Source organism: Cibotium barometz, chromosome 19, assembly GCF_041138505.1.
Source record: "Cibotium barometz isolate CiBa-2024 chromosome 19, ASM4113850v1, whole genome shotgun sequence".
Classification (NCBI taxonomy): Eukaryota; Viridiplantae; Streptophyta; class Polypodiopsida; order Cyatheales; family Cibotiaceae; genus Cibotium; species Cibotium barometz.
In genome coordinates, this window is record NC_141064.1 from 25,367,534 (window position 1) to 25,439,622 (window position 72,089).

The following is a 72,089-nucleotide window of genomic DNA, read 5'->3' on the forward strand; positions in this document are numbered from 1 at the left end:
CCATATCCATTCATATCCATTCACATCGTCCTACATCCATTCACATCATTCCATATCTAATCACATCCATTCACATCGTCCTACATCCATTCACCTCATTCCATATCCATTCACATCATATCACATCCATTTACATCATATCGCATCCATTCACATTATATCGCATCCATTTACATCATTCCATTCACATCATATCGCATCCATTCACATTATATCGCATCCATTTACATCCATTCACATCATTCCATTCACATCATATCGCATCCATTCACATTATATCACATCCATTTACATCCATTCACATCATTTACATCCATTCACATCATTCCATATCCAATCACATCCATTCACATCATCCCATATCCATTCACATCCATGTTTTCTCGATGTATTCATATGAATATTTTCACATTCTTTCTCAAATTTCTCAAGATAAAATATGCTCAATATTCTTCTTTTTTGAATAAAAGGTTCATGGGATTTACAAAATCAATTATACCCATATTTCCTCTTTTATTATAAACACTAATCCATTTATCTAAATGAATCATTTTCATAATTTTCATAAATTGAATGATTCTAGAAAATTTGTGCATAACCTTCTTTATTTTTTTGATAATTGAATAATGCTAAAAACTTTACTTTTAGCATAAAATTTATTATGCATAAATTCATTCTCTAATGATATAAATTTTTCCATAGCTTCCCCATATTTTCTAAGAAATGATAATACTCAAAATTTCACTTTTAAATAAATAAAAATACCCATATTTTGAAAGCATGCTAGTAACTTCCCAGATGAAAGAGGAGGTTCTAAAACCTATTTTCCATCGCTGTCTCAAGAAGAAAAAATTTTATGAAAAATTTTCTCTGTTTTGCGCATGTTTTTGATGGTGTTCCAAAAGGAATTTTAAAAAACTCTGTATGAGAGATTTGTAGTATTTTTGGAGCACTACAACTTTATTTCCCTGAGTTATTCGTGATTTTGTCATTTAGACCATTAAAAAGTAGCCCAAATATGGTTCGATGTCGTTTTCACGCAGTTTTTTTTACGATTTTTTGTAATTTTGGGCTATTTTTTGTCTCGATTTTCGGGTTGAATTTTGAGGCTGCTAGTCAGAGGCCAAAACGATCGATTTTGACTTTGGATGGCTAAGACCAAAGTTGAAGAGCTTGATTGTCAAATTTATGATGAGCCCTAGAGCACCTTCATCGGATTCACGCTTTAGAAGATGTAAGCCTCCAAACAGGTTTTTTTTTTTGGCCGACGGACACCCTTTTGTATCGTGAACTAACAGGGGGCAGTTCACAGCGTGAAGTGGATTTCACAAATTTTATCAATTTTGATTGATTTGTTTTTGGGCGTGAACGAAGTGTTTCACGCCGTGAAGCGAACTTCGCGGGGGAAAATTAAATTTGATTTTTTTTTTTGCGTGAATGAAGTGTTTCACGCCATGAAGCAGACTTCATGGAAAAATTAAATTTGATTTTTTGTTTGGCATGAACGAAGTGTTTCATGCCGTGAAACCTTAGCGTTTCACGCCGTGAACTGGTCTTCAGAGAAAAATTAAATTTGATTTTTTTTGGTGTGAATGAAGTGTTTCATGCCGTGAAACCTTAGCGTTTCATGCCGTGAACCAGACTTCAAGGAAAAATTAAATTTGATTTTTTTTTGGGCGCATGAATGAAGTCTTTCACGCCGTGGAACCGGACTTCACGGAAAAATTAAATTTAATTTTTTTGGGCGTGAACTCTGAGGACATGAAACCTTAGGCCGTGAAAGTGTAGAAATGATTCACAACGTGAACCATTTTTTTAATTTTGTTTTTGGGCATGAAACCTTAGGCCGTGAAAGTGCTGAAATGGCATTTTTTGATTTTTTTAAATGAGTAGTGAGAAATACAAATTTCCTTTTTTGGGGAAATATTTTTTTGAATTTAAAATTAAGGAGATATGGGCATTTTTTGAAAAGGTAAGTGGGAATCAAAAAAGTCAACCTTTTTATGACACCCCTTACACCCTTCATAAATGACCCCCAAAATGGACAATTTGACAACTCATGAGAATCTACTCATTGAAGGCTCATTAGCCTTAATGAGTTATTTAAGGAAGTGATTAAAAATTAATCACAGATTAATCCTTAGTTAGTGTAGGCCTATACTTGATTAGGTTAGTGTATATTAGGGTAAATCTCATCGAATCTCCATCTCTCTTTCTTCCATGAGTAATTAAGATAGAGTGTCACGTCTTGGAGTCTCATTAGGGGCAGATCACACGGCCAAATGGTGTGAGAAATGGCCCATTTCTGCTTGACATCAGTGCCCGTGAGTGGTGTGAGAAAAAATCAACACGGAATCATCAAAAGTAGTGATTTTGTTTTTGAAAAATGGAAAAACTACTTGAATCTTACAAACCCACCCTCCAAAACCACGAAAAGCTGGCAAAACCACTTAGTATTTTTACAAAACGGCCCTACAAAACTACCATATCCTGGAGTCAATGGAACGTGCACCTACTTTTCTTGGAACTACGATTTGTGCATGGCCTGGAGCCATGGTCACCAGAGGTCAGAAATGTGCACATTTTGGCCTCTGTGTGATCTGCCTCTTAGAGAAATGGAGTGGTGAAGAAGAAAAGAAACTACAAAGATTAGTATATCTACCAAACGATAGTGGCAGTTATTTCGCACAAAGCTTGCACATCGCAGTTAGTAGCTTTTAAAGGATTATAGTTCCTTAGCTTGTTAATGCATCTACAATAGTACATGGGTTTATACCTCTATCAAATCCACATAGCCACGTATCAAAAGGAACTAGCTTAACTAAAGCCATTGTTCCTCTAACATATGAACAAGACAAAAAAATAGAACCTTCTCACATCCCTAAAGAATATAAACCATACTTCAATCCTCCAACAAGCCTCCTTGGAGATTTAACCATTAGTTCTCTCTAGTGTAAAATCTCTTTTTATATTCAAGAGTTTGCATGGCCCCATCATGGACACTAACCAATGTGGGCATGCCAAAACCATTCTCATTCTGATTGGCATCAGCTCTACGAAATACTTTGTTTTATTTGAGAACTCATCATCTACGAATACTTCATTTTATTTAATGTGAGAACAAGTATCATCTACTTGGGCATTTCTATTTGGGCGTTATGCAACATTCTTATATGTATCACTTTTACTTGGACTGCATTGGCTTTTGCAAAAGGACTCCATTGGCCTTCAAATTCATGTCTTTATGGGAAATAATGTTTCCACATGGATCCTCATCAAACAATGCTTTATTGACATGGTTTTGACCTCTTTAATGACAAAGCTTCTTATTGACTTCACCTAACAAAGAGAAAGGCTTTCAAAATTCAAATCCCTTGTATTTTAAGGGATTTATTTCCCATTTGCAATATAGTCAAGCTTGTACGCCAAGGCTGCTATGTAAGACTACCATTCCTTCTTTAGTGTAGCTAAGTTGTAGGGTCTATGAAAAGTTAGGATTATCTTTCATCAATTATAGTAAGGTGGGAGATTGGGTCCAAGATTATACACTACAAACACAATGAAGATTATAAATCTCCTCAAGGAAGACAACAACAATCAAGGGAAATAAGAGACTACTTTTAAGCCCAATGGCTATTTACAAGGTCCTCCTAAAAGTGTTGGGGTAATTTACAAGGAAAGTTTTTTTTAAAATTACCCGACATTGTTAGTTTTTAAGTGGGGTTTGAAAAATGTTTGCCAAAATGCACTACATATTAGCACATCAGATAAAAATTTTAAAAGATTTACATGAGGTTTGTATACTTTCATATACCTAGAAAACATATTTTATCTCTCGCTAATCTATATTCACACCATGATAATTGGTTCTTATTTTCTTTAACCTTGGTAACAATTACTTTGAGCTCTTATCTAGGATTACTAGATCAAGGGGAGATGTTGAGATTTTGATATGATCCTTTCATGACTGGAGAGGGAGCATGTTTTCTTTTTATTTGTGTGTGTTTAATTACAAGTCACAAAAGGTTATTTGTCACATTGGTGACAAATCTAGAAAATGATTAAAAAGTTTTAAATGAGTTGTATGGTTAGTGATACATTTATGAAGGTGAAGGAGGTAGAGGTTACTATAAAATAATGTATTTCTTTAGGTAGTTTGAGCTTGATCAATTCAATTATTTTATTTAGAGGCTCCTTATTATATTTAAGCCTTCTTTTTAGTGTAATTATGTGTTCGTCACCTTTATTAATCAATCATGTGTTTAATCATCATATTTTAATCTCCTTAGATCCAAGTCTTAATTATGTGTTCATCACCTTTATTAATCAATCATGTGTTTAATCATCATATTTAAATCTCCTTAGATCCAAGTTTTAACTTTGGAAATATTTGGGAAGCCAATATTACATTAAGCTTAAGCATGTTAGCACCAATCCTTGTCATATGGCACATTGGTTTCCTTACCATGCTATGTCACCCACGTATCTCAAGGCACATCAATGTAGGTTCCTAATTAGGTTCTCTTGCCAATACTTATTGCATTGCTAAACCCATGCCATGAGGCTTCTCAATCTCTATTTTCTCTTTGAATTTATGTCCTTTTTGTGGATATATTCAACCCAACATAGTTTTTCCTCATGTGGGATTATTTCATCCAAAGCAGATTTGCAAGTAATAATATGCAAGACTTTGACTTCTACACACAAGCAACTAGTTAGAGCAAAAACTTAGCTCAACATTGGAGCAATTTGTAAACAAATGGAGGGAGAAGTAAGCACTAAATTTGTTACAAGAGCATCTCAGTTGTTCCATTCCCCAAAGGAGGGGTTTTATAAAAAGATTATTCTTATCATTTTCTACAAGAGTGTCTCGATAGTTCCATCCCCCAAAGGAGGGGTTTTATGAAAAGATTATTCTTATAATTTAAATTGGTCAAGGCATGTGATTTTAAGGGTCTAAAACTACACATGCTTTTAAAGTGTTGGAGTATCAACCTTTCTTTCCTCATCACATAGCTCATAATTTAGTGAATTCTTGTTACACTACTTAAGACTTAATGATCATTTCAAATGGGTGATAATGAAGTTAAAATCTATGGGGTAGTGTGCCATCCTTGATGCTTGTGGGTTATCTTGTTGTGTGTCCTTCCTTCTTGTTTCCTTATGGAACATTGAGGATTTTTTAATAGGTTGTACATGTACACTCTCTCTAAGGCACTTTATGGAATGCTCATATTATGTCCCATGCTTGGACATAAAATGGATAGTATTAGAGGTCGGAGGTCGACTGTACATGGTTCTTACTGGAGAACCGGTTCATAGGGCTATATATTTGGGTTTGTAGCTCATTTGTGGAGAGTTCTCATGTGGACTCTCATTGTGGAGAGTTCTTATGTGGACTTTGCCTTGGGGGTGCGGCCTCCCAACAAGGAACCCATCAGCTTGTGATGCCCACTAGCTAGCCACACTAGTGTAAGGTTCCTCCCTCTAGCTTTTGAGATGTAAAGGTGTAAAAAACCTCCCCTTCAATTTTTGTAATCATCCCCTATTTTAGAATGCAAGAAAATATTATTTTCCCTTGTTTTTGACCTAGAGAGAGAAAATATTCTAGAGAGAGGTAATATAAAATTGAGATATTTTTGAATACAAAGTTTCTCCTTATATTTAAGATGAATTTCCTTGAAACAGAAGTTCAAAAAGAATTTTTCAATGTGCATTAGAAATTAATTGAATATGTGTATAAGAGACCTTAGCCTAAGGGTTAACATTTTCAGAAATTTTTTATTAAGGTCCAAATAAGGTTCTAAAGGGCCAATAGGATTAATACAAGTGTTGAGATGAAAAAAATACAAAGAATAAAAGAAAATCCCCCAAAAATGAGTAAATGTTCACATAAGATCAAGAGTTGACTAAGTACTGGGTTTATTAGTTAAAAATTGAGGTTTATTAGTAAAAAAATCAATTTTTGACACCTCAGGAGTGGGGAAGGGGGCTCATGAAGGAGGCACCTTTTTCTCATCATTGCCTTGCATTTTTAATTCCAAAAATGAGATATTTTTATCTCTCCTCTCTCCTCCTACAAACTGGATAAAAAAGTGAGCCAAACTGGTCCAAATCTTGTTCAAAAAATGAGATATTTTTATCTCTCCTCCTACAAACTGGATAAAAAAGTGAGCCAAACTGGTCCAAATCTTGTTCAAACTGAAGTTGGAAACCTCTAGAACCCAATTGAACTTGGTTAGTGACCTCCCTCACCTATAAAGAGACCCTCATTCCTTTGTACTTTCATCTTTTTGTATTTACATGCCAGTATTATCTTCATTTTAGTGTAATTTTATTATCCCTCTATTTTGCCTCTACTTTGGGAAGCTTTGGAGCTTCACAAATCTCCATCCTCTCTTGGAGATTACCCTCCCCATCTTGGTGGCCAAGTTTGCCTTGTGGGATTTACTTCTTTTTAAAAGAATCAAGCCAAAAATCAAGGGTAAGCCTTAATCCATGGTGTTTTTCTATCTTTCTCAATGATAATCTTCTTCCCAACCCCTCTAATGCTTGGAAAGCTTTAAAATCAATGGTTTTTTCTTAAAATCAAAGGCTTGATAAGCTAGAGAAGAAGATTAAATATTTTTATGATTTTAATCTAGTTAAAAATGATGATTAATTCTTTTGAGCTTGTTTATGATTAAGAAAAACCATATTAATTCATTTTAAGACTGAAAGAGAGTTATGCTAATATTTTTGTAAGTATTTTCATATAATAATGATGAATGGATATTTTAAGAATAATCAAAAGGTTTAAATATAATTATGTTTATAATTATGCTATATATGCATAAAATTTTAGTTTAAAAGAGGAGTTCCTATCACATTTCAATTATGAGTATTTATTTAAGATTAGAAAATTAAACATTCTCTGAAATTGCAGCGAAGCTATGGCAAATTTTTTCAGAAAAAAGATGAATCTTATTTTTATGCATAAATTTAATAATATAAAAAGAGGAATACCCATCATATTCTAGGCATAACCATTTTTATGCTAAAAGAATGATTTTTGTTATATTTATGAAAAATACGTTTATAGTATTTATGCAAATATTGTTTAATTAGAGAAAAGAGAAATTTTTGTTATACTTATTTTTACATGCATAAAAATTTAGATGCAAAAAGGGAAATTTCCACGATGTTCTAGGTACAAACATTTTGAATATTAAAAGAGAAATTTTTGGCACTTTTCCAAAAAATTATCTCAGATGTTCACGTGCATCTAGCGCCTACGCTAGGGCAAACAGACACTCGTTTGACCCAATGAAGAGAACGCCAGGCCTCTTAAGGTTGTAATGGACTAAAAAGCAAAAAAAAAACCACATGTGTGCTTGCTCATTAATGAGCAATTAGGCAATCAGACATGGCAACGATAGAGAGATTGTCAGGAATCACACAAGGATTGGACCCAATGGCTGACATCTTGGAGCCATTGAGATCTATACCCCAAATTCACCTCCCAATACCATTGGCCATGCCTATAACAAGTGTGTCATTGAGGATTATACCCCCTGTCACTTCAATCCCACCGGGCTTTGGTCCTTTACCTAACATCTCCACAAATCTTATAGGTACCAACTCTTTTCAACCCCTGGATGCCCACACCTTAGATATACCGACTAGTTTAGGAAGGGGGGTAACCCAAGGACTCTGTGAGTCTCTCCCAAACAAGAGCACTCACATACAGCCTTAGTGACTCATACAGAAATATGGCCATATAAATTTCCAAAATCATGGGCAAATACGATGGAGCAACAAATCCTGTTCAATTCATACAAATGTTTGAATAGAGATGTCAAGCCTTTGGAAATCCCAACTATCCCACCAAGGTACATGTGTTGAACCTATGCTTAGAGGGAAAGGCTACTCGATGGTTCATCACATTGATGTCGGCAATCAAGACCAACTTCACAACCTTGAAAACAGCCTTTTCCATGGCTTTTCCAGACAAGGTGATCGGTGGAGTGCAGCAAAAGAACTCTATTCAATTGAGCGTAAACCAAATGAATCCATTAGAGACTTTATCCTTTGGATTAAACTCTTAGACTCACAATGTGAGTCATGGGAAAAATTAAACGATTTTCAATTGAAGAGATGTCTCATGATGGGCTTAGAGAAAAAGAGCTTACACAACTTGATCATTGTCTCCAACCCGGAAACATTTAATCAATGTTGTAAAGAAGCAGTACGTTTAGATGACAACATGCTAGAAGATGATTATGCTACGAGTTGTTCCTCATCTAAACCAAGTGAAGCAATGGCAAAAGAAAGATTGAACTCGGAATTGTCATTCCTTGAATTCTATGTAGCCTTGCTTAAAAGCTTTCAATCGACATCTCTAAGAGAAGATGAGCTCCTTCAAAATCAAACATCCTTAATGCCTCTACAAGTGAGGAACGAAATGCCTTGTGTTAAGTGCAATCACTATGACCATCCTAATCCCCATTGTGCATACAAGGCTCTTGTTTTTCTATACTGTATATATTGTAAATCCCTCGATCATGATACTACAAAGTGTCCCAATTCATCAACAATTGAATCAAAACCTCCATCTCCCGTGAACCAAACAGAAACAGTCCAAAGGGTAGAAACTGCTCAGGAAGCAGTTAATCAAACACTTCAACGTTTCTATTGTCGTGGACCTCACAAAATGACAGACTGCACAGTTTGGAATACTTCCATGCCCATAGTCACTAAAATTTTGCACCCCATGTGTGAACGATGTAGCATTGATCACATGTTCCAAGATTTCCCAAGACGGGTTGCAACAATGCAACTTGTCTCACAAAATGCAACTCTTAACATCTTAGTTTGGAATACTTCCATGCCCATAGTCACTGACACCTTGCAACCAATGTGTGAACGATGTGGCATTGATCACATGTGCCAAGATTGCCCAAGACGAGTTGCTTCAATGCACCTTGTCTCACAAAATATAACTCTTAATATCTTAAGTGTACAAAATGGGCAATTGTCCACGGTACCCTTGAATGTGCTTACACATTTACAAGCCAGGGCACGACAAATAGTAAAAAAGAATGTAAAGACAACACCTCAACATGGGTAGAAGAACATGCTTTAAAACAGAACCCAAAAGAGAAAACAAAACCTTTTAAAACCAAGAAAAACAAGGGACAACAAACTATCGAAACCAAGGTCGAATTAAAAGACAAGGAAAAGGAGTCTATACATGACATAAACCCAAAAAGAGATATAAACATAAAAGAGCCAAAAGCTATACATGATGCAGAAGCATCCATATCAAAAGACACAACACAAACCACAACACCCATATGTGCAACACACGGAATACAAAAACTCAAAAGAGAATTCAATCTCATTACATGGGCAAACATAATGAAAAACTAACAAACCAAAGGAAGTTAGAGAATGAAACAAGTTCTAGTACATCACTAAGTGAGGTGAGACAAGTTCTTACTCTTTGTTCAGTGCACCACATAGACCAATCAAGAAACTAGAACCCACCCAACCACCCATAATAATCACATGACATATATGGAACGCAAAAAGCAAGCTTAGGAGAGCATGCTTAGCTTGGTTGAATGTCTTACAGGGTCACCGGTTGTGACTGAGCCTCACAATGCCAATCCTAAAAGAGCAACCAAAATATAAAGCCTAGATGAGTACCGCTTTCCCTTTCAAGAGGAAGACATACTCTCTACACAGAAGAGTCAATTGAAACAGACTATACGAACTATAGGCTTGAGAAAGCACGTGAGGAATTCGATACTTCCCTTACAAGATTAAAACAATCTCTCAAAACCTCATTCGAAGGAATGCTCTTCTCTCATAATAAAGCCAACATCACATCAACACTTGCACCTTTAATGGCTCAACCTGAGTTATACAAGGACATAACGAACTCCATAAAACAATACTGTGAGGATTCGCAAGTTTCCAAAACAGCCCTCATTAATTCTCAGAGGGCCAAGTGTGCCAGTATACACATTGGGTACTCTTGAAAAAGCTAAGACCCAAATAGAGGGTGAAAGTGAATAGGAATATGAAACAGACACAGGATCTAAAGCTGAAACAATAACCGAAACACCCATGGTTCCTTTGGAAGATTCTATCATGGTATGGTTGGATTTCCCTACAGGCAATGATGTTCAGCGCGCAAACGCACATTGATTAGTCCTCAAGCTAGTCATAACATTGTACAATAGACACTTGGGTGTCATTGGGACAACCTAAACTCATCCCTACAAGCAATAGTCTTGCAAGAGGAGCCAATGGACAAAACATTGAAGTTCCATGTTCCTTTAGATACACTACTCAAACAATCGATGGCGATATGGAATTTACATTCCATGTTACCTTGAATCCCTTGAGTATGATGTCGTCTTTGGTGGACCTTGGATAAGTGAATCATTGTATTTACTAGATGAATCCATGTAAACAGTCACCTTGAACACTCTTTGCAGGCAATGTACAATTGCTATTACGGGAGGAAGAAACCTTGTAGGAGCTGGGGCTTCCAACATATCTTACTGAAAAGATCCCTAGGATTTTCATTGGATTGGAAATTGCAAATAAGATCACCACAGCTTAAGCATTGCTTTATCAACACGAGAACACAATCTCATGACCCTCGATCTATGGGATTTGTTAGGTCAACCAACACTCATGGCACATCCTGAAAGGATTACCTTTACACAAGACTTGAACATGCCATGTCTGGGGTACTTTGAACATACAATGTATATTGAAACTAACCCCCTCACTTGCAAGTTTTTTGTGGTTGAGTATGTGTTCGAAGCAGATTTAATCTTGGGACATAAATGGATTGTTGCTACCCAAGCACCACTGTGCTTTGCTAACAATAGAGTCATCATGATGGTCAACGACAAAAAGTTGGCAATACCATATTGCCACGAAGAGGATCTAACTTTAATGGATTTCTATGATGCGGAACGTAAAAGGATACAAGCCTCTTCCACAAAAGCTCCTCTACATAATGACCTACCATTTGCGTCAACAACCAACTCCGATAAAGCCTCTACTCCCTCAACCCCATCCTCACCTACAAAGTTCAATGCCAAAACCTCGTAAATCAGCTTCGTGAAGAAGTTCCCAGAGCCCAACCATCTATCTCTAACAGGGAACTCAAAGGAAAGACCCCGGAGCCTATGCATTTTCATCGACAAACCTCAACAAAGGAGACAACCACATGCTCAAAGGCCTCGTCATCCGACGGCCACTCCACAAGAGACTCTAACCTTATCATCATCAACAATGCCCATGATTCTCAAACCCACAACCAACACCAGCCAAAGTCAAGGCCCCAAACCTTCCACATCAACCCTAAAGAAAACTCCACCAAGACTCCCACAATCACGATATCTTAATAGTATCAAAATGTGGGTGGAGAAGCAGCTACTTGCAGCTCAAGGTTACTATGAAGGTGCCAATCAAATTTGGGTGCCTCAATAGTCAAAACCTCTTCCTCAATGAAGAACTCGAAAGCCAAGGAAGAAGAAGAGTACTCTACAACACCGTCCACAAAAGCCTATGCGAGCTCCTCAAAGAGCTCTACCAATGCAACAAGTGTGGGTAGCAAAAACACTGCTGCTGCAAGCACAAGGATACTACCAAAGAAATACCAAAGCTTGGGTCCCCAAGTACATCACAAAGTCCCCTAAGCTTACACAAAGAAGAAAGCATCAACACCAAGCACATCGGCAACCAAATTACAGTGTTCGTCAAAGATGGGTACCTGTGTATGTACTTCAACAACAAGGATACTATGATGGTAATTCCATCATATGGTTGCCAAAATCGAACAATGTGAAGAAAACCTCACCACCGACTTCAACCCCAACAACTTCACCTATAGTTCGACAAGAATGGAGGCCCAAGTAATAGCAAGCAAATCCCTCAACCACTCTCGTGCATTCAGACCAACATAAGAGCTTGTCTGTTCAAGCAAACAATCAGCAGTTTTTCCTATTGCCTCGACATCATTTCAGCATCAAATTCAAGAAGTAATACTTAGGAGCGCATCAATAATAGAATAACAATGCTCTTGTCACCCCTCTGGAAGTAAGAAATGAGCGCATAAGAAGCTGTTGCTTGCAAATCGTGACATAGATGACCCATAAAATAAAAATAAAAAGAGTCAAAATCTACAAATTCATAGAATTCCATATCACGGCTTAAGAACTTGCACTTTCACGAGTTAAGCCTCATCACGGATTAAGCCATATCACACAAACTAGAAGATGGTACTTGAAAGAGAAGCATATGAAATACACTGTTGTGGCTTTTATAGAAAACCCAATAGGGACTAGACCCACTATAAAGATTTGGTCAGGCAAAGGAGATGTGTTGGAAAAGCAGACTCCAAGAGGATGCACCACAGAGGCTTTAATGGAGGTTTGTGTTTTGCTGGCTTATAAAATATCTTGGGATTTTGTAAATGAAGATGAGAGATGGAATTTGCTATGCAGGTTGCTAAACAATGAAGAATAGAGATGTGGGCACTAGGAATAAATACGTGGCATCAGGGATTTATTTTGATGTAATGATCTTGTGATATATATATATATATATATATATATATATATATATATATATATATATATATATATATATATTTGGTCCCAAAAAAAAAGAGAAAAGCTATGGGTGAATGCATGCAAATATAAAGAATATTGAGGGTCATCATTTCATTGCCTTAAATAGAGTGGATATGGAAGGTCATCATTTCATTGACTTTTTCAAGCATTAATCATTATATACTAAAATGAAACCTTAGAAAAACTCTCTTATTCTTGAAAATGTCACGACTATATTTAATGAAAATGCAAAAAAAAACATTTTGGTGCCAAATTTTGGCTAGGCGGGGTAAGGGTTTTATCACACAAGGTGTGAATTATTGCAACCACTTCCGGATCGTGTGGCAAGGCCAAATCAGTGTGAAGCCAGCCAAAGTATATAAGACCGACAAGAAACAAACACGCAGATTTCCTATTTGCTATAAGAAGCCTCCTCCGTTGTTGTTGTCGTCGTCTCCTCCTCCTCCTCCTCCTCCTCCCTCGCAGCAGACAGAAATAAGTACAGCGCCGATTAGAGGATCTCGAACTTATCGAAGTATGTCGACGGGCTACACACACCTGGGGACCGAGAGTGTGTCCGGATCTGTGCCGGTGGGCTCCCTCTCTCTCTCTCTCCATGAATCCCTAATAAGCTAACAAATATCTTCGTAGATAAGCTGTTAACCTGCATTCCATATTTAACACTGTTTGCCGTGAAATTCTTGTCATCCTGGCGGACAAGCGGTTTATGTTTCTGCAGATCAGATAGATCTATGCATTTGTTGCCCTCAACATGGTAGTAAGAAAACATAAAAGTTGATAAGGTTCTTCAGATGAAAAACCTTTTCATAAAAAAGGAAGCTCCTTGGAGCATTTAATGTGTTTTTGTTTTCAGCACGGGTACTTTTCACTATAGTGGTGAGTTTCGTTGAATCTCAGGGTAGGTTCAGACGTGGAACCTATCCAGGCTCGTTAGATGAATCACACGGTTTTCAGAGGGCACTGCACCCTGATATACTTGCTTCCGTCAGAATTATGATCTTTTTGGCAGTTGAGGGAGGAGTCTGAACACTAATTCTATGCTCCTTTAGTCTTGGAAGGACCCTGGCAAGTCGGAATACATGTGTAGAAGCCCTTAGCCTCATCATCATACATGACATTTTTCTAATGGGCAGCCTACGTTGGTTTTAATGCAGTCATACTCTTTGATGGATGGCCAATCATTATGATGAATTAAGAAGAAAACATCAAGCTGCACTGGAGGGCATGGCAGGGCCACGAGGCAGGCTTCTGTCTCGTGCCCTGCCACCCTCCCCAAAAGTGGGGCCCTGGGAGATTAGAGAAGACCTATGTCAATCCACCAGTGACCTCTCTTGCATGTGGGATCAACCAGGCACCCCAAAGGCGGCATGTGATGAGCCCAAGGAACCGACACTACCGAAGGAGCAGACACTACTAGGCTTGGAGGTTGGTGGGCTTGAGGTGGAAGGGGACCAAGTTCCAACCCACCAGGTGCCATGTGGCTCAACCACCCCCCCCCCTTCTCCCCAAGAAGGTGAGATGGAGAGGAGGATAGGAATCGTAGGAGAGGTTGGTGGGCTTGAGGTGGAAGGGGTCCACCACACCTCTTACAAGGGTTCACACATTAATGTGTGTTTACAAGGTTAAGGGTGCCCATTGGCTGGGTTGTGCGTCCCCTGCTTGTGAACTGGACACATCATAGCAGGCAGTCCCATGAAAACAAGTCATGCGAAAACAATTTCAAGCAGGTAGAGATGTGGCATTATGCAATGGATATATCTCCCGTTTTTGGAACCTAGAAATAGTAGGTCTTTCTGAGCATGGAAATGGCTCGGTGGGAAGCCTAAATTGGGATCCCTAATAGTGGGTTCCATGTCCTGGCCACGCTATGGGTGACACACTGGCCTTAGTACGGGCTTGGGCGACACGAAACTCCCTGGCCTCCCATACCTTGGCATGAAATAGGGGAAAAAACCTCTTGGGTGGCCAAATGGTGAGAGCAGCATGGCCACCTGCCTGGTTGCCTATGAGAGCCAAAAGCTCGGTGGTGTTGAGTTGCAGTATTCCACATATGACCAGGAGTTGTTTGCAGTGCTTCTCGCCCTTCGGAAGTGGCCCCACTATTTGATTGGTTTAGAGTTTTGGATTTGTACAGATCACTAGTCTCTCAGATATTTGTTGACACAATCATAGCAAGACTTGTCTCCCCGCTAGTTTACGATGGTGGCAGACCAGGTGGTTCAGGATTTGGACTAGTCACCAGCTATTGCAACAAGTTCGTGAAGAAATATGGAATGTGTAGACAAAGCAAGTCTACGCGGCTGACAAACATCTCGGGATAATACCTTCAAAGAAGGAGATGGATTTTATTTGAAGATCATGAGGCTACGGCTTAAATAATTTTGGGAAAGTTGCTTCCAAACTAGCTTCAATGAATAAAGGTATTCAAGATTATCAAGAACCTCAGTGATGTAGTCTTCAAGTTGGAGTTACCAAGCTATTGGAGAATGCATCCGGTGTTTCATTCGAGCAACCTTGTAGAGTATCATGGGTGCGAGCTGAGCGCTCCACCAGATGAGGATGAACTCGAGTTGGCGGATGACAGAGGATTGTAGAAGGTCTTAGTATGGGAGCATGTTGTTTTGCATAAGTACAAGTGGGGTTCTCGTCGAAAGTAGCTCCAGTGGTGATAGCTACCCAATCCAGCAAGCAGTTTGGTTTGATGAGGATCAGTTCACGGATGAGTCTTGCCCGTTGTTGAGGGTTGATGAAGAGGCCATGCAGCTGAGGACAAGTGTGTTACAAGTAGGGGAGAATGTGGCACAGCTACAAGTATGCAGGGCACAGCTAGACGTCAAATAACAGTTGAAGGCAGAGTTGAATAGTGCAGAGGACATGTGGCACTGCCATGTGGCAATGATGACGTGGTGGTGATGATGTGGCAGTCGGGTACAAGTGGGCGACAACAGTATTACCGACCGACAAGGAGCATTTGTGCATATATATATGTGGGTAGCCAAATTGTCATATTCATGTGCTTTCCGTAGTGTTGGGCTTCACGTAGCATTTTGTTGTAGTAGGTGAAGTTCTAGCCAGGATTGTAGAGTAGGTCACAGGGCTGTGTAGGCGAAGTGCTAGCGAGGAATGTACAACATGTCATAGGGAGTGATTTGACGTCTTCATTCTCAGCCACATCTTGTACTACTTCTTTCTTGTACATAATACAGAGTAGTAGTTTAGGACTCTATGCTACGTGTGTGATTCCGCCGCACTGTCCTTGTATCTCTGGAAAACCCTAGCATAGAGGCACAAGTGTTCCACACAAGCTATCTGATTTACCTATTGATTGTCGACATACATGTCCGGTGGCCGGCACATGGTCTAATAAGCTGCCTAGGCAGTTGTACTGTAACACGTAGAAGCTCTGGGGGTCTTCTTTCAGCCCTAAACACCACTGAGAACATGCTGATGCAAAAACGCAGACAGAAGGGAGAGAGAGAGAGAGAGAGAGAGAGAGAGCGAGAGCGAGAGCGAGAGAGAGAGAGAGAGAGAGAGAGAGAGAGCTAGAAATTCAGTATATTAATATGGTACAAAAAGGTACCCTACATCTACAGCCATAGGCTGCCTTTCATAAAAGGTGGAATACACCCAAAATCATCCTAATGCTGGACCCACTCCATAAGGGAGTGAATGATCTATCCAATGATGTGACATGTGAGGGCTTAAGACCGTAGTAATCACAACCTTAGTCTAACTAAACTGCACTTAATGATATTTAAGAGAGAGACAAATATGTGTCAATGCAATGCAGCTATATTATATGATGAATGCGGTTACAATGAGATCTAAATGGATCTATACTGCTGAATATGATGATATGCTATATGAACTGCTGTCCACTATCTTTCCCTTGTCTTCTGGGAAGGAAACGCTGAAGGGATGCTTTGGAACAGATGCTATGCTGACCTGATGATGAAACGCAGATGCCCTTCAACATGGGAAGGTGGATGCTCCATGCGTTTGCAGATCTGATGGCTGAACTGAACTGAATGCTGATGCGTTTGCTGAAGATGATGCTGATGATGATGCGTTGGCTGGAAATGCTGCTCCCAAAGCTTCTTGGAGGAGATGCGTTGAAGAACACCCTGCTGAATGCTGCTATGATGAGCTTGAAGTGCTGAATGGAGAGGCGCCTATATATATATGGGTGAGGGGGTTGGTCGGCCAGCATTAATGCAGTCGGCCAGCTGCTGAATGTCCACGACTGGCCATAAATGCCATAAATGCCAGTCGGCTGGTCATAAATGGTGTCGTGCTGATTTTGGTGATAAAACACCCTCATATATGCCTGAATGATGCCTGATAACTCCTGATGATGCTAAAATGATGCCATGTCACTGTACACCTGAATGGTGTGCACGTGACATTCCCCGCTGCTAAACTGTTGCTGGGTGGTATACCTGGCAACCTTCGACTCCTCTGTGATCCTTCTCCTCCGAACCACTGCCCCCTTCTGTCTTCTGCTGTCGAGACTGAGGTCGTCTGCAGGAGTGAAATCCTTCGAGCCAAGACTCCATGTACTGCGGGAACTGAACGGCAAATGCTGCTAAAACTGCCTGGAAATACCTGAGTCACCCTTGACTTGCCTGCTACCATCTCCGTCGTACCTGAAGCTCTGAACCTCCTGAGGCGATGTTGGAGCAAACTTCCATCTTCTGTGGAAGAGAAACCCCCTGCTGCTGCCAGTTGAAGCCCAAAACTTATGTCCTCCTTTGATGATGGATGTCATTCTTTCCCAGAGAGTTCATGGGCAACATGTATGCCTTGCAGATGCAAGATGGACTGCTAAGATGACTGCTAAGATGACTGCTATGCAAGCCATGCGCAACCCTATATGCTGTGCAAGAATGTAGATGGATGGGTTACTGATGCATACCTAAGGGAAAATCCCTAAGGGTGGCTTGCAAAATTTTGAGAACTGGGTTTAATTGTGCGGAAGCGATAAAAATGATGTCTGACTGAATGACTGATGAACTGAACATGCTCTAAGGCTGGTTACCCTGTAACGCTCTGATACCAATGTGACATGTGAGGGCTTAAGACCGTAGTAATCACAACCTTAGTCTAACTAAACTGCACTTAATGATATTTAAGAGATAGACAAATATGTGTCAATGCAATGCAGCTATATTATATGATGAATGCGGTTACAATGAGATCCAAATGGATCTATACTGCTGAATATGATGATATGCTATATGAACTGCTGTCCACTATCTTTCCCTCGTCTCCTGGGAAGGAAACGCTGAAGGGATGCTTTGGAACAGATGCTATGCTGACCTGATGATGAAACGCAGATGCCCTTCAACACGGGAAGGTGGATGCTCCATGCGTTTGCAGATCTGATGGCTGAACTGAACTGAATGCTGATGGGTTTGCTGAAGATGATGCTGATGATGATGCGTTGGCTGGAAATGCTGCTCCCAAAGCTTCCTGGAGGAGATGCGTTGGAGAACACCCTGCTGAATGCTGCTATGATGAGCTTGAAGTGCTGAATGGAGAGGCGCCTATTATATATGGGTGAGGGGGTTGGTCGGCCAGCATTAATGCAGTCGGCCAGCTGCTGAATGTCCACGACTGGCCATAAATGCCATAAATGCCAGTCGGCTGGTCATAAATGGTGTCGTGCTGATTTTGGTGATAAAACACCCTCATATATGCCTGAATGATGCCTGATAACTCTTGATGATGCTAATGATGCTAAAATGATGCCATGTCACTGTACACCTGAATGGTGTGCACGTGACAAATGAGCACATGTGCTATTTATAGTCTCTTGGACACTTGGTATGCAGCAGTCGGCCAGCCGACTGGTCTTTGAAATCATAAGCATTTATGCACCTGCAGCCGCCTTTGCTTTGTTTCAGCCGACAGCCTTTTGTTTCAGCCGACAGCTCCTGCTTTGCTCTGGTACAGCCGACAGTACCCTCTTGCAGCCGACAGGTCATCCTTGTCCCCTTCTCCTAGTCCACACTAGCCAAAACAGCACCTTATGCTCCAAGTCTTGGTTCTAATGCTCTTTTTCTGGCTGCCTCTTCTGGACCAGCATCTGAGAATGTCCATGGCATTTTATGCACATGACATGTACATTCCCCAACTCCATCACATTGATTGACTAACTGGCCTCTATAGCCTACTATGATGGTGACTGGTCCCTGGACTAAGGCTCACAAAATGCCTAATGCACATCACTAAATTGACGACTGTGGGGTATTTCGGAGTTAGTTTGGAATCTAGTCAAGTGTCCTTAGTGGTGTGAACACCCTTTTATTTATGGTCAAGAGATAAGGCCTTGGTGCCTATCAAAGCATGTATTTGGGTGGATGCATTATCATACTGAATATCATTTGAGTTGTGCAAACTGGCTCTCTTGGCTTGAGCATCTCTCCCTCTCTTTCTCTCTCTCCTTGCTTCACATCTCGTCTACACACTCCACCATGATGATGATAGTTCATCCTCCATAGCTGTATGTGTGATCCTGTGATATCCAATAGACTTGCACTTTACAGTACAGATATGTCCATGCAACACCCAAGTGCAATGGATGCACGTGACACCCTCCGATCTTCAAACCAACTCATGCATAAGTTATGTTTCCATTGCATCACTTTACTAGCTTTTACAAATTCTTTTTTTTTTTGGGGGCTCTTTTTGGTGTCCTTTTTTCTACTTTGTCGCCCCAGTATATAAAATTTTACAATTTTGTTATCTGAAGTTTGAACGTGTGCTCACAGGTTGCGGTAGGGGGTGATCACATGGTTTTACCTTTTCCAGGTCTGACCCTGTCATATATATATATATATATATATCATCGTAAATCCTCGTATACTTTTTTGCATTATTTGTTGAGAGAGGAGGATATCCACTAGGAACATCAAAAAGCTGTGATGGCTGTTTGCAGAATCAAAGCTACAAGCCTTCTCACCAAGTGAAACTAAAGGCAAGCTTACGGGGACTTATCGGCCTCCAACAGATGCTGATGGTATAAATTTTATATCCTAATGTTTTTGCATCAAGGCTCTTTGATCAACTGCAGTGTTGATAATCTTAAGTATTTTTTGTTCTGCTGCACATTGGAATTCTTATCAGGTGCTGTTGGTTTTTTCTGATCATATGGCAGATTCCTTCTCCAAACCAGCATCAGGGACTCATCAAGAAGGAGAATCCAGAGGTTGGCAAGGGTTTTTTAGCGTCACTCGTTTCAGTCCTTATTTTAACGTGGACACGTCTGATGTCTTGGAAAGGATCCGTGATTCTCTTCTCCCATACAAAGGGGACTTTGTGGAGAAAACGGGCCATAACCCAGACATGTAAGTGTAGAGAAATCGTTTTTGAGGATTCTATACAAGGTTGCGTTACGATGAGAAAACTGCTAAGTAACCCGAGTGCTTACGTGAGAAAAAAATAATAACATCAAAAGAAAGATCAAAAGAAGTTGTTTTCTTTGCTTTGAAGGTTCGCAGTGATGGGCTATACTGTGTTATGCCACAAGTAGATGATTACGCAGGGATCTGTTATCAAATGAAGTAGTGTATTGTGAAATGCTCATACATGCTTCAACCTTGCGGAAAAGAAAAATATAGCAAAATGACAATGCCTAAGATCAGGCTCCTTGGAAAAGCATTATGACATGGATGGGCTTCTCTTAGGAGTGGATTCATGGGGGCTCTGGTCTCTACTCCTCGGCATCGGTGCATCGCAGGGCACCGATTCAAGGTCTTAGGCTTCTCTCCGATCTCTCTCACCCCTATTTTGTTCTTAGTTGTGGCTGAGGTGGTGTACTTTCTTGAACTTAGGATACATTCTTGATTACAGATGGTGAAGAATAGTACATAGGATTTTAGCAGGCTGTCTTTGAGCCTCGTATGTTATCTGAGGCTATAGATACTTTTTTTATATATAGCTCCTAGAAATGTTGAGCCCAATTAGAAAGGTCCCCCCTTTTCAACTAGAGTTTACTTGTAGTTTCAATTGTAAACAAAACAGTTCATAAAGAGAATACACAATTCACCTCCCTTCATTAATGCTATGTGTATGGATTTCATGGACAGTGTCCATGAAGACTTCAATGACACGGACTCTACAGAGGTGGCGACCCGTAGGGTGTCCAAGGACTATATGGGCAGCTCCCATGGAGATTTTGGCTTGGACACGTACACGATGGTGTCCAATGAGGGATCTTGGTGTACAAGATGGTCAGATGGGAGACTTTTCAAGTCAACAAGTGCATGTGCATGTGCATGTTTGCATGCTGTGTGGATACTGTTTTTGTTCGTGTGAATTCATTTTTTTGCTCTGGACATTGCCTGTGAATGTCCATTGGACCATGGACATCTGGACTCCCTGTGGACGTGTGTATTGCCCTGTTTGGAACTAAAGTAGTCTCTTTTAGGTTTTGCAAGTGGAAAGTGCGCACACATAACCCTTTTATGTTTTATAAGCTTTTATTTACGCATTACATAAATGGAAACGACACAAGTTATATTATTTATAACCAGTCCACAAACAAGGCGTTCGTTGACCTGAGTGAACAAAGGTAGAAGGTATGACCACGTGTGAATACAACAGCCTATAATGATGTGGGTACTGTTGTATGTGAACCGGCCTCGGTCTTCAAACAAAACCAAATGGCGGTGCAAAAACAAACTTGCGCACAAAACACTTCAACACCTTTGAGGACCAAGAAAAAGGAAAACAAACAGGGGGAGCTAGAGTGCTCCTGAGAACAGGACACGGACATCGATTGGCCCCAAAATGCAGTGGCGCCCCTTGCGGTATTTCTTTAATTGATTATAAGCGAGCTTTGATTACAATAAGGCTGGAAACTCAGCCGTCACAGTAGAACTCCCGAAGCCTGCAAAGACCCTGTATCATGGGCAAGGTTGTACCAAACATGTGTCCATTCCTGTACCTTCTGCCTGCATGTGACCTATCTCCTAGAGAACCATAAACATGTTTCCTTGAGAAACCTACGACCTGTTTCCCGTGAAACCCTTTGTCCTATTTCCATATAGAACCATTCACAGCACCATTCAACAACAGTGCCAACAACGGCATACACCTAGTTACCTGTTCCCTCATGAAACATCTGGAAACATAGAGATGCCCATAACTGTAGGTCCCTCTGTCCCTTTCCAGCAGGAAGAAAACGATTTGCTCCATGAGCATGCAGCCATGCGAGCTTGCATCACTCCCATGCCAAGGAACACATTCAAGTGACCTGAACTTGCAGCTAACCAAAACATCCCATAAACAATCTCAAAACAGTCCCGGCTATGCGTCTCCTTCAGCCCGCTCCTTCCAAGAGAGGGAGAAAGACAGAGAGAGACTTGCTCAGCCTGCGCCTCTTTCCTGCAATGGCCTGCAGTCTTGGCTGCCTTTTATGGGAGAGAAAGAGGGAGATAAAACAATCCTGCACCTCCTGTGTTCAGCCCGCACCTCCCCTCCTGAAACGGCCTGCAGTCCTGGCTGCCTTCTATGGGAGAGGGAGAGGGAGATATAAAAAAAGTCCTGCGCCTACAGTCCAGCCCTTGCCTGCTGCTGTCCAGCTGGACACAACGCTCCTTGCTCCCCCCCCGTTTTTCTGCAGCCAGCCGCTTGTAAACTCCCCGACTAGCCTTCCAAAGGCGTGTGGAGGCCCCCAGCGTACAGCCGACTCTGGCCAGAGAAAGAAAGCCCTATGTGCTGTTCAGAAGGAGGCCTGTCTTTTCAGCCGCCAGCCCCTCCATAAGCATGTCCCCCCCCACCCTCAACATGCAGTCCAGTCCTCCGTGTGCCAAGCAAAAGAGAGAGAGAGAGAGAGAGAGAGAGAGAGAGAGAACATGTGCTGTCGCTTCAGCCCGCCAGCCCTTCTTTAGAAAAATTACATGCGACGTGTCATGCGTGCCCTGCCCGCCAGGAAAAGCCACCTCCATGCTGCAGCCCAACTTCCTCATAAAAAGGGTCTCCCCCAGGAATAGCGTAACCCCTCCAAGGGCCACCAAAGGTTTTAAAACCTTTTAAATTAAAATTTCTTTGTCCCCTTCACACTTGGGGTTGTCCACACATGGGTTTCCTTTAACTCCAAACTGATGCCATTCACACTGTCCACCATGTCCCCGTGCACACCTGCATACTGGCGAGAGAAAAACACAGGGTCGTGACATGTATGTTTTGGACGATCAGCAGCAGTAGGTACGACCAGCGCTTGTGTGTGTACAACAGCTAGCACAACAATATGGCAGCAAGAACAGGGTACGGACAACAGGCGGCCTTGTCTTGTGTGATGCGCAAAAGTATTTCCTTGTTTGAGAGAGAGAGAGCCCAGGGTAGTGGGCCATGCATCTACCCCCTGCCAAGTGTTTACCTAAGTGTGTGGGGTGCCCACACCACACCAAATGCCCAAAGTGAGATAGGTGTCCTTGTCCTTTGGCATGCTAAGCTTTAAATCGTTATAACATACCAAGCTTTTAAATAAACTAAAGTATAAAACCCATACTCACCACCTGTTCCCATGTGTAACGGTTCAATGGACACATGAAATTTTTTGCGTTGAGGTGGCATACTTATGCAGATTCTCATCAAATCAATTTGAAAATAAATCCCATTGATTTTATATGTCACCTTGAAATGTTTGGACAGGAAATGATACTTGATTGATTTGAAACGCTTGCTTATATTCCCTTTCTGTATTGCTCTTCATTGCATTAATGCTGTATAAACTTTAAAACCACAACCCAGAAGCCATCAGCTTCTAATCATATAACAACAGAGTTAACCAAAGGATTTTTCTTGATATCTAATAATCAACCTCGTGTTTATGTTTTTTCAATGATTAAGTTGATTGCTGGAAGGGAACCTATACATAAGTCAGCTTTTTGTTTGATTGTTGTCTCTAAAAATATTTTGATCATTCCTTGGACAGTCGCATGATACGTAATTTTTCTATGTTTCTAATCATTGCCTCATTTTCTTTTTTCTTTTTCTACAGATATGGGCCTTTCTGGATCTGTACCACCTTGATCTTTGTTGCAGCAGCGCTAGGCAACTTTGCAGCCTATCTTTCTCACAAGCTGAAGGATGAAGCTTGGAAGTACGATATCAATAAAGTAACCTGGTCTGCAGGCATGTTTTATGGATATGAGTTCTTTGTGCCATTGGCATTATATTTTCTTCTCAACTATTTTGGAGTTACATCTGGGCTGGTACAGCTATGGTGCTTGTATGGTTACTCTCTCTTCATCTTCATTCCAGCATCGGTAAGCTCACTTTGCATGACTTCCATGTGGAGTGTGTACCCCATTCCTGCCCTTGTTGTAAATAGCTACTTATACTCCTTTAGGTGCTGCTAGAGTTAAAGAATCTTTATTATCGTGAGTATGTATGCATTGGAAGTATGGTTTATAGCTTGATACTGATGGTTCTTTCAATGGTGGTGGGCAGTTTCTCACTGCAGTGCCGATAGAGATTTTCAGATGGATCATTGTCGGGTTGGCGGGCTTTGCTTCTGCAACCTTTGTTGCTCTCAACATGAGGTCGCACATCAAAAGCCAGAGTGAGAGATGGCTATTGATTGTGGCCGGCACCTTCTTTCTTCAATTGGGCATGGCAGTGGTGCTGAAGTTGTATCTCTTCTCTTCACTCTTTGATTAGAATTTTTTCTATTGATGCCAAAGAGTGGGATCCTTCACGTCTGCACATCATAATGAGGTCACACGTCCAAAGAAAAAGTGATTTATTGGTATATGAGTAATATTTGTGATAGGCACTATTCGTGCTGAAGGTGCGAATTTTTGACGGTCCTAGAAGTCTAAACCCTGCCTTTACAGAAGAGGTTCGAGACACTTTATTGGTCACTGGCATTCTTCAACACAAACCTCTATGCTCTACAGCTGTGATACTATGCCACGGCATGAATTAGAATGGGGTTCAACATCAAATAGTAGATGTAAGATTCAGATGAAAGCACATCTTTTGTTATCACGTCTGCGAAGCTACCAGTGGCAGACACGTGTTCCCCACAACATGGTCCTGTCATGTTTGTATGTACGATGCTTTTGATTGATTGTGATGTGCTACCCAAAAATCTTCTTTTTACTGCTGCTTTTGTATGGCACGTTATATTGAGTGATTAGGAAAGCAAGTGAGACATAATCCATCCATCAGAGATTTCTTGCATACACGCACTAGAGCGCTTAACGCGATACATTAAAATAGAACAAAAAAAAAATGGCACTATATAGCAATTATGATTTCCATCTCAAAAATGCATTTAAGATAATTCCACCAGACTTGTGCTGCACTGTGCCGCATGACCGTGCAACCACCTCTCCATTAGAGCCGAGCCTTGTTAGACCTTGTAGAAGCATAACAGGAAATAGTGGGCCCCTTAGAAGCATGGACAGGACACTTGAGGTAACCATCTCCACGACGAACGGCTATGTTACAAACTCTTTATCCTTAGAGGATCCCCCTGCGGACTCAGGGGAGGATTTGATTTAATGAGATATAAGACCCTTGGCTTGATGTGGTGGGATTGTCAACCACTCCTAGGCTACCGCACAGTCCCACTCTTGCTCGCACCCTTTGTGAGGGCACAAGGACGAAAGGACCAAATGTACGAGAGTTCAGAGAAAAACTACATAGCATGAAATATGTGAGTGAATATATATATAATGGTGAGTGCAAATATGTACAAGAGCCCTCAGGTGTGGTAACTCTGAGTAGAAAGACAAGTGTAGAAGCGGAGATGATGTCGGGGTTGAAGCATGGTCGGTGATGAAGGCTTCCCATCGATGTGAGGCAAAGCGTTCCGAGAGGTGGTCGGTGTCGAAGGCTCGCGTCGGTGGATGCAGAGGCACTCCAAGGTGGTAGTGGCAACGGAAGATGAGGTGATGCAGGCTTTGATGACAAGGGTGTTGCTGTACTTGAGGTGTTAGATGAATAGAGAGGGTTGTCGTCTCGAGTGGTGTTGGTGGTGCAAGCTCTGATGACAAGGGTGTCGCAAGACTTGAAGGTTGCAAGCTCTGGTGACAAGGGTGCTGCGTACCTTCATGAGCACCAGTCTCGTGCCCCAAAAAAAAAACACGCAACAAATGAAAAGCAAGCAACCCCAATTATATATATGCCGAAGGGTGGTGAGGAGCAGAGAGGGATGCTATCTCGAGTGGTGCAAGCTCTGGTGACACGGGTGTTGCGTACTTGAAGTGGTAAAAGGAGTAGAGAGGGTTGCTGTCCCGAGTGGTGCAAGCTTTGGTGACACGGGTGCTGCGTACCTGACGTGATGTCGATGTAAAAGTTAAGCAGAGAGTGGGTTGTTGTCTCGATGGTATGATGTAGCAGAGAGTGGACTGCTATCCCGATGGTGAGAGTTGAGGCAAAAACGCTGATATGCTCTATGTATAGCAAAGGGGGCTGCTGGCCCATGGGCTGAGATGACATGTTGATGTAAGCCATGATGTAAGGTTGAAGATAAACGATGATGTCAGCTCAGATGTAAGCGTTGATGTAAGGTTGAAGATAAACTCTGATGTCAGCCTAGATGTAAGCGTGATCACAGGTTGAAAACGCTGATGTAAACTTGAAGTGAAATGTTGATGTATGCCTGAAGTGAAACGATGATGTAAGCTTGATGTGAAACATTGAAGTCAACTTGATGAAGGCGGCCTGTACCAGCATATGTAAAACGCAGATGATAGCAGAGAGGGTTGCTGTCCCATGGTGGTCTGTAGCAGAGGGAGCTGTTGTCATGGGTAGTGGCCAGATCATACCGGATATGACAATGAAATGGAACACCAATGATGAAGGATAGGCAAGGCTATATATATTGAGAGGGGGGGGGGGTGTTGATAAGTCAATCTAAAAGGTGTAGGCTAGCAATCAAGACAAAAAAACCCCAAATAAAACATAAAACACTTAGAAAAATCCCTTTTTAGGGTTGGAAAAATAATGTTTTCTCACACCCTCCTCTTCCTCCTCCCCCACCCTCATAGGCATTTCCTGTGGAACCCTCTCTGCCAGTCATGCGAATTGTCATTGTGGAAGGTGGTAGCGTGTGAGGAATTCCAGCAAGTCCTCATAGGGGGGGGGGGGGGGGGGGGGGGGGGGGAACTAGAAGTGCTCATGGTCAAGGAGCATATAATTTAGCCGCAGGTAAGACCTAGCACTATGTAAAGCTTCTTCTAGGCCGCAACCACACTTTTGATCAAAATCCCCCTGGGAACTATGGAGAACAAGACGCATAAAACTTGTTGGAGTTAGGCAAGCCTCCGCTTAGTCTTTACTTATCCAGATTGAATTGTCAAATTCAAGCACCAAACCGGGCCTAGCTAGACTAGTTTTATATGGATGAAGAGTAAGCGTGCGATAGGGGTGGCAGGGTGGGTGTTCTTACTGGAACCTTGTGCCCCCATCTTGGTGATGAACGACAACAAGACCCCCAACAATGTGCGAGGATCCTAGACACTGGAGCAACCACTTCTTCATTTACATGAGCAAGAGAGGAGCTTGTGGCATATTCCTCCAATGTGGCCAAGAGTTAACACCATGGTGGGTGTGCAGACCACACCACTCTAGGAGCCATTGAAAAGTAGAGGATCGAATACCACTACCATGCTCAAGAGTCCTTTCGGACTCGAGAGGAAGACAGCATGACAAGGGACTTGTTTGCCTCGAGGGGCCCTCACCACCGCATAGAAGGTGTGCAGCACCGTTTACACGGGCTTGATGAAGTGGTGGCTTCAGACCCCCCTCGAGTCCATGCCATGGCCAACTGTGAGCTACTTTTGGAGGAACCCCTTCATTACAGAAGCAAGCATATTAGAGGGTCTGGCAACACTTGCAGACTTTTGTGTCACATGACTTCCAACCCTTCTTAGTGGATGAGCAGGAGAAAGCTCGTCAATCTCTCTCTCGTTGGAATTGCCTCGGTGAGGATGAGCTTTCCCTCTTTCAGCAACATTGGGCCTCATGAAGGGCGGCCTTAAATGAGGTCATGAAGACCGATACTCTTTTGGAGAGTCACGCCTTCATCACAGGCATGTGTGCTTGATGCTTTGATTGATCTTCCCAACATGTCCAACTGCAGGGCGCTTTCCGTAGAGGGTAACAACAATTGGTAGGCAACCTCACCTATTCTTCTCAACACCTTGTAAGGTCCATGAAAGCGATGAGCAAGCTTGGTATTGGTGTCTCTCTTCAATGAAGCATACTGTGACTTAGGGATTCTCAAGAATACATAATTCCCTTCTTTGAACACCACATGCTTCCTTGACTCATCGACATATTGCTTCATTTGATTTTTTGCCTTGGCCATGTTATCCTTACATCTTTGCAATATTGCACACATCTTCTCAATCTTCTCTTTGGCTTGAGGATTCACCTTCTCCTCATCAAATGTAATAGAAGGTATATGCACCCTATACCCATACATGGCTTCAAATGGAGACATACCAATACTCATGTGATAAGTGTTGTTGTGACAAAATTTAGCTAAGTGCAACCATCTATCCCATGAACCTTGAGTGTCATAACAATAGTGTCTCAAATAGATTTTGAGCCACTTGTTCACGCTCTCGATTTGGCCATCCGTTTGTGGGTGATAGGCCGTGCTTGTGTAGTCCCATGGACTCAAAGACACTCTTCCAAAAATGGCTCATGAACTTGACATCCCTATCGCTTACCACTTGCTTAGGCATCCCATGCAACCTAAACACATGCTCCATAAATTGTTAAGCCACCATAGAAGTTGTATATTGCACCTTTGTGGGTATGAAATGAATCGCTTTTTGTCAATCTATCCACCACCACATAGATGCTATTCCACCCTTGCTTAGTAGTGTGCATCCCGGTAATGAAATCCATGGCTATGTGTCCACTTCCCTTCCGGAATAGGCAATGGTTGCAACAATCCTCTTGGAAGTTTTTTGGGATCCTTGTTTTGTTGGCAAGACAAACACTTTTGCACATAGTCATGCACATCCTTCTAAAGTCCCTTCCAAAAAAAACTCGTCCGTATCTTATCATAGGTCTTGAACACTCCCAAATGACCTGCCCCATGGGTGAAGAGTGCATCTCTTGTAGGATTTTCAGCTCGAAGGGATGAGTGAGGGACCAAATAGACCTTACCAAAGCAACCCATTGCACACCTCAAAAGGTGGATATTCATCACATAGCCCTTGCTATAATTTCTGAAACACTAGATCAGCCATGTCATCCACCAAATACTCCTCTTGTATCTCATGAATCCAATCATGATGCACCTCCAAAATGGCATGTATAGTGCAAGCCCACATCCTAGAAAGTGCATCCGCTACCACATTGTCCTTTCCCTCCGTGTAAGAGATCTTGAAATCATAGTTTTGCAAGGTAGCAAGCCGTCTCTTTTGCTTTGGAGAAAGGTTTTGTTGAGTGAGGAAGTATTGGAGTACCTGGTGGTCGGTCCTTACTTTGAAATGCCCACTATACAAATAGTGTTGCCACTTCTTCATGGCATGCAAAATGGCCAACATTTCTTGATCATAGACATGAAGCTCCCTTTCCTTCTCGGTGAGCTTTCTACTCTCATAAGCAATCACCCCCCATGCTCTAGATATAACACGGCACCAATTCCTCTCCCTCTTGCATCAGCTCGTATAGTGAAAGGCTTAGAAAAATCAAGGCAAACGAATATTCGGGCTGAAAAATTAGTGCTTTCTTGAGCTCTTGGAAGCTCTTATCGGCCACCATGACATCCAAAAAAATGCTTCCTTCTTACCCCTATTAGTAAGCGGGGCTGCCATGTAAGCATAGTGGCGCATGAACCTCCTATAAAAGGATGATAGTTCCAAAAATCCCCTTAGTTGGGTAGTGTTGGTGGATGTAGGCCACTCCTTGACACATCACTTTCTTGGGATCCATCTTAATGCCATCATTGCCCACAATGTGACCCAAGAATTTTCACCTCTTGTGACATAAATGTGTACTTGCTTTGTTTGGCGAACAACTTGTGCTCTCTCAACACCTTCAACACTTGCACTACATGCATCAAGTGCTCTTTCCTTGATTTGCTATACACAAGTATGTCATCAAAGAAGACCAAAAATGATTTGTAGAGGAATGGCTTCAAAAATTTGTTCATAAGAGCTTGAAATGTGGCCGGAGCATTTGATAAACCAAAGGGCATAACCATGAATTGAAATAGACTCCGTTCAATCTGGAAGGCCGTCTTAAACTCATCTCCTTCTTTCATCCTTATTTGATGGTACCTAGAGTTGAGATCTATCTTGGATAAATATTTTTCTCCTTTCAACTCATTAAGTAAATCATCAACCCTTGGAATGGGATATCGATTCTTTATGGTGATCTTGTTGAGATCCCTATAATCGATGCACATTCTATAAGATCCATCCTTTTTCTTTAGCAACAACAAGATGGGTGAGGTGAAGCGTGATTGGCTTGGTTGTATGAACTCCATTTCCAAAAGTTCCCCCACTTGCTTTGCCACCTCCTCCCGCTCAACCTTTGAAAGCCTACAGAGAGGCTTATTAGTTTTGCATCCTTCTCAAGCTCTATGGCATGGTCAACTTCTCTAGTAGGTGGCAAGCATTTTGGTGCCTCAACACATCTTTGTACTCTTGCAACAAGGCATCCATCCCTTCATCATGTATTTGCAGTCCATTGTCCTCTTCTTGACAAGTGGGTTGCAGCATGTAAACAAGGCATAAGCTCTTCAAGTCTCTCTTCATTTGCTTCATAGACACCAAGGTCAATGCATGGCTGCAAATTCCATCCAAAAATAACTCTTTGCCTTCATGCATAAACCACATTTTCATGTGCTTCAAATCCATTGAAAACCTACCCAAAGTGTGAAACCAATTACATCCAAGCACCACATCAATGGGCACCATGCCAAGCACAATTAAACGGGCATCATAGACATAATCAAAAGACAAAGAAATCCTTGTTGCAACCCAACTCTTGCTCAGCTTATGCTGTCCATTTGCAACCTCCACTTTTAGAGGCTTCATCATCTCCCGTGGGCATAGTCTCAAAGAAATTATTGATTTAGAGTTTACAAAACTATGTGTGCTCCCCGAATCAATAAGTATGTGGATTGATCTACCCCCAATCTTCCCTACGAGCCTCAAAGTGTTGGAACCTTTGCATCCCGGTTTATTTTCTTATGAAATTGCACATAGCATGGTTGTCCTTTCTTTTGTTTCACTTTCTTCCCAATCCTCTCCACCCGGATCAAATAGAAACTCTTGAGAAGGGTCAAGAGTAGGCTCTTCCATCACATCATTAGTATAATCCTCAAATTCAAGCTCATCCATGTATTCCAATGGTGCCTCTTCAGCTTTAACCACCTCATAGATCATGTTAGCCTGTACCTCCTTTGCCTTGCATATCGTTTTATGCTTGGGACTCCATTTCTCATTGCATAGAAAGCAAACCCCTTTCTTCCTCTTCTCATCCATCTCTGATTGTGTCAATTGCTTAGTCACCTTACCTTGAAGGGAAAAGGATTTGGCATCGCTTTTGGCCATAGAACCACCCCAGTTCACATTCCTTGGCTGTCCATACACACTAGGATATCGTGGTGTGGGAGTAGGGGTTGGAATGAAGCTTGTACGAGGTACATAAGGTGTAGTAGAGGTAGAAGTTGGCTCTTTGACTGCATTTGGGCTGAAAGTAGATGGTCTAGTTGTCCCCACATTCCATCTATTGGCAACACATACCTTATACTTGATTCAAAGACCTCCGCGTAATACATGGCATCTTGCAAAGGTTGGGGTCTTTGAGCCTTCACATCAGCCCCAAGTGATGATTGCAATCCATGTATGTATTTTACCATTTTGTTGTACTCATTCATTCCCCCAACAAACATGGAGAGCTTTCTAAATTGGTTACTATACTCCTTGACGGAACTTCCCTTTTGTTCCAAATCGTACCATTGTCCCACCAATTGAGCTCGTTCGAATGGAGATGTGAAATTTTGGAACATGGCATCCTTGAATGCCTCCCAAGTTTCAAAGTGCATACCCTCATGTTGGGTAAACCACCACCATGAATGGGCATAATCTTCCAAATGCAACATGGCAAATTGCAAAGTACATCTCCATCTTGCTAATCCATTCCTCCAATTCTTTGATGGTTTTGTTCACCCCTTTGAACTTGGGAAGTGTAATTTTGTCCTTCACATCTTTGACCCTTGGTGACTCCAATGTAGTACTCCATGGTGGGTAGTGTGTGGTATGTCCCATGAACCCCTCAATACTCCATCCAAGAGTCTCCCACTCACATTGTGCACACCCCTTGGGCCCTCCATGGGATCCAAAGCTATGGGCTACTTTCCAAGCCTAGAAACCAAAACATGTCCACATTGATGGTCTCTTGAAGGCACATTTGACATTCCTTTCATACCACCAAGATTCCCATGTGGATTTGGTGCATGGTCAAATCTGTCCACACTCTTTTGCACACCCAAAATCCGATCTTCAAGAGTTGCATCAACTTGGCATTCTCATTGCCTTGATGCATGAGCTCACTAATGTAGAGCACCTCCTTTTGGGCATCTCTTTGTGCATCCTTGATTGCATTGGTGAGAGAAATCCTTAACATATCCAAGGTGATGTTCCCCAATGAGATTTGATCATGTCCACTAGTGTGCACCGGTATGCCTTCATTCACTATTTGCCCATTAATATCATGTAGAGGCATCCTTTCTTGTTCCATTTCCCTTGAGTTTTTTCCACGTTCAAGGGCGAGATGTGGTGCCACATTTTAATCGTGCACCCAATGGGGTGTCGACCACATGTGCCAATCCATCACTAACCACCTCTTTTCCCTTGTCTTAAACTTGGTTACCCTCCATGGTCACTTGTGCTTGAGCTTTTGGTGGCCGTCCATGGTTTCCCATACTACCAAGTGGTTAGTAGGACAAACGGCAACCAAATTTGGAGTTCTTTAGTTTGCTGAATTCGTCTTGGTGAGAGGAACACTCTTGACACCTTGAACCACTTTTTTGACCACATTCATATCTATCACTTCACATCCACATATATTCATGTCATATCACATCTCTTTACATCACATCACATTCTTTCACATACACATCTATATCTATCCATTCATTCACATCCATGTGATTCACATCACATCTTATCACATCTATTCTCCTCACATCTCATCACCTCTATTCACATCACATCCATCCATCCATTCATTCACATCTATCTAATTAATATCACATCTATTCACCTCACATCTCATCACCTCTATTCACATCACATCCATCCATCCATACATCTACCTGATTCATATCACATCTATTCACCTCACATCTCATCACCTCTATTCATAGAATTTAAACATAGAATTTAGGAGAATTCTAATTTTGATATAAAGATTCTTTAGGCATCTATTTATGCATAAAAATCAACTTTAATTAGAATAACACTTTTGAAATAAAATTAAATCCTTTAAGCATCTTTCTCTGCATAAAATCAATTTTAATAAGAATAACACTTTTAAAATAAAAATAAATCCTTTATGCATCTTTCTATGCATAGAAATTAAATTCAATGAAAATAAGACTTTTATAATAAAATTTTCATTATGCATCTATCTATGCATAGAAATTAATTTTAATAATTAATATCAGTGATATCCATGCATAATCATAGGTGAACATGTACATGGAGTAAATTAGAATATTTCTTTTAGAATGCACAAACGGTGGAAATTACTCTTTTGGAATAGTATAAAAATGAACTTTCTTTTCCACAAAATTCTAGAAAATTTTGCCATAACCTCCTTTGTATGGCTGACCATTTCTCATTTTTAACATTCTATTTTCAATTTAAATTAACCCAATTAGATGTAAAGGATTCTAATCTACACAATTTTTAATTTTCAAGAGAGTAAACAATAGAAAAGTTTATTTAATCTTTTTGTTAAACATTCTAGGATAAAGAAAGGTTGAATCGTAAAGAAGAGAAGGGAGAGGCCTTTTCATCAAGGCATAGCATTAGAATTTGCTTTAATCAACTATAAAACAAGAAAATCAAGAAAACCATAGATTTGAAATTAAAAAGTAAGAAAACTTTAGCTTACATGGAGTTGTAAGCTTTGCTTTGGCTTGATGGATTGAGGGTTCTACTCTTGTTCGAAGCAAGAGTGGCCACCAATTACTTTGGAGAGGATTAAGCCAAAAATAATTGATTATCAAGAAAATTCAATGTAATTGGCTCTGGGTAGGAGTAGAGTAACAGTGCATAAACACTATTAAACTTTTACAAAGAGGAAGGCTTCTATTTATAAGAAAAAATGAGCCTCTAACCAAGCAAACTGATTCTAGAATTTTCCAGATCAGTTTGGTCAATTTTTGACCATTTTTAAGTCAAATTAGCTTACTTTTTGGATCTAGTTGAAATAGGAGAGAGGGGAGATGAAAATATCTCATTATTTTTGAGTTTTAAACTCCTCCACACATGTGAAATAGGTGCCTCCTTCATGAGGGGAGATCCCCACACTGAGGTGTCAAAAATGCATCATTTCTTTTAAATATTTTTTCTTTTTTTAACTAAGAAACCTTGTCCTTAGTCAACTCTTCATCTTATGTGAGCATTTACTCATTTTTGGGGGATTTCTTTATATTCTTCAATTTATCTCCTCCCTACATTTGGATTAATATTATTGGTCCATAGGAACCTTAATTGGACCATAATCCAAAAATTTCTAAAAATCTGGTCCCTTAGACTAAGGTCCTTTCTAAAAATCTAGACCCTTAGACTAAGGTCCTTTTTACCTATTTTTAATTAATTCCAATTGCACATTGGAAAGTTCTTTTTGAATTTCTATTTCAGGGGAAACCATTTTAGACACTAGGAGGATTTTTATATCCAAAAATATCTCAATTTTGAATTACCTCCCTCTAGATATTTTCTCTCACTAGGTCAAAAGAGGGTAAAACAGGATCTTTCTTTTATTTCAGAGAGGGGAATAATTATAAGATCAGAAGGGGAGGTTCTTATACTACCTACACACCTCAATAGGTGGAGGGAGGAATCTTATATCCTACCCCACTTAAAAAACGCGAGATGTCCTCATCTTGCAACTGGAGGAAAACTCTTTCCCTTGAGATCAAACTGATTCTGGGGTTCCTTATAGTCTGGTGAACCCAACAGAATCTTGGAATGAAGATCCTTTATATAGAACTCATCATCAGATAACAGTTCACTCAGATCATATCATTCAAATCCTTATCAATAATGGTTCAATAGACCGAAATTTCCATCTGAACAGTCCTTCATGGAAATTTTCAATTATACAAATTTTTAATTTGACATCACTTAACTTGATCCACTGGGTCAAGTGTTAACAGCAGCAATCTGTCAGCACAATCCACTAATCTCATAGTGATTTGCTGAAGTCATTATCGTTATTCCAGTTATTACGAACATCATCACAAAGACTCGTCCCATTCATCCTTATTGTGGTTTTGCTCAGCTTATTACATTTCAACCAAAATTCAGGAATCATCATTTTTCAATCAGAATCCAAATCAACTCATCAGTTCTCAACCAGAATTTAAAAATCATATCAACCACATTCGAATTTATCATCTGGATAGCATTTATGCTTATAATTTCAAGGTCTTAGATTTACTTGTATATACTACCAGTAAAGAGCAGTAGTTATACCCTCGGTATATATGGGTAGTCACGGTCCTTGGAATTTTAAGGTAAATATCATCATGTCTAGGCCTCAAGCAAGTCAGGGATTCCATGTAATTGTGGTACTTCCATCTAAAGACCCAATTACTAATTTATGAATTTTTTTCTGAATATCAGTTTGTATGAAATTCATCACACAATTACAACCTTTCACTACTACTTTAAATTTTTTTGACATTTTTGGCTTCACGGTTGATCCACATTAGCCAAAATCGCTCCGATACCAGCAGCTGAAAGATCCCTGTTCCCACTGCGCAACGAATTCAGAAAGCTAGCAGTAGCGGAAGTAGCACTTCTTTTGCGTGGGGCAAGGTCCCTCACTCGGGGCCTCGCCCCCACCACCACAGATATCCGGACAAGAGACTAATCCATCGGTTCTTCCAAAACCGAACCCGAAAAAACTTCCCTCGCCCGGAAAGCACGGGTGATTCCAAAATAAAAATAAATCCTCTATGCATCTTTCTATGCATAAAATCAATTAGAATAAGACTTTTGAAATAAAAATAAATCCTTTATGCATCTTTCTATGCATAAAATTAAATTTTAGTTAGAATAACACTTTTGAAATAAAAGTAAATCCTTCATGCATCTTTCTATGCATAAAATTAATTTTTAATGAGAATAATACTTTTGAACTAAAAATAAATCCTTCATGCATCTTTTTGTGCATAAAATCAATTTTAATGAGAATAACACTTTTGAAATAAAAATAAATCCTTCATGCATCTTTCTATGCTTAAAATCAATTTTAGTGAGAATAACACTTTTGAAATAAAAATAAATCCTTCATGCATCTTTCTATGCATAAAATCAATTTTAATGAGAATAACACTTTTGAAATAAAAATAAATCCTTTATGCATCTTTCTATGCATAAAATGAATTTTAGTGAGAATAACACTTTTGAAATGAAAATAAATCCTTTATGCATCTTTCTATGCATAAAATCAATTTTAATGAGAATAACACTTTTGAAATAAAAATAAATCCTTTATGCATCTTTCTATGCATAGAAATTAAATTCAATGAAAACAACACTTTTATATTAAATTTTCATTATGCATCTTTCTATGCATTGAAATTAATTTTAATAATTAATATCAGTGATATCCATGCATATTCATAGGTGAATATGTACATGGAGTGAATTAGAATATTTCTTTTAGAATGCACAAACGGTGGGAATTACTCTTTTGAAATAATATAAAAATAAACTTTCTTTTCCACAAAATTCTAGAAAATTTTGCCATAACCTCCTTTGTATGGCTGACCATTTCTCATTTTTAACATTCTATTTTTAATTTTAATTATCCAAATCAGATGTAAAGGATTCTAATCTACACAATTTCAATTTCCAAGAGAGTAAACAATAGAAAAGTTTAAATAATTTTTTTGTTAAACATTATGGGATAAAGAAAGGTTGAATTGTAAAGAAGAGAAGGGGGAGGCCTTTTCATCAATGCATAGCATTAGAATTTGCTTTAATCAACTATAAAACAAGAAAATCAAGAAAACCACAAATTTGAAATTAAAAAGTAAGAAAAGTTTAGCTTACATGGAGTTGTAAGCTTTCCTTTGGCTTGAGGGATTGAGGGTTCTACTCTTGTTTGAAGCAAGAGTGGCCACCAATTACTTTGGAGAGGATTAAGCCAAAAATAATTTAATTATCTAAAAAATTCAATGTAATTGGCTCTGGGTAGGAGTAGAGTAACAGTGCATAAACACTATTAACCTTTTACAAAGGGGGAGGCTTCTATTTATAGGAAAAAATGAGCCTCTAACAACCAAGCAAACTGATTCTAGAATTTTCCAGATGAATTTGGTCAATTTTTGACCATTTTTGGGTCTGATTAGCTTACTTTTTGGATCTAGTTGAAACAGGAGGGAGGAGAGAAGAACATATCTCATTATTTTTGAGTTTAAAACTCCTCCTTACATGTGCAATATGCACCTCCTTCATGAGGGGAGATCCCCACACTGAGGTGTCAAAAATGCATCATTTCTTCTAAATATCTCTTCTTTTTTTAACTAATAAACCTTGTCCTTAGTCAAACTCTTCATCTTATGTGAGCATTTACTCATTTTTGGGGGATTTTCTTATATTCTTCAATTTATCTCCTCCCTACATTTGGATTAATCTTATTGGTCCATAGGAACCTTAATTGGACCATAATCCAAAAATTTCTGAAAATCTGGAGCCTTAGGCTAAGGTCTTTTTTTTCAAAACCTATTTTCAATTAATTCCAATTGCACATTGGAAAGTTCTTTTTGAATTTTTGTTTCAAGGGAAACCATTTTAGGCACTAGGAGGATTTTTGTATCGAAAAATATCTCAATTTTGAATTACCTCCCTCTAGACATTTTCTCTCACTAGGCCAAATTAGGGTAAAACAGGATCTTTCTTTTATTTCAGAGAGGGGAATAATTATAAGATCAGAAGGGGAGGTTCTTATACCTGCACACCTCAAAAGGTGGAGGGAGGAATTTGACATCCTACCCCACTTAAAAAACGCGAGATGTCCTCATCTCGCAAACTGGAGGACAACTCTTTCCCTTAAGATCCAACTGATTCTAGGGTTCCTTATAGTTTGGGGTGAACCCAATAGAAACCTAGGATAAAGATCATTTATATAGAACTCATCATGAGATAACAGTTCACTCAGATCATATCATTCAAATCCTTATCACAATAATGGTCCAGTAGACCAAAATTTCCATCTAAACAGTCCTTCATGGGAATTTTCAATTATACAAATTTTTTAATTTGACATCACTTAACTTGATCCACTGGGTCAAGTGTTAATAGCAGCAATCTGTCAACACAATCCACTAATCTCATAGTGATTTTCTAAAGTCATTATCGTTATTCCAGTTACAAACATCATCACAGGGACTCGCCCCATTCATCTTTATTGTGGTTTTGCTCAGCTTATTACATTTCAACCAAAATTCAGGAATCATCAAAATCAACTCATCAAATCTCAACCAGAATTTAAAAATCATATGAACCACATTTGAATTCATCATCTGGATAGCATTTATGCTTATAATTTCAAGGTCTTATATTTACTCGTATATACTGCCAGTAAAGAGCTACAGTTATACACTCGGTATATACGAGTAGTCACGGTCCTTGGAATTTTAAGATAAATATCATCATGTCTAGGCCTCAAGCAAGTCAGGGATTCCATTGCTGTACTTCCATGTGAAGACCCAATTACTAATTTATGAATTTCAGTCTGAATATCAATTTGTATGAAATTCATCACACAATTACAACCTTTCAATGCGACACCAAATTTTTTTGAGATTTTTGGCTTCATGGTTGATCCACATTAGCCAAAATTGCTTTGATACCAGCTCAAAGATCCATGTCCCCACCGCGCAACGAATTCACGAGTGCTAGCAACGGAAGTAGCACTTCTTGCACGGGGCAAGGTCTCTCACTCAGGGCCTCACCCACGGATATCTGGACAAGAGATTAATCCATCGGTTCTTCCAAAACCAAACCCGAAAAAACTTCCCTCGCCCAGAAAGCACGGGGTGATTCCTCCATGGACTCTCCGTCAGCTGTTGCAACTTTATCAGATTAGGTCTCCATGACCTCATTCACAAGATGGTCAAAATGCTTCCCCGACATTCTTGACATAAAACAGTCATTTAAAAATAGGCCATAAATACAGTTTCTATAATGAACTCTCGTCTTTTTACATTGTTCCACATATATCCACATTATTTAAATCACATCCATTTCATATTTATTCCCATTCTCATCCAATCACATCATTTTCATCTCATCATATCTTTTCTCATTTATCCTCATCAGATCTTATCCACGCGCATCTACCCATCTCCACATCTCATCACATCATATTCATTCACATCTTAATTCACATGACATCACATCCCGATTCACACCACATTCATTCATATCCATCACATTCATTCGTTCATATCCATCACATACATTCGTTCATATCCCATCGCAGACATTCTATCCACATTATATCACATCACTTCTTTCCACATCATATCTCATTCATACACATCTCATCACATTCATCCACATCCATCCAATCGTTCACATGTACGACTTCTCACATCTATCCATACATTCATATCTATCACTTCACATCCACATATATTCATGTACGACTTCTCACATCTATCCATACATTCATATCTATCACTTCACATCCACATATATTCATGTCACATCACATCTCTTTACATCAGCTCACATTCTTTAACATACACATCTATATCCATCCATTCATTCACATCCATCTGATTCACATCACATCTATTCACCTCACATCTCATCACCTCTATTCACATCACATCTCATCACATCTATTCACCTCACATCTCATCACCTCTATTCACATCACATCCATCCATCCATTCATTCACATCTATTTGATTCATATCACATCTATTCACCTCACATCTCATCACCTCTATTCACATCACATCCATCCATCCATTCATTCACATCTACCTGATTCACATCACATCTCATCACCTCTATTCACATCACATGCATCCATCCATTCATTCACATCTACCTGATTCACATCACATCTATTCACCTCACATCTCATCACCTCTATTCACATCTCATCACCTCTATTCACATCACATGCATCCATCCATTCATTCACATCTACCTGATTCACATCACATCTCATCACCTCTATTCACATCACATCCATCCATCCACTCATTCACATCTATCTGATTCATATCACATCTATTCACCTCACATCTCATCACCTCTATTCACATTACATCTATCTATCCATTCATTCACATCTACGTGATTCACATCACATCTATTCACCTCACATCTCATCACCTCTATTCATAGAATTTAAACATAGAATTTAAGAGAATTCTAATTTTGATATAAAGATTCTTTACGCATCTATTTATGCATAAAAATCAACTTCAGTGGGAATATTACTTTTATAAAAATCCTTTTATGCATAAAAATCAACTTTAATGAGAATAACACTTTTGAAATAAAAATAAATCCTTTATTGCATCTTTCTATTCGTAAATCAATTTTAATGAGAATAACACTTTTGAAATAAAAATAAATCCTTTATGCATCTTTCTATGCATAGGAATTAAATTCAATGAAAACAACACTTTTATATTAAAATTTTCATTATGCATCTTTCTATGCATAGAAATTAATTTTAATAATTAAATCAGTAATATCCATGCATATTCATAGGTGAATATGTACATGGAGTAAATCAGAATATTTCTTTTAGAATGCACAAACGGTGGGAATTACTCTTTTGGAATAATATAAAAATGAACTTTCTTTTCCACAAAATTCTAGAAAATTTTGCCATAACCTCCTTTGTATGGCTGACCATTTCTCATTTTTAACATTCTATTTTCAATTTAAATTAACCCAATTAGATGTAAAGGATTCTATTTTTAATTTAAATTAACCCAATTAGATGTAAAGGATTCTAATCTACACAATTTAAATTAACCCAATTAGATGTAAAGGATTCTAATCTACACAATTTTTAATTTCCAAGAGAGTAAATAATAGAAAAATTTAATTAATCTTTTTGTTAAACATTCTAGGATAAAGAAAGGTTGAATTGTAAAGAAGAGAAGGGGGAGGCCTTTTTATCAAGGCATAGCATTAGAATTTGCTTTAATCAACTATAAAACAAGAAAATCAAGAAAACCATAGATTTGAAATTAAAAAGTAAGAAAAATTTAGCTTACATGGATTAGATGTAAAGGATTCTAATCTACACAATTTTTAATTTCCAAGAGAGTAAATAATAGAAAAGTTTAATTAATCTTTTTGTTAAACATTCTAAGATAAAGAAAGGTTGAATTGTAAAGAAGAGAAAGGGGAGGCCTTTTTATCAAGGCATAGCATTAGAATTTGCTTTAATCAACTATAAAACAAGAAAATCAAGAAAACCATAGATTTGAAATTAAAAAGTAAGAAAAATGTAAGCTTTCCTTTGGCTTGAGGGATTGCAGTTTCTAATCTTGTTTGAAGCAAGAGTGGCCACCACCAATTACTTTGGAGAGGATTAAGCCAAAAATAATTGAATTATCAAGAAAATTCAATGTAATTGGCTCTAGGTAGGAGTAGAGTAACAGTGCATAATCACTATTAACCTTTTACAAAGGGGGAGGCTTCTATTTATAGGAAAAATTGAGCCTCTAACCAAGCAAACTGATTCTAGAATTTTCCAGATCAGTTTGGTCAATTTTCGACCATTTTTGGGTCAGATTAGCTTTTTGGATCTAATTGAAATAGGAGAGAGGAGAGATGAAAATATCTCATTATTTTTGAGTTTAAAACTCCTCCACACATGTGAAATAGGCGCCTCCTTCATGAGGGGAGATCCCCACACTGAGGTGTCAAAAATGCATTATTTCTTCTAAATATCTCTTCTTTTTTTAACTAATAAACCTTGTCCTTAGTCAACTCTTCATCTTATGTGAGCATTTACTCATTTTTGGGAGATTTTCTTATATTCTTAAATTTATCTCCTCTCTACATTTAGATTAATCTTATTGGTCCATAGGAACCTTAATTGGACCATAATCCAATTTTTTTTGAAAATCTGGACCCTTAGACTAAGGTCCTTTTTACCTATTTTCAATTAATTCCAACTGCACATTGGAAAGTTCTTTTTGAATTTCTGTTTCAAGGGAAAACATTTTAGACACTAGGAAGATTTTTATATCCAAAAATATCTCAATTTTGAATTACCTCCCTCTAGACATTTTCTCTTACCAGGCCAAAACAGGGTAAAACATGATCTTTTTTTAATTTCAGAGAGGGGAATAATTATAAGATCAGAAGGGGAGGTTCTTATACCTACACACCTCAACAGGTGGAGGGAGGAATCTTACATCCTACCCCACTTAAAAAACGCGAGATGTCCTCATCTCGCAACTGGAGGACAACTCTTTCCCTTAAGATCCAACTGATTCTGGGATTCCTTATAGTCTGGTGAACCCAACAGAATCTTGGGATAAAGATCCTTATATAAAACTCATCATCAGATAACAGTTCACTCAGATCATATCATTCAAATCCTTATCACAATAATGGTCCAATAGACTGAAATTTCCATCTGAACAGTCCTTCATGGGAATTTTCAATTATACAGATTTTTAATTTGACATCACTTAACTTAATCCACTGGGTCAAGTGTTAACAGCAGCAATCTGTCAGCATAATCCACTAATCAATCACAGGGACTCGCCCCATTCATCCTCATTGTGATTTTGCTCAGCATATTACATTTCAACCAAAATTCAGGAATTATTATTTTTCAATCAGAATCCAAATCAACTCATCAGTTCTCAACCAGAATTTAAAAAATCATATCAACCACATTCTAATTCATCATCTGGATAGCATTTATGCTTATAATTTCAAAATCTTAGATTTACTCGTATTATATACTGCCAGTAAAGAGTAGTAGTTATACCCTTAGTATATACGGGTAGTCACGGTCCTTGGAATTTTAAGGTGAATATCATCATGTCTAGGCCTCAAGCAAGTCAAGGATTCCATGCAATTGTGGTACTTCCATCTGAAGACCCAATTACTAATTTATGAATTTTAGTCTGAATATCAATTTGTATGAAATTCATCACACAATTACAACCTTTCACTGTTACATCAAATTTTTTTGACATTTTTGGCTTCACGGTTGATCCACATTAGCCAAAATTGCTTCGATACCAGCTGAAAGATCCCTGTCCCCACCACGCAATGAATTAATGAAGCTAGCAGTGAAAGCAGCACTTCTTGTGCAGGGCAGGGTCCCTCACTTATGGCCTCGCCCACCACGGATATCCGGACAAGAGACTAATCCATCGGTTCTTCCAAAACCGAACCTGAAAAAACTTCCCTCATCGGAAAGCACGGGTGATTCCTCCATTGACTCTCCGTCAGCTGTTGCAACTTTATCAGATTAGGTCTCCATGACCTCATTCACAAGACGGTCAAAATGCTTCCCCAGCATTCTTGACATAAAACAGTCATTTAAAAACATGTCATAAATACAGTTTCTATAATGAACTCTCGTCTTTCTACATTGTTCCACAACAATCCACATTATTTAAATCACATCCATTTCATATGTATTCCCATTCTCATCCAATCACATCATTTTCATCTCATCACATCTTTCCTCATGTATCCTCATCAGATCTTATCCACTCGCATCTACCCATCTCCACATCTCATCACATCACATTTTCATATGTATTCCCATTCTCATCCAATCACATCATTTTCATCTCATCACATCTTTCCTCATTTATCCTCAGCAGATCTTATCCACTCGCATCTACCCATCTCCACATCTTATCACATCACATTCATTCACATCTTAATTCACATGACATCACATCTCGTTTATTCACATCCCTATTCACATCACATTCATTCATATCCATCACTTCAATTCGTTCATATCCATCACATTCATTCGTTCATATCTACCACATACATTCTCATAACCATCCCATTTCGCAGATATTCTATCCACATTATATCACATCACTTCTTTCCACATCATATCTCATTCATACACATCTCATCTCATTCATCCACATCCATCCAATCGTTCACATGTACGACTTCTCACATCTATCCATACATTCATATCTATCACTTCACATCCACATATATTCATGTCACATCACATCTCTTTACATCACATCACATTCTTTCACATACACATCTATATCCATCCATTCATTCACATCCATATGATTCACATCACATCTCATCACATCTATTCACCTCACATCTCATCACCTCTATTCACATCACATCCATCCATCCATTCATTCACATCTATCTGATTTATATCAAATCTATTCACCTCACATCTTATCACCTCTATTCACAGCACATCCATCCATCCATTCATTCACATCTACCTGATTCACATCACATCTATTCAGCTCATATCTTATCACCTCTATTCACATCACATCTACCTGATTCACATCACATCTATTCAGCTCATATCTTATCACCTCTATTCACATCACATCCATCCATCCATTCATTCACATCTACTCGATTCACATCACATCTATTCACCTCACATCTCATCACCTCTATTCATAGAATAAAAACATAGAATTTAAGTTCATTCTAATTTTGATATAAAGATTCTTTACGCATCTATTTATGCATAAAAATCAACTTGAGTGGGAATAATACTTTTATAAAAATCCTTTCATGCATCTATTTATACATAAAAATCAACTTTAATGAGAATAACACTTTTGAAATAAAAATAAATCCTTTATGCATCTTTTTATGCATAAAATTAATTTTAATGAGAATAACACTTTTGAAATAAAAATAAATCCTTTATGCATCTTTCTATGCATAGAAATTAAATTCAATGAAAACAACACTTTTATAATTAAATTTCCATTATGCATCTTTCTATGCATAGAAATTAATTTTAATAATTAATATCAGTGATATCCATGCATATTCATAGGTGAATATGTACATGGAGTAAATTAGAATATTTCTTTTAGAATGCACAAACGGTGGGAATTACTCTTTTGGAATAATATAAAAATAAACTTTCTTTTCCATAAAATTCTAGAAAATTTTGCCATAACCTCCTTTGTATGGCTGACCATTTCTCATTTTTAACATTCTATTTTCAATTTAAATTAACCCAATTAGATGTAAAGGATTCTAATCTACACAATTTTCAATTTCCAAGAGAGTAAACAATAGAAAAGTTTTATTAATCTTTTTAAACATTCTAGGATAAAGAAAGGTTGAATTGTAAAGAAGAGAAGGGGGAGGCCTTTTCATCAAGGCATAGCATTAGTGTGAGATCCCTGTCCCCACCATGCAATGGATTCGGGGTATTAGCAGCGGAAGTAGCACTTCATGCGCAGGGCAGGGTCCCACACTCGGGGCCTCGTCCACCACGGATATCCGGACAAGAGACTAATCCGTCGGTTTTTTCAAAACCGAACCCGAAAAAACTTTCCTTACCCGGAAAGCACGGGCGATTCCACCAGGATAACTTTTTACTCTAACGTAGTCAAGATCATTACTGATCACGCTGATCCGACTGCACCTATAAAGATACTCGGTCGGATCAAGGAAGAAACTTGCACTTGGATCATTGGGATCAACGCTTTTTTCCCCATCAAGAGGCACAGCCGTTGATTCCTATCCATAGAACAATTACTATCCGGGTTTTACTTTATCTATCGTAATAACAGAAATTAAGTCTCGATTTACGGATCCATCAGTCCAGCCTAACCCCATCCAGTCCCATGGGTTAGCCAACCGCCCAACCACTGTAGTGATGGGATCCAATTAAGAATTTGGTTAGGTTTTGTCCCAGGTACCAAGGAAAAGAGTTCCAAGGCCCCCTAGCCGGAAGTTCGTGCAAACATAAAACTAGTCACACCACTTACACACCCAATATGAAATTGCCTTTTTCTTAGCATCAGCTAACTTTACAACAATCCTTTAATGAAACCATTATGTCACTGATGACAATCCTCAAAGTCTCTGGCTGAATCCTTATTTCCAGTCATTCATTCATCGGTATACTTATGGCATCATTGGCAACCAGAACGCTCACCACCTGTTCACTCAGGGGCCTTTTCCATAGTTCCTGGCTCATAGTAACCGGCAATATATTCATATAATAGAATGGAATCTCCGTGGAAGATCAGCAAGATCAACCCATATTCCACATCCGTATCTACATCCATACATCCACATCCACATACATACATACACATCCGTATCTACATCCATACATCCACATCCACATCTACATTCACATTCACATTCATACATACACATCTACATGCATACATCCACACTTCCATTTCCACATCCACACATCCATATTCACATTCATACATCCATATCTACATTCATACATCCATATTACATCCATTCACGCCCTAACACATCCCATATACATCTTATTCCATCAGATACACTCTCTACCTCATCCCATACACATCTTAACACATCCTAACTCATCTTAACACATTCTATCACATCTCATACACCTCTTATCATATCCTATCACTTCCCATATGCATCTTATCACATCTTATCACATCTCATACACCTCTTATTACATCTTATCACATTTCATATCTTTTTATAGAATATAAGAGAATTATTATATTTGATATAAGATTTCTCTACATATTTATTTGATATAAGAGAATTCTTATATTTGATATAAGATTTCTCTACATATTTATTTATGCATAAATTCTATTTAAGGAGACTAACATTTTTGAAATAAAAATCAATCTTTTATGCATCTTCCTATGCATAAAGTTATTTTAAATGAAAATGACACTTTTGAATTAAAATTCCATCTATGCATAAACTCAATTTAGATGAGAATTGACACTTTTGAATTAAAAATCCATCTTTTATGCATCTTCCTATGCATAAATTCAATTTGGATGAGAATAACACTTTTGAATTGAAATTCCATTCTTTTATGCATCTTCCTATGCATAAATTCAATTTAGATGAGAATGACACTTTGAATTTAAAAATCAATCTTTTATGCATCTTCTTATGCATAAATTCAATTTGGTAGGAATTACACTTTTAGAATAAAAGAATTTCTCTTATGCATCTAAGTTATGCATAAAATCCATTTATGATGAAAATCACACTTTTAGTATAAAAAGAATATCTTTTATTCATACCTCTATACATGAAATTCAAATATGATTAAAGTCACACTTTTATAATAAAATAATCAACTTTTATGCATACCTCTATGCATGAAATTCAAATATGATAAAAGTCACACTTTTATAATAAAATAATCAACTTTTATGCATACCTCTATGCATGAATTTCAAATATGATAAAAGTCACACTTTTATAATAAAATAAACTTTTATGCATACCTCTATGCATGAAATCCAAATATGATAAAAGTCACACTTTTATAATAAAATAAACTTTTATGCATACCTCTATGCATGAAATCCAAATATGATAAAAGTCACACTTTTATAATAAAATAATTAATTTTTATGCATACCTCTATGCATGAAATCCAAATATGATAAAAGTAACACTTTTATAATAAAATAATCAATTTTTATGTATACCTTTATACATGAAATTCAAATACGATAAAAGTCACACTTTTATAATAAAATAATCAACTTTTATGCATACCTTTATGCATGAATTCAAATATGATAAAAGTCACACTTTTATAATAAAATAATCAACTTTTATGCATACCTCTATGCATGAAATTCAAATATGATAAAAGTCACACTTTGATAATAAAATAATCAACTTTTATGCATACCTCTATGCATGAAATTCAAATATAATAAAAGTCACACTTTTATAATAAAATAATCAACTTTTATGCATACCTCTATGCATGAAATTCATTCATACCTCTATGCATGAAATTCAAATATGATAAAAGAAACACTTTTATATTAAAATAATAATCTTTTATGCATACCTCTATGCATGAAATCTAAATATGATAAAAGAAACACTTTTATATTAAAATAATAATCTTTTATGCATACCTCTATGCATGAAATCCAAATATGATAAAAGAAACACTTTTATATTAAAATAATAATCTTTTATGCATACCTCTATGCATGAAATCCAAATATGATAAAAGTAACACTTTTATAATAAAATAATCATCAATTATGCATAACATAAAAATCAATTTCTCCATGATTATAATAAAATTCTTTCAAATAATCTAGATGATAATTCTTAGAATATAGTAGGAAGTTCTCTTTTCATGTTTTGAATGAAATTATTTTATGTGTAATTTTTATAAAAATTTTGCCATAGCTCCGCTACTATGACTGATAAATCTCAATTTATTTTGAAGGATAAAGCTTATCATTAAGAGAATGATTAGAATGATCTCTAATTGGATCATTAACCTAATAATGGATTGAATCATCAATATTCATGAAATATGTAAGATTTCTCCCCAGCCTCTCAAAACGTCCAGCATCTTCCCCTGTAATCAATCCCTCTTCAGAAATATAAAAGACTTGTTTCTAACTGTTTTAACCTAGAGAGAGAAAATATTCTAGAGAGAGAATATTCAAATTTTTATTATTTTTGGATAGAAAATTATCTCATCTTATTAAAATAAGTTTCCCTGAAACAGAAATTCAAAAAGAACTTTCCAATGTGCAATTGGAATTAATTGGAAATGGGTATAAAGGACCTTAGCCTAAGAGTCTAGATTTTCAGAAATTTTTGGATTATGGTCCAATTAAGGTTCCTATGGGCCAATAGCATCAATCCATGTGTAGGGAGGAGATAAATCCAATTTGTAAAAGAAGATACCCAAAAATGAGTAAATGCTCACATAAGATGAAGAGTTGAAAATGTACAAGGTTTATTAGTAAAAAACTATGAGCAATATTAAAAATATGAGATATTTTGGGTATCCAAAAATGAGTAAATGCTCACATAAGATGAAGAGTTGAAAATGTACAAGGTTTATTAGTAAAAAACTATGAGCAATATTAAAAATATGAGATATTTTGGGTATCCAAAAATGAGTAAATGCTCACATAAGATGAAGAGTTGAAAATGTACAAGGTTTATTAGTAAAAAATTATGAGCAATATTAAAATGATTCCATTATGACACATATGTAAGGAAGGGGAGTTCTTTAAAGGAGGTGCATATTTCACATAAGATGAAGAGTTGAAAATGTACAAGGTTTATTAGTAAAAAAACTATGAGCAATATTAAAATGATTCCATTATGACACATATGTAAGGAAGGGGAGTTCTTTAAAGGAGGTGCATATTTCACATGCTTGAATGAGTTTTAAACTCATAAAAATTGAGATATTTCATCTCTCCTCTCTCCTAATTCAAGTCTAGTTCCAAAAAGTTAGCTTAACTGACCTAAAAATGGTCAAAAATTGACCAAACTGATTTGGAAAATTCTAGAATCAGTTTGTTTGGTTAGGAGCTCAATTTTTCCTATAAATAAAAGCCTCCCCCTTGTTGAAAAATATATAGTGTTTATGCATCGTTACTCTACTCCACCTAAGCCAAGAACTGTGAATTCATTTAATAATTCACTAGTTTTTGGAGCTTCCCTCTTTCTTCAATCCCAATTAGTGGCTCCATCAACATACTTAACCAATTGATTGGTTGGGGGCCTCTACCGTGAACAAAGAATCAAGCAATTTGTAAGGTAATTAGTGAATATTGATCTTTTCTATAATTTCTCAATGTTTCTCTCTTCTCAACCCCTCTCAAGCTTGAGAAGCTTAATTGGTATGGTTTTTTAAATGCTATTGAAGTTAATTGGTTAATAGTAGTGAAGAGTTACATAATTTAATAAATGCTATTGAAGTTAATTTCTATTTATGTTTAAATTCTAATGGTTTTTATGTAATTTCTCTCTCTCTCTCAAAAAATGGTCATACTCATGACCCATTCTCAATCCAAATCAAGCTTTTCATAAAGCTTTTCCTTAACCCAAGATTAAGCTATGCTTGAGGTCAAATTAATGGCTTTTTTCTATGCTTTTAGTTTATGTATATTGATGATTCAATCCATTTATGGATTAATGATCCAATTAGAGATCATTTTAATTATTTTCTTAATGATAAGCTTTATCCCTTAGAAAATTTGAGATTTATCAGTCATAACAGCGGAGCTATGGCAAAATTTTTATAAAAATTATGCATAAAATAATTTCATTCAAAGCATAAAAAGAGGACTTCCTACCATATTCTAGGAATTATCATCCTAGATTAATTGAAAGATATTCATTGTAATCATAGAGAAATTAATTTTTATATTATGCATCATTGATTTTCATGCATAGAGCTATGCATAAAAGATTATTATTTTAACATAAAAGTGTTACTTTTATCATATTTGGATTTCATGCATAGAGGTATGCATAAAAGATTATTATTTTAACATAAAAGTGTTACTTTTATCAAATTTTAATTTTCATGCATAGAAGTATGCATAAAGGATAATTTTTTTATATTAAAAGTGTTACTTTTATCATTTTTAATTTTCATGCATAGAAGTATGCATAAAGAAAAATTTTTTATATCAAAAGTGTTACTTTTATCATTTTTAATTTTCATGCATAGAAGTATGCATAAAGGAAAATTTTTTATATCAAAAGTGTTACTTTTATCATTTTTAATTTTCATGCATAGAAGTATGCATAAAGGAAAATTTTTTATATCAAAAGTGTTACTTTTATCATTTTTAATTTTCATGCATAGAAGTATGCATAAAAGATTTTTTATATATCAAAAGTGTTCCTTTTATCATTTTTAATTTTCATGCATAGAAGTATGCATAAAGGAAAATTTTTTATATCAAAAGTGTTACTTTTATCATATTGGATTTCATGCATATAGGTATGCATAAAAGATATTCTTTTTATACTAAAAGTGTGATTTTCCTCATAAATGGATTTTATGCATAACTTAGATGCATAAGAGAAATTCTTTTATTCTAAAAGTGTAAGTTCCTACCAAATTGAATTTATGCATAAGAAGATGCATAAAAGATTGATTTTAATTTCGAAAGTGTTAGTCTCCTTAAATGGAATTTATGTATAAATAAATGTGTAGATAAATCTTATATCAAATATAAGAATTCTCTTTATAAAAAAAAAGATATGAAATGTGATAAGATGTGATAAGAGGTGTATGAGATGTGATAAGAATTGATAAGATGCGTATGAAAAGTGATAGGATGTGATAAGAGGTGTATGAGATGTAAAAAGATGTGATAAGATGTGTATGAGATGTGATAAGATTTGATAAGATGCGTATGGAAAGTGATAGGATGTGATAAGAGGTGTATGAGATGTAAAAAGATGTGTATGAGATGTGATAGAATGTGTTAAGATGAGTTAGGATGTGTTAAGATGTATATGGGATGTGTTAGGACGAGAATGGATGTAATATGGTTGTATGAATGTGATGTGGATGTATACATGTAGATGTATATGTATGAATGTGAATGTTGATGTGGATGTGGATGTATGGATGTAGATACGGATGTGTATGTATGTATGTGGATGTGTATGTATGAATGAGGATGTGAAAATGGATGTATGTATGTAGATGTGGATGTATGGATGTATGTATGTAGATGTGGATGTATGGATGTGATTGTGAATGAAGAGGTGGATGTGGATGTATGGATGTAGATACGGATGTGGATGTATGTATGTGAATGTGGATGTATGAATGAGGATGTGAAAATGGATGTATGTATGTAGATGTGGATGTATGTATGTAGATGTGGATGTATGGATGTGAATGTGAATGAAGAGGTGGATGTGGATGTATGGATGTAGATACGGATGTGGATGTATGTATGTGAATGTGGATGTATGAATGAGGATGTGAAAATGGATGTATGTATGTAGATGTGGATGTATGGAGGTATGTATGTAGATGTGGATGTATGTATGTAGATGTGGATGTATGGATGTGAATGTGAATGAAGAGGTGGATGTGGATGTATGGATGTAGATACGGATGTGGATGTATGTATGTGAATGTGGATGTATGAATGAGGATGTGAAAATGGATGTATGCATGTGTATGTGGATGTATGAATATGAATGTGGATGTGTGGATGTGGAAATGGAGGTATGGATGTATGAATGTAGATGTGGATGTATGCATGTAGATGCGTATGTATGAATGTGAAATTGGATGTATGATGTGGACGTACGAACATGGATATGTATGTAGAATAATGAATATGAAGATGTATGTGAGATAATGTAGTCTATATGAGTGAATGGATGAGAACGAGTACACACTGAATGGAATGTGGAATAAGTAATGTGGTCCGAGAGTGGATAATATGGAAAGACAAGAGTTCGTTATAGAAACTGTATTTTGTGACTGTTTGTAAATGACTGTTTTATGTCAAGAATGCTGGAGAAGCATTTTGACCGTCTTGCGGATTAAGGTCATGAAGACTGAACTGATAAAGTTGCAACTGCTGACGGAGAGTCAATGGAGGACGTCTCGCGTAGCAAGGTCGATCGAGGTCTTGACCAGCCTCGGTTCGATTTAAATGGTGAGCTTCCGGTACGGTGGATGAGGGACCAAGGAAGCGGCCTATGAGTGAAGCGCTAGGTCACCTGCGAAGGATCCTAGAGGGTGCTGACCATACGGTGCTCGGGCTCTGGGTCGCCGAAGATACCCACACGTGCGTCGTGGAAGATATTGGAACAAGGAGTAAGAGTTGTTTTCTGAAACCGGGCATGGATCTGGTTGATTAACCTTGCTGGTCCTCAACAGATGAGTCCATGGCTCTTTTATATGGATCTGTGGGTTGATCTTGCTGATCTTCCACGGAGATTCCATTCTATTATATGAATATATTGCCGGTTACTATGAGCTAGGAACTATGGAAAAGGCCCCTGAGAGAACAGGCGGTGAGCGTTCTAGTTGCCAATGATGCCATAAGTACACCGATGAAAGAATGACTGGAAATAAGGATTCAACCAGAGACTTTGAGGATTGTCATCAGTGACATAATGGTTTTATTAAAGGATTGTTTTAAAGCTAGTTGATGCTAAGAAAAAGGCAATTTCATATTGGGTGGGTAAGTGGTATGACTAGTTTTATGTTTGTATGAACTTCCGGCTAGGGGGCCTTGGAACTCTTTTCCTTGGTACCCGGGACAAAACCTAACCAAATTATTAATTGGATCCCATCACTACAGTGGTTGGGCGGTTGGCTAACCCATGGGACTGGATGGGGTTAGGCTGGACTGATGGATCCGTAAATCGAGATTTTAATTTCTATTATTACGATAGATGAAGTAAATCCCGGATAGAAATTGTTCTATGGATAGGAATCAACGGCTGTGCCTCTTGATGGGGAAAAAAGCGTTGATCCCAATGATCCAAGTGCAAGTTTCTTCCTTGAATTGACCAAGTACCGTTAACAGTCAGATCAGTTGATCCGTAATGATCTTGACTACGTTAGAGTAAAGAGTTATCCTGGTGGAATCGCCCATGCTTTCCGGGTAAAGGGAGTTTTTCCGGTTTCGATTTTGGACAAACCGACGGATTAGTCTCTCGTCCGGATATCCGTGGGCGAGGCCCCGAGTGTGAGACCCCTACCCGCACACGATGTGCTACTTCCACTGCTAGTACCCCAAATCTGTTGCGTGGTGGAGACTGGGATCTTACAGTTGGTATCAGAGCAGGTTTTGAAAGCTAATAAAGATAATTAAATTCTTATCTGAAATTGGTAATAAGAATTCAGAAACAGCATTTTCATAATGTATTTTCATTCCGTAAGCTTCTTTAATGAAGAAATTTTAATCAAAGAAATTGTTTTTATAGATGGAAGTTCCACATTTATCTGGTATTCCCAACCTCACCCAGTCTCAAGATATGATTGCATTTGCCTTCGAGCATCTCATCTCTTCCGCTTCAACTCAAACAAGCCGAGCAAGACTCGCATGCCATTTCGCGGATTTATATTTTCCTACCCCAGCGGAGAGAATACAACATAAGTGGTTTGCAGGGCAATATGTCCATGCCCATTGCAACCGCCGTACAATGCTGTGGCAGAATCTCTCATTGACTATGATCCTGTTAAAGCTGAAAATGGTGCGTGGTGTCATTCTATATCATTCGACACCTCGAAATTTCAGACTTTCATGTCGAATTTATAGACTCCTTAGTCGATTTATCCCTAAGGAGAAAATAATAACTCCCTTTGCAGTTAGAGAACTTATGTAACAGGGCATGACTATGGCCCAGTACCGTCGTCTTATGCGTCTCTCGAGGAGATTTTGAATTTTGGAGCCGAGCCACTCTATGTACTTATTGCAACTTGTATATAAATATACAAATGTTTTTTTTTACGGACGATCGGATAAAGAAAAATCTATTTATCAGACTTAAGTCATAGATCTCCAATAAGATCAATTGAGGAGCCAATTATGTCAAAAGTTTATCAAGACGCACAAAAAGGTTGTAATTGTTTGATATAATTCATACAAATTGTTAATTCAAATTGAAATTCGTAAATTAGTAATTGGGTCTTCAATTGGAAGTACCGCAATTGTATGGAACCCTGACTTGCTTGAGACCTAGACATGATGGTATTTACCTTATAGTTTCGAGTATCATGACTATCCGTATATACCGAGGGTATAACTGCAGCTCTTTACCGATAGTATATACGAGTAAATCTAAGACTTGAAATTATAAGCGTTAATGCTATCCAGATGATGATTTCGAATGTGGTTGATATGATTTTTAATTCTGTTTGGGAACTGATGAATTGATTTGGATTCTGATTGAAAAATGATGATCCCTGAAAATGGGTTGAAATGTAATAAGCTGAGCGAAACCACAATGTGGATGATTGGGACGAGTCCCTGTAATGATAAATGATGAAAATGATTCAGCAAATCACTATGAGATTAGTGGATTGTGCTGTCAAATTGCTACTGTTAATACTTGAGACGGTAGATCAAGTTAAGGGATGACAAATTGAGAACTTGCTTAACTTAAATTCCGTGGAGGAATGTTCAGAAGGAAATTTTTCGGTCTAATGGACCATTATCGTGTTAAAGATATGAATGATATGATCTGAATGAATTGTTATTTAATGATGAGTTCTATATAAGGGATATTTATCCCCATATTCTGTTGGGTTGACCGGAATATAAGGAACCCCAGAATAAATTGGATCTTAAGCAAAAGAGTTGTCCTCTACTTGCGAGATGAGGACATCTTGCACCTTTTAAGTGGGGTAGAATGTAAGATTCCTCCCCCAGCCTTAGAGGTATACAGGAGTAAGAATCTCCCTTTCTGATCTTATAATTATTCTCTCTCTAAAATAAAAGAAAGATTCTTTTTAAAAAGGGAAGACACTTTCCCCAGAATACCTTCTCAGGAGCCCACTTGTTTTAAGGATTCAGAACGATGAGTTCAGAAGTGAGAACCGGTATTTTGGATGCCAAGGTTTTAGTCATCAGTTAAAAGACAGCCCGACTCCTACCATGGAAAGGGCACAAGGAAGTCTAGAACCCAAATTCAGAGACCAATTCCTTCATACCAATCTAATCAGGGTCCATCTCAGACAAGATTGCTTAACTCCATTAACTAGGTCCGACCCATTGATTAGGGTCGAGATGACCAGTCAAATGCTTGGCGACTTAGAACATCAGATGCAAGCAATTCATAAAGATATAAACGCTGCCTAGGATTGACAGAGACAATATACGGATAAGAAGAGGACAGTCAAAGAAATCAAAGAAGTAGTTATAGTCTTCAATTGAATACGGACCAAAAGAATTTCTTTATCTCTAGGGGAGTATAAGTAGTTATCCCCCAGATATTGTGGACCAAAGGAAGTAAGTGACTTAACCTACGAACTTCTTTTATCTCCTCATCTCAAAGTTCTTAACGCCTTCTATAGAATAATGTGCCAAACCCAAATCATGGAAAGACGGTAAAACTTCAGTGGCAAGATACCGTTGGCTTCTAGGTTACGCTAACTCCTTCCTTTATATAAGTCGTAACTTTTACTTATCGCTCACAGTAATCTTACTTCCATCGATCTCCTTCTTCTTAATCTCCTTCATGGCTTGGCAACAGGAATTAGTTTTATCCATGATGATTTCTCACCTTCAAGACGCAAGCGAGTCTGTGAAGAAGGATTTTATAGAACAGTATGAGCGCTCACTTTTTCCTCAATTGGGAACGTCTGTAGCTCAGACCAAATGGCGGACCTATCAAGACATAACTAGGGTAACACCTTGGGGTCAGTAGCACTTTCGCAACAATGTCCGCTTGGCCATGGTTATTGAAGTCTTGGGTTTGGGTCCCCGATACTATTGTGTCATGAAATAGAGACATCTTGGGTTTTCTGAGCGGGTCTTCTTACTGGCGTGTTTTCTTCCTCATCATTAGATATGCCTTTACCCCGTTTTTGGTTTGCCTCTCAGAGGTCCTTTTGTTAGAACACCTCATACCACTGAGATAGGCGCGGCAATAACCAACAGAATCATTCCCATAGATGAGTTACCTTATACGTGTGCAGCTTGTGAGTGCTGCTTTTGTGATCATATGATGGACGGGCTTATGGAAGTGTAAAGAGTTCTTCTATCTTTACTGTATATGTTCCAAGAATGAATAAAGTTTAAATCTTGTTCTTGTCTTGACCCTACTCTCTTTGAGATTTTTTTAATTGGTGATTAATCTTAATTAAAAAATTTCTCTCAGTCTCATACTTGTGCATCTTACGAAATTACCCCCAGTTTGCGAGATGAGGGCATCTCGCGTTTTTCAAGTGGGAGAGAATGTAAGATTCCTCCCCAGCCTCTCAAAACGTCCAGCATCTTCCCCTGTAATCAATCCCTCTTCAGAAATATAAAAGACTTGTTTCTAACTGCTTTAACCTAGAGAGAGAAAATATTCTAGAGAGAGAATATTCAAATTTTTAATATTTTTGGATAGAAAATTATCTCATCTTATTAAAATAAGTTCCCCTGAAACAAAAATTCAAAAAGAACTTTCCAATGTGCAATTGGAATTAATTGGAAATGGGTATAAAGGACCTTAGCCTAAGAGTCTAGATTTTCAGAAATTTTTGGATTATGGTCCAATTAAGGTTCCTATGGGCCAATAGCATCAATCCATGTGTAGGGAGGAGATAAATCCAATTTGTAAAAGAAGATACCCAAAAATGAGTAAATGCTCACATAAGATGAAGAGTTGAAAATGTACAAGGTTTATTAGTAAAAAACTATGAGCAATATTAAAAATATGAGATATTTTGGGTATCCAAAAATGAGTAAATGCTCACATAAGATGAAGAGTTGAAAATGTACAAGGTTTATTAGTAAAAAACTGTGAGCAATATTAAAAATATGAGATATTTTGGGTATCCAAAAATGAGTAAATGCTCACATAAGATGAAGAGTTGAAAATGTACAAGGTTTATTAGTAAAAAACTATGAGCAATATTAAAATGATTCCATTATGACACATATGTAAGGAAGGGGAGTTCTTTAAAGGAGGTGCATATTTCACATAAGATGAAGAGTTGAAAATGTACAAGGTTTATTAGTAAAAAAACTATGAGCAATATTAAAATGATTCCATTATGACACATATGTAAGGAAGGGGAGTTCTTTAAAGGAGGTGCATATTTCACATGCTTGAATGAGTTTTAAACTCATAAAAATTGAGATATTTCATCTCTCCTCTCTCCTAATTCAAGTCTAGTTCCAAAAAGTTAGCTTAACTGACCTAAAAATGGTCAAAAATTGACCAAACTGATTTGGAAAATTCTAGAATCAGTTTGTTTGGTTAGGAGCTCAATTTTTCCTATAAATAGAAGCCTCCCCCTTGTTGAAAAATATATAGTGTTTATGCATCGTTACTCTACTCCACCTAAGCCAAGAACTGTGAATTCATTTAATAATTCACTAGTTTTTGGAGCTTCCCTCTTTCTTCAATCCCAATTAGTGGCTCCATCAACATACTTAACCAATTGATTGGTTGGGAGCCTCTACCGTGAACAAAGAATCAAGCAATTTGTAAGGTAATTAGTGAATATTGATCTTTTCTATAATTTCTCAATGTTTCTCTCTTCTCAACCCCTCTCAAGCTTGAGAAGCTTAATTGGTATGGTTCTTTAAATGCTATTGAAGTTAATTGGTGAATAGTAGTGAAGAGTTATATAATTTAATAAATGCTATTGAAGTTAATTTCCATTTATGTTTAAATTCTAATGGTTTTTATGTAATTTCTCTCTCTCACTCAAGAAATGGTCATACTCATGACCCATTCTCAATCCAAATCAAGCTTTTCATAAAGCTTTTCCTTAACCCAAGATTAAGCTATGCTTGAGGCCAAATTAATGGCTTTTTTCTATGCTTTTAGTTTATGTATATTGATGATTCAATCCATTATGGATTAATGATCTAATTAGAGATCATTTTAATTATTTCCTTAATGATAAGCTTTATCCCTTAGAAAAATTGAGATTTATCAGTCATAGCAGCGGAGCTATGGCAAAATTTTTATAAAAATTATGCATAAAATAATTTCATTCAAAGCATAAAAAGAGGACTTCCTACCATATTCTAGGAATTATCATCCTAGATTAATTGAAAGATATTCATTGTAATCATAGAGAAATTGATTTTTATATTATGCATCATTGATTTTCATGCATAGAGCTATGCATAAAAGATTATTATTTTAACATAAAAGTGTTACTTTTATCATATTTGGATTTCATGCATAGAGGTATGCATAAAAGATTATTATTTTAACATAAAAGTGTTACTTTTATCAAATTTTAATTTTCATGCATAGAAGTATGCATAAAGGATAATTTTTTTATATTAAAAGTGTTACTTTTATCATTTTTAATTTTCATGCATAGAAGTATGCATAAAGGAAAATTTTTTATATCAAAAGTGTTACTTTTATCATTTTTAATTTTCATGCATAGAAGTATGCATAAACGAAAATTTTTTATATCAAAAGTGTTACTTTTATCATTTTTAATTTTCATGCATAGAAGTATGCATAAAGGAAAAAATTTTATATCAAAAGTGTTACTTTTATCATTTTTAATTTTCATGCATAGAAGTATGCATAAAAGATTTTTTTTTATATCAAAAGTGTTACTTTTATCATTTTTAATTTCATGCATAGAAGTATGCATAAAGGAAAATTTTTTATATCAAAAGTGTTACTTTTATCATATTGGATTTTATGCATATAGGTATGCATAAAAGATATTCTTTTTATACTAAAAGTGTGATTTTCCTCATAAATGGATTTTATGCATAACTTAGATGCATAAGAGAAATTCTTTTATTCTAAAAGTGTAAGTTCCTACCAAATTGAATTTATGCATAAGAAGATGCATAAAAGATTGATTTTAATTTCGAAAGTGTTAGTCTCCTTAAATGGAATTTATGTATAAATAAATGTGTAGAGAAATCTTATATCAAATATAAGAATTCTCTTTATAAAAAAAAAGATATGAAATGTGATAAGATGTGATAAGAGGTGTATGAGATGTGATAAGAATTGATAAGATGCGTATGAAAAGTGATAGGATGTGATAAGAGGTGTATGAGATGTAAAAAGATGTGATAAGATGTGTATGAGATGTGATAAGATTTGATAAGATGCGTATGGAAAGTGATAGGATGTGATAAGAGGTGTATGAGATGTAAAAAGATGTGTATGAGATGTGATAGAATGTGTTAAGATGAGTTAGGATGTGTTAAGATGTATATGGGATGTGTTAGGACGAGAATGGATGTAATATGGTTGTATGAATGTGATGTGGATGTATACATGTAGATGTATATGTATGAATGTGAATGTTGATGTGGATGTGGATGTATGGATGTAGATACGGATATGTATGTATGTATGTGGATGTGTATGTATGAATGAGGATGTGAAAATGGATGTATGTATGTAGATGTGGATGTATGGATGTATGTATGTAGATGTGGATGTATGTATGTAGATGTGGATGTATGGATGTGATTGTGAATGAAGAGGTGGATGTGGATGTATGGATGTAGATACGGATGTGGATGTATGTATGTGAATGTGGATGTATGAATGAGGATGTGAAAATGGATGTATGTATGTAGATGTGGATGTATGTATGTAGATGTGGATGTATGGATGTGAATGTGAATGAAGAGGTGGATGTGGATGTATGGATGTAGATACGGATGTGGATGTATGTATGTGAATGTGGATGTATGAATGAGGATGTGAAAATGGATGTATGTATGTAGATGTGGATGTATGGAGGTATGTATGTAGATGTGGATGTATGTATGTAGATGTGGATGTATGGATGTAGATACGGATGTGGATGTATGTATGTGAATGTGGATGTATGAATGAGGATGTGAAAATGGATGTATGCATGTGAATGTGGATGTATGAATATGAATGTGGATGTGTGGATGTGGAAATGGAGGTATGGATGTATGAATATAGATGTGGATGTATGCATGTAGATGTGGAAATGGAGGTATGGATGTATGAATATAGATGTGGATGTATGCATGTAGATGCGTATGTATGAATGTGAAATTGGATGTATGATGTGGATGTACGAACATGGATATGTATGTAGAATAATGAATATGAAGATGTATGTGAGATAATGTAGTCTATATGAGTGAATGGATGAGAACGAGTACACACTGAATGGAATGTGGAATAAGTAATGTGGTCCGAGAGTGGATAATATGGAAAGACAAGAGTTCGTTATAGAAACTGTATTTTGTGACTGTTTGTAAATGACTGTTTTATGTCAAGAATGCTGGAGAAGCATTTTGACCGTCTTGAGGATTAAGGTCATGAAGACTGAACTGATAAAGTTGCAACTGCTGACGGAGAGTCAATGGAGGACGTCTCGCGTAGCAAGGTCGATCGAGGTCTTGACCAGCCTCGGTTTGATTTAAATGGTGAGCTTCCGGTACGGTGGATGAGGGACCAAGGAAGCGGCCTATGAGTGAAGCGCTAGGTCACCTGGGAAGGATCCTAGAGGGTGCTGACTATACGGTGCTCGGGCTCTGGGTCGCCGAAGATACCCACACGTGCATCGTGGAAGATATTGGAACAAGGAGTAAGAGTTGTTTTCTGAAACCGGGCATGGATCTGGTTGATTAACCTTGCTGGTCCTCAACAGATGAGTCCATGGCTCTTTTATATGGATCTGTGGGTTGATCTTGCTGATCTTCCACGGAGATTCCATTCTATTATATGAATATATTGCCGGTTACTATGAGCTAGGAACTATGGAAAAGGCCCCTGAGAGAACAGGCGGTGAGCGTTCTAGTTGCCAATGATGCCATAAGTACACCGATGAAAGAATGACTGGAAATAAGGATTCAACCAGAGACTTTGAGGATTGTCATCAGTGACATAATGGTTTTATTAAAGGATTGTTTTAAAGCTAGTTGATGCTAAGAAAAAGGCAATTTCATATTGGGTGTGTAAGTGGTATGACTAGTTTTATGTATGGGGTTAGGCTGGACTGATGGATCCGTAAATCGAGATTTTAATTTCTATTATTACGATATATGAAGTAAATCCCGGATAGAAATTGTTCTATGGATAGGAATCAACGGCTGTGCCTCTTGATGGGGAAAAAAGCGTTGATCCCAATGATCCAAGTGCAAGTTTCTTCCTTGAATTGACCAAGTACCGTTAAAGTGCAGTCAGATAAGTTGATCCGTAATGATCTTGACTACGTTAGAGTAAAGAGTTATCCTGGTGGAATCGCCCATGCTTTCCGGGTAAAGGGAATTTTTCCGGTTTCGATTTTGGACAAACCGACGGATTAGTCTCTCGTCCGGATATCTGTGGGCGAGGCCCCGAGTGTGAGACCCCTACCCGCGCACGATGTGCTACTTCCGCTGCTAGTACCCCGAATCTGTTGCGTGGTGGAGACTGGGATCTCACAAAATACATAAACTAAAAGCATAGAAAAAAGCCATTAATTTAGCCTTAAGCATAGATTAATCTTGGATTAAGAAAAAGCTTTATGAAAAGCTTTATTTGGATTGATAATGGGTCATGAGTATGACCATTTCTTGAGTGAGAGAGAGAAATTACATAAAAACCATTAGAATTAAGCATAAATAGAAATTTATATAATTCTTTACTATCATTAATCAATTAACTTCAATAGCATTCATCAAATTATGTAACTCTTCACTACCATTCATCAATTAACTTCAATAGCATTCAAAGACCATTCCAATTAAGCTTCTCAAGCTTGAGAGGGGTTGAGAAGAGAGAAGCATTGAGAAATTATAGAAAAGATCAAAATTCACCATTTACCTTATAAATTGCTTGATTCTTTGTTCTTAGAGGCCCCCAACCAATCAATTGGTTAAGTATATTGATGGAGCCACCAATGGGGATTGAAGAAAGAGGGAAGCTCCAATTTCTTCAATTTGGAGAGAATTTTAGAGAATAGTAGAAATTAGCATTATTTCAGCATAACTCTAGTATAGTAAAATTCTTCTATTTTTTTCAAAGGATTCATGTTCTATTTATAGGAGAGGGAAGCTCTAACCAAAGCTAACTGATTTCTAGAATTTTCTAGATTTCAGTTTGGTTGAATTTGGACTAGATTTAGACCTAGTTTGGTTCCTTTTTTATTCGGTTTGGTTCCATTTTGATTTGGTTTGGTTCAAGAGAGAGGAGAGATAAAAATATCACATTATTTTTGAGTTTAAAACTCATTCAAGCATGTGAATTAGGCGCCTCATTGAAGGCCCTCCTTTTCCTTACAGATATGTCAAAAATAGAATCATTATACCCAAAATATCTCATATTTTGATATTACTCATAGTTTCTTACTAATAAACCTTGTACATTTTCAACTCTTCATCTTATGTGAGCATTGAAGGGACTCCCTTCCTTACATAGGTGTCAAAATGGAATCCTTATACCCAAAATATCTCATATTTTTAATATTGCTCATAGTTTCTTACTAATATACCTTGTACATAGTCAACTCTTCATCTTATGTGAGCATTTACTCATTTTTGGATATTTTCTTTTACAAAAAAATCTAGACCCTTAGGCTAAGGTCATTTATACTCATTTCCAATTAATTCCAACTGCACATTGGAAAGTTCTTTTTGAATTTCTGTTTCAGGGGTATTCATTTTAATAAGATGAGATATTTTTCTATCCAAAAATATTCAAAATCTGAATATTCTCTCTCTAGAATATTTTCTCTCTCTATACCAAAACAGGCAAAGACAAGATCTTTTATATTTTTGAAGAGGGGATTGATTACAGGAGAAGATGCTGGACATCTTGAGAGGCTGGGGAGGAATCTTACAATTAGAATTTGCTTTAATCAACTATAAAACAAGAAATTAAAAAGTAAGAAAAATTTAGCTTACATGGAGTTGTAAGCTTTCCTTTGGCTTGAGGGATTGAGGGTTCTACTCTTGTTTGAAGCAAGAGTGGCCACCAATTACTTCGGAGAGGATTAGGCCAAAAACAATTGAATTATCAAGAAAATTCAATGTAATTGGCTCTGGGTAGGAGTAGAGTAATAGTTCATAAACACTATTAACCTTTTACAAAGGAAGAGGCTTCTATTTATAGGAAAAAATGAGCCTCTAACCAAGCAAACTAATTCTAGAATTGTCTAGATCAGTTTGGTCAATTTTTGACCATTTTTGGGTCAGATTAGCTTACTTTTTGGATCTAGTTGAAACAGGAGAGAGGAGAGATGAAAATATCTCATTATTTTTGAGTTTAAAACTCCTCCACACATGTGAAATAGGTGCCTCCTTCATGAGGGGAGATCCCCACACTGAGGTGTCAAAAATACATCATTTCTTCTAAATAATAATAAACCTTGTCCTTAGTCAACTCTTCATCTTATATGAGTATTTACTCATTTTTGGGGGATTTTCTTTTATTCTTCAATTTATCTCCTCCTTACATTTGTATTAATCTTATTGGTCCATAGAAACCTTAATTGGACCATAATCCAAATTTTTTTAAAAATCCGGACCCCTAGGGTAAGGTCCTTTTTACCTATTTTCAATTAGTTCCAATTGCACATTGGAAAGTTCTTTTTGAATTTTTGTTTCAGGGGAAACCATTTTAGACACTTTCTTGCACATTGGAAAGTTCTTTTTGAATTTTTGTTTCAGGGGAAACCATTTATTTCAGAGAGGGGAATAATTATAAGATCAGAAGGGGAGGCTCTTATACCTACACACCTCAAAAGCTGGAGGGAGGAATCTTACATCCTACCCCACTTAGAAAACGCGAGATGTCCTCATCTCGCAACTGGAGGACAACTCTTTTCCTCAAGATCCAATTGATTCTTGGGCTCCTTATATAGTCTGGTGAACCAAACAAAATCCTGGGATAAAGATCCTTTATATAGAACTCATCTCATCAGATAACAGTTCACTCAGATCATGTCATTCAAATCCTTATCACAATAAAGGTTCAATAGACCGAAATTTCCATCTGAACAATCCTTCATGGGAATTCTCAATTATACAGATTTTTAATTTGACATCACTTAACTTGATCCACTGGGTCAAGTGTTAACAAAGCAATCTGTCAGCATAATGCACTAATCTCATAGTGGTTTGCTGAAGTCATTATCGTAATTCCAGTTACGAACATCATCACAGGGACTCGCCCCATTCATCCTCATTGTGGTTTTGCTCAGCTTATTACATTTCAACCAAAATTCAGGAATCATCATTTTCAATCAGAATCCCATACCCGGTAGGACCTCCATATAAGGAGAATCTTTCCCATCATCAATCTCTTTTTTGCATGTATAGCAATACCTTAATGGGGCGGAGTGAATAGTGGTATTCGATCGATTATCAATGATAACCTTGCTTCCTAAAGGATGTGCACGACCATTCTCAAGATCAACTCGAATGACAGAGTCCTGGAATTGTAGGTAGACATGGTTTTTCGACCAGTCATGTACCATTTGTGCTTCCCTCATGAAAGGACGTCCTAAGATCATTTGATATGACATAGGATGCTTGGAGAAATCCATTACAATGAAGGTATGTTTTACCTTGTATCCCAGGACCTTGATCTTAAGGTCCCTTAACATTCCAATAGGTTTAGCTATGGTTCCGTTTGCCATCTTAACCACTATGTTTGTGACTTTGAGGTGAGGCCTTCCCATAGATTCCCAACAGTTTTTAGTCACAATGCTCACGCTAGCACCACCATCAAGGATTCCCTTTAGAGTTAATCCCTTGGTAGTAATGGGGAGGGTTGCATTAGATTCGTTCCCTTCAAAGTATTGACCCAACTTGTTCACAGGTATTTCAACGACTGAGTCTTCATCTAGGTTGGGTTGTAGATCCCAATGTTCCCCTTCATCTTGAAGCGTGTCGGGTCTATCCATATTTGCAAATTGTGGTAACCCCGCCTTTAGTTCTCCATTGAGAAATGCCCGAAGAGCTAAGAATAGCTCAAGATCTCCGTATAATTTGGATATGATCGTGGTTCTGACCTCGGAGGACATGAAATCCATTAGCTTGGACACATTCAACGGTACTTTTCGAGACATCGCCCCTTGACTAGGGACTGGTGAAGATGGAATCACTTCCTCTTCAATGGGGTCAGGCATTCCCTCACTAAACATTCTTTCCAGCAAGAAAGGTGTTTGCCCACTTTCGGATATCCTATCCTCACTTTCTTCCCGAATGATACTAGGTATAGCTAACGATGTAGTACTGGGGAATCATTTCAAACGTATCAATCCCGTATGGAGCAGTGGGGTCTATCTCCTCTTCATAATCCCCACATGCACTATGTGACTCACAACCCATCTGGTTTATAGGAGTAATCCTTGGATGTGGAGGTTGTGGTCCTAACACTGGCGGTGGTAACGGCACAGACTGGACTACATTCGGGTTCCTTGGAACTATGTGCTGTGACGGTTGCTCGACAGGTTGTGCAGGCATTAGCGCGGGTACTTGAGGTGTGTTTGACCAAGCTAGTGGTGCCTGGTTTGCCAACATTCGCTTAAGTGTTAGGCAATCTTTAGATTGATGGCCATACTTACCACATGCATTGCAATTCCCATTGAATTTGACTCTGAATGTGGGACATTCACTCGTGCTATGTGGTCCTAAGCACACCGAACACCATTGTTGCTCTCTCCTTGGGTACATATGGCTATTCTGAGGAGCTCGATTACCCCTAAAGTATTCTTGGAGAGCCTTAGTAAGGTCGGTCACAGACATTTCAGATATCTTGGGCTCCTTGGCAATAGGTTTTATCGTCATTGGCTCGTGCCCAGATACTTGCGAACTAACGGATTTTGTTTCTGAAGACACCTTTTTACCTGCAATCATCAAGTTGTCTTCTAACTGGATTGCATTGGCAGTGACTGCTTCCCACGTTGTAAGACCTCTAATGACTAGGCCATTGTAAATGTCCTCGTGGCGCAATCCTCGGATGAATCTATCGAGGAGTTGGTTGTTATTGAAGCGTTCATCAAGAGTGCAACGAGAATTTAGATGCTTCAATCGACTTATAAAGTCTCTCACTGACTCCCCTTCCTCGCGTTCAGCTTTTTGAAGTTGAGATGCTACCCCCCAAAGCACACCCTCGCGTATGTATTCTTTCAAGAACAATCTCTTGAGAGTGGGGTAGTGAGTGCGCTCTTCAACCCTTAAGGTTCGATACCAATCTTCGGCCTTCCCACTCAAGGTTAAGCCTAAGGCTTTACACTTATGCAACTCATTGTGCTCTTCCAAGGAATCACACACGTGTTCAAAGACTTCAATGTGCTTCCTAACATCCTCGTTACCACTGAAGTTTTGAGTGAGCTTAGCCACTTGTACTGCCTTGCTTCTAGGTTCTCTCTCAGGCATGCCCCGCATGTTTTTCGCAATAGATCGTCCAATCGTCTGAGCAAACGCTGCGAGATCACCTAGGTGAGCAGGCATAGCTGGTGGAGGCACTTCCGGGATAGCCTGGCTGATAGGAGTTGGCGTTGGTCTGAGTAGGTTGGCAAATGACGTAGGATATGATATGTGGCTAGGCCTAGCTCCTCTTGGATAAGGGTGGTGATAAGGCGGTCGTGGAGCATACGCCATTGGCATACTAAGAGGCGTAGGAGCTACCTGAGCATGAGTAGCGATAGGTACATAGGGTCGATAGGCACTGGCACGCACTGTTGTAGGTACTGTTCCACTAGGTAGCGATGTCGTATTAACTACAGCGGTAACATGTGCACTTTCAGCTATGCTCATCATTGGGGTAGGCATTGCGGATTCCCTAATGGAAAGTTGAGCCAAGGTTGGAAAGCTAAAGTTACTACTCGTGGGCTCAACCTGCATTGAGACTCCAGGCGAAACAACATATGAAGGGTCTATGGGACTCACCGAGGGAGTCTCCAATTGTGACAGGGTTGGTTGTTTGGCCTTGCCCGTATCCAAAAACCTCATAGGGCCAGTGGAAACTAGGTCCACTCCCCTATTTTGCCTCTCAATTTGGATAATTCTATGAATAACATCACATATCATTTGCTGTTGCTCTTCTAGATTAGTGGCGCTAGATGTAGATCGTAGGACTTCTAACCAACCTACATGGTATGTGTAACCCGTGTATAGGTCCGTTAGAGTCTCTGTGTGTAGATCATATTCCCAATTTTCATTGAGAAATATCCCATCTAGACTTGGTGTGCCAAACGGTTCTCTTGAAGTGGACGCAATGTCACTTCTTATGGATTGGCTTCTAGGGACCTCTACTTTAGGAAGAGTATCGGAAGGTGGTAGCTCAGTAGGGCCCTCATTAAACGAAGTGGGTAGAATATCCACATGGACACTCTTTGGGAGGGTAGGGTCTACATTAGATGTGAATGGCGAATCCACTACCCCTCCTTCTTCATTTACTTCGCTTGTCGCATGTTCAGAGCGTGTAGCTCTACTAAAAGTCTCTATTAGACGACTAAACATGCTAGATCCAGGTTGTGGGGCCCACACTGGCATGTTTTGGCTTGTCTCCTCAGGGTTCTTGGTAGGGTGTCCTTCCATGGCTTCTGAGTCAGAAGATGAGTCACTATCCACTATTCGTGGATCTTGGGTTGCACTCCCTTGGGTTCCAGCCGAAGGCCAAGATGCTAACGTGGAGGGATGGTGTGAGCCTGCGTAGACTGAAACGCTTTCTAGTGGCTCAGACTCCAGCCGACCAGAGCGTAGATGCATGTGACGTAGGTACCCTACGTGCGTTGGTAACTACCCTTGAAACTCACACAAGTGGTTTCTTAGGTGTTTCGCACCCCGTTTTTACTTGTTTTTGTGTTGTTTTTAACCCGTTTTTGACCCCCTTACTTACGGTCGAACTTGGACTAGGACGTGTGATAGCTCGAAACGAGCGTATCGTTCAAAGGATCCTAGTGTGCTTTACAGCACCGTGTTCGCCTATCTAGAGCTCCTGTAGTCCTCAAAACAGTCCGTTTCCCTTGGGGGGAAGGGGCAAAAGCCTATTTGCTTGTGGAGGAAAGGGTGAGGGCTTTATCCCACATACTCACTTTACTCCTTGGGGAGTAGGCTACATATAGGGCACAACTTCCCATAAGCTCTCACTTGAAAGAAAGCTATGGAGGCTCACTCTCCTATATATAAATATCAAAAGACCGAGACCGAGGCCGGGGTCGTGGGTCGTGGGTCGTGGGGTTCTTTCTTTTCAAATTTTTTTTCTCCAATTAGAAAATCTTTCCTCTCCACACGTTCGGTTCTTTCTTTGAAAATAAAATTCTCCACACGTTCGGTTCTTTCTTTGAAAATAAAATTTAATTTTTTTTATTTTTTATAAATTTTTTTTATTTTTTATTTTCTGTTTTTTTTTTAGATAAGTTTTCTAGGGTTTCCTTAGGGTTCAGCCTTGGCCGCGGCGCAGTTCGCACACACAGCACAGATCTGGGGATTCAGAAATCCCTCTCACACGCAGAAACCAGATAACAGAACGCACGCCCACACGCGGAGCGAAAATATAACAAAAGGAACAGAAATGCAACACAGAAACATCTTAACAACAAACACACAGTCGCTTTCCTACAGTGTAGATTAAACTTCACGTAGCAGCCGAGCTGCAAACTGGAGCTTGGTGCAGGGCAACTCCCCGGCAGCGGCGCTAAAAATGTGCGCTTTTGCCGCACAGGTCGTAGCTGGGGACTTGCCGGACACCGTATGCGAGCCACGAATGGCTGCAAGCATACAACCAAGGAAGGAAGCTCAAACAGAATGCCAAAGGGTGTGTCACTCACCGCTCAACCGCCGCCTTGAAGGATTCCCGCGTCGCAGCCGTGAAGGAGGAGCCGCCGTCGTCGCTCTACCGCCTCTCCGCCGCCGTGCCGCTACACAGTGCTCGATCGCTCTCTCACTCTCTCTCTCTCTCTCTCACACGCAGGAGAAGGAAACCAAAGAGATAAGGCAAGAGCACTCTTGTATTCACAACACATGAGAATGAGGATTTTAGGGTTACATTTGACTCTTATAGGTGACTTGGCCGTTCACACTTGGGCGCCCATACATGGCCGGCCAATCCTAACCCTTATCCTACTGATATTCAAGGTGCGCCTCTCATCGGCGATCACCCAATCCCTTCATCCTTAACATATGGTGCCGACAAGCCCGGCCCATGACTCAGAATATTTAAATAAATGACGTAAAACATAGTACGTCTCAATGTCCGTCATGGGTTAACATGTACCGACGAGCTGCTTTATCACACCTCTGCCAATCCATATAAGTAAGACGCCATGCATCAAAACAGGGCCTTCTGTGATAAGAACGTTGTCAGAATCCGGAATAGTAGGTTGAGATGGACATAGAGAATCGCCAATAACAACATCTGAGAGCTCATCGCCTTCAAGAATTAACAGCATCTTTGCTTTCCAACCGGGAAACCCTTGGCCTTGAAAAGAAGGAATAGAACGTTGGCCAGAAGGAAAACCATTGATGAGAATAGTCATAGCCATATCTATCTGCGAGAAGACGTATAAGATAAAATCACAAAATCTGCACACCATAGACAAGAACTACCGCAAGAGATAAGAGACGTCAATAAGAAAAGAGTCCTCAAAATAGAGAGACGTGGGACGCAAGATTCATTGATAGACGCTTGATGAAAAAGCTAGATTGGTCGTTTTGCTAAAAATAGCAAAATAATAAGAGACGCTTGACGAAGAAGCTAGATTTGGCGGTTTGCTAAAGACGCTTGACGAAGAAGCTAGATTTGGCAGTTTGCTAAAGACGCTTGACGAAGACGAAACCTGTGTGCTCACACAAAGAACCTGTTTGCTTATTCAAAGAACCTGTTTTGCTGTTACAGATGCAGTTTGCCTGAACTGTCATAACTTTTGACTCACAACTCCGTTTGACAAACTTTTTTGATAGGATTCACCAACACAATACAATCTACGCACCTGCACGATTGGTTTTGGTTTCAAGGGCGCGATTAAGAAACAACTCTAATTACAACAAGTTAAGCTATAAAATCATGTAGACAACACATAATCAAAGAACAATCTTGTAAGACATGAAATTATAATCATGAATTTAACAAGAAGACATAGATGCTTCCCTTATAGATGCTCTGATACCATGTTGAAATGTAGAGAGAAAGAGACGAGACAAGAGACACATCATGTACGCTCCCAAAGACTGATTCATATTGAGGACAAGATACATATATATAGGTGAGACCAAGTTAGGTAGAGTGAGCCATATATAGAGCTCCAACAGGAGGGTGCAAGCAACATGGTATGGCTGATCCTTCTCCTTTTCAGGTTCAGGTGTGTGGGCTCTTAGGTTCCCAATGATCCACCCAAATAAGTCTCTCCAAAGTTTATAACTTTCTTATAAAAAATAATTTATTCAAAACTTTGACTTTTGAGGATAAGAAGGCTGTAAGACCTCCTATATCCCTTGGATGATATTTGTGTGAGTTTGTTTGTACTAACTCACTCAGAGGTAGCTCGGAGGCAGGCTTGGGCCTCCCTACACACTAAACCTTTCTCTTAGAGGTAATGCCCTTGAGGTAGTGTCCCTGAGGGGGCCGAAATGAAGACGTCACCTATCACGTTAGGAGAAAATATTATGGTTCTAGAGGTAGAAGCTCTAGAACTCTCTCTTTTTTGAGGCTTTTTAAGAATGGTCATGAGATTGGCTACAGCCTTTGGCATGCTTTAAGTTTCCCATACTAGTTCTATCATTGACTCTATAGTAGGGTCTGAGATATACTTAGGTGGGCTTAATCACTTGCTCGAGTACTAGCTCTAGTTCAGCTTGCACCTTCCTCACAAGTTCTTGGGATTGTTTCATTTGCTTCTTCTCTGACATGGGGTTGGGTAATCTTTGAGCTTCTTTGCACAATTTGTGTAGTCATTTTCCTTCTTTTCTTTAGGAAGAGAGGGCTTGAGTGATACACCACTTGATGCCTCTGTGAGGGAGGTAGCAACGTCCAAGCTATTATTTGAATTGCTTTTAATGGTCACGGTGTTATAAAACTGAAACAACACGGGTAACCTCTATAGCATTGCCTTCCTTCTTGTAATCGGGTTTTTACAAAATATAAAACACCCGTTGCTTGAGTTCATCCGACCCCAATTGGTTTTTAGATATAATACATATACAATACTATGGTGGCACCTTCGAAAAAAATAAGAGAAAAAAACTTCGCACAACAACCACTCCTTCTTCATGAAATCGACTACACACAAAGATACGTTCTTAGCACTATTTCAAAACTGACACCTTCCCCCCTTGTGAATTTACAATGACTAGTTGATTCTCTTATAAGGACAAAAACATACACACGACTCTTCTGGTACACAGGGCTGTGTATATTCTGAAAATTGGCTCCTCAAAGCTAACTAGCCATCAAGAAGAACCAAAGGAAAAAAAACCCCAGAGAACATCCGTGTGTATTCTTACAGTCTGTCATCCCCACACAGGTTGAGTAAGCATAAACAAGACACCAAAAGAAAAATAACCAGGGATGGTGTCGCATTGCAAAGAGTTGGCTTCACCAACTAGCCTTCAACAAAGATATCAAAGGAATAACCAGA

At 38.3% G+C, this 72,089-nt stretch overlaps 1 protein-coding gene across 1 annotated transcript; it reads left to right on the forward strand.

Annotated features, from left to right (window-relative positions):
• Positions 1-13,021: 13,021 nt before the first annotated feature.
• Positions 13,022-24,757, forward strand: LOC147628372 (uncharacterized). Its single transcript, XM_086813455.1, has 6 exons — positions 13,022-13,211; positions 19,415-19,454; positions 19,582-19,662; positions 19,801-19,990; positions 23,650-23,917; positions 24,102-24,757. Exons 1-6 carry the CDS (start codon positions 13,158-13,160, stop codon positions 24,309-24,311), a joined length of 843 nt encoding a protein of 280 aa, XP_086669581.1. The 5' UTR covers positions 13,022-13,157; the 3' UTR covers positions 24,312-24,757.
• Positions 24,758-72,089: the final 47,332 nt, after the last annotated feature.

Excerpts from the sequence above, each read along its gene's own strand:
- LOC147628372 (XM_086813455.1), top strand. The coding sequence starts at position 13,158 with ATGTCGACGGGCTACACACACCTGGGGACCGAGAGTGTGTCCGGATCT. Across the intron at positions 13,212-19,414 it reads GTGTGTCCGGATCTGTGCCG|GTTGCGGTAGGGGGTGATCA; the intron begins GTGGGCTCCCTC and ends GTGTGCTCACAG. Across the intron at positions 23,918-24,101 it reads TCATCTTCATTCCAGCATCG|TTTCTCACTGCAGTGCCGAT; the intron begins GTAAGCTCACTT and ends GGTGGTGGGCAG.